Here is a 72,089-nt window from a genome sequence, read left to right on the forward strand (position 1 = left end):
CATGCTCGAGGCAGGATTCGAACCTGCGACCGTAGCGGTCGCGCGGTTCCAAATTGAAGCGCCTAGAACCGCACGGCCACATCGGCCGGCACGAAATCTGTGTAGATTAGATTAGATTAGTTTTCGTTCCATAGATCCGTGTTGAGGAAATCCTCGTGGCTGTGGAACATGTCACCTTTTTTAAATTTTTTATTTTTATTTTTTTAAGCTGAAATAACAATACTAATAGTATAAATATATACAACACATCATTTGTTTGTATTAAAAAATTCGTCAATGGAGTAGAAGGAGTTGGCCACTAGTAAGTCTTTCAGTCTCCTTTTAAACTGGTCTCTATTTTTAACTAAATTTTTTATGTTTGCTGGCAAATTATTGAAGATGAGTGTTCCTGAGTAGTGGACCCCTTTTTGAACTAAAGTAAGTGCTTTTAAGTCCTTGTGCAGATTATTTTTGTTCCTGGTATTGTATGTATGAACTGAGCTGTTTGTTGGAAAAAGAGATATATTATTTAGGACAAATTTCATTAAGGAGTAAATATACTGAGAAGCAGTAGTTAGTATACCCAGTTCTTTGAAGAGGTTTCTACAAGACGTCCGTGAATTTACTCCACAAATAATACGTACTACACGCGTTTGGACTCTGAAAACTTTTGTTTGACTTGAAGAGTTACACCAAGATATTATACCATATGACATTATGGAATGAAAGTAGGCAAAGTATGCAAGCTTTTTCACTTTTATGTCGCCTATGTCTGCTAACACTCTAATTGCAAATACAGATTTGTTAAGGCGTTTCTGAAGTTCTGTGGTGTGCTCCTCCCAACTGAATTTATTATCAAGTTGTAATCCCAGGAATTTAAGACTGTCAACCTCTTCTATCTGCTCTTCTTCGTACTTTATGCATATGCTGGGTGGAAAGCTCTTACAGGTTCTGAATTGCATATAGTGAGTCTTTTCGAAGTTTAATGTCAGTGAGTTGGCTTTAAACCATTTATTAATATCCATGAAAATATCATTAGCAGATCTTTCTAGAACTACATCCGTCTGACTGCGCCTAGAGTAAATCTCGTATTCAAGTGAGACAACGTTTTCTGTATGTTTGAGTGGCGTGTTTCTGAGGTGGGAGGTGGGTGCCACCCTGGTACTTACCTAGCTGGATGTGGAACACTGCCTAGAAAACCACATCCACTTCGCCAGCTCAGTAGTCCTCTTCGTTAATTCGATCTGAGCATGAAATATATTCGCAATTGAGAATATGCGCTACCATCGGCTGTATAATAGGCGATTAAACGTGGATTCATCACTTCGAAGTGGAAACAAAACGGAAACCATGGAATGGCGTCATAACATCTCTCCTCCGAAGAAACAATTTGAAACCAGACACTCAGTCTGTAAAGTCATAGTGACGGTCTCCTGGGACTCTGACTTGATTATTTTGTTTGATGTCCTCCGTCTTGGTTCAACGATCGACTCTGAAGTGTATTGTACTGCCCTTGGGGACTGAAGACACTACTTGCAAGGCCTCAAAAACTCTGCACACTCGGAAGGAGTTCACAAAACATCATTGGAGTGTTCTCTCTCATTCACCCTGCAGCTCGAATCTCGCATCTTCCGACTTCCATCTGTTTGGCCCAGCAGAGGCAGGAAGTAGCACAAGGATGATGCGGAGGTTACAGTTGCAGCGAGACGCTGGTTTCGACGTGGGCTTGGAGGACATAAAGCCTCTCCCAGTACTGTGGGCGTCGCATTGAACGGAGATTATGTTGAAAAAATACGGATTTGTAACCAAAAGAATGGGGAGTAATGTGGTATACTGGAATCTTGAATAAAATCAACGTGCTTTCAGAAAAAAGTGTTGCACGGCTTATTAATCGAAGGTGATGTTCATACACGTATGAAAGAACTATGCAGTATCAAAAGTTACTGTGATAGTCTGATACACATCTGGGGCGCATAAGATAATCCATACATATAAGTTTGCCCCACGAACCGATATAAAATTGGTTTATTTTCTCAAAACTAAATTCAGCGATGGCCGGCCGCTGTGGCAGAGCGGTTCTAGGTGCTACAGTCTGGAACCGCAGGTTCGCATCCTGCCTTGGGCATCGATGTGTGTGATGTCCTTAGGTTAGTTAGGTTTAAGTAGATCTAAGTTCTAGGGGACTGATGACCTCAGATGTTAAGTCCCATAGTGCTCAGAACCATTTGAAATTCAGCTATGACACAACATCGACATGTGTTTTAACTGTCTTGTCTTATTTTTCTTACATGTCACTTAGTCGGTTGTCTGTTTCTCATACAGCATGTGACGTGTCGGCCATGATTTACTATGTGGGTACTTTGAAAACATCTTAGAGTTTATACGCGCGGCTAAACGTCCCTCTGTAGTTGTATGTTATGGCATCCCTTTGCCTGTCTATCACGGCTACTGCTCGTCTTTGTGTTTACAAGAATGTTGAACATCGTCTTGTGTGACAAGTAGACGTTTTGTGAGCTTGCCTACCAAGAGGTTGGCATTGATATGCTTGTCTAGAGCAGGGATTTCCGAACTGTCTTCCACAGAAAACTGGTGCTCTGCGCAAAGCGAATGAATGCTCTAAGGGAAACTATTACCTTTTGATGATATCAGTTATTATTTAGAAATTTTATTCTATTTCTGTATGACTAGTTATGACTTAAAATAGAAGTAACCAGTAAATAAAACAAGGTTTTTTTCATTTTTTTAACATTTCACTAATCTTTAAAATGAAAAACATGTCCCATCAGAGTAGCAGGATTCTCAAAGTATTCCCTCAGTGGAGAAGTTTGGTCTAGAGCAGGAGTTCGCAACAAAATTTTCTCGAGGACCCCCCTCATCGAGCATGATTGAGACCTTGTCATATCACAGTATTAAGTACCTAAAAAGCCTAATTAACAGTCTTTTTATACGTTTTCTATTTTTGGTGCTTCGAAAAAACATTGTCGTATTCATTATTGAAAAAATATTGAGCTTAAAACTTTTTCAGTTTAGCCATCATTGTTATTGTTAAATTTTTGATTATTGCTCAAAATATTTGTCTTCAAATCTAGGTGTTCAGTATAACAAACTCCTTAAAAAATTAAAATTGAGTATAAACCGAAAACGACGGGAAAAATTAAAACTGAGTGTACTGGTCTTTCAAGTGTACTACACTCGAAATTGCATTGAGTAGACATGTGTGAAAAATAAGAAAACACTAATTTCTTGCAAGGTATTATTAGTTTGAAAAAATGCAGTTACAACAGAGTACTCCATCAATACACACTTAGTTTTAAATTTCAGTCTTTAATGAGATAAATTCAGTCTGACCTTTGAGTCCATATTACGAAATGTATTTAACATATTTTTTTATTCTAACAGCATCTTGCGGACCCCTCTGGCATAGCTCGCGAGGCCCTGGAGGCCCGCGGACCAACTGTTAGGAACCACTGGTGTAGTGAATTACAAAATACAACTGGAAGTGGAAAATGAATGCAGAAACGCCTGTCGTATGAACAGGAGTGTGTCCTCGAAACACTTACTGACGATCAGTTCAACTAAAATAAAATAGTGCTTTTGTTTTGATAACTGTCTTCGGCCCTAGCTGTGATAATTATTATTTTGCTTATCTTTCATCCTAAACGAAATACAAATTGAGAAAATTTTTCTTCCGAGATGTTTCGCTTCATTGTCAAAGCATCGGGAGTGTTTTTAGACGTAATGGATTATACGGTCTGCCGATTAATTAGGCAACCAAGCAGGATGTGTAGGCTTGGTGCTTACTACAGTAAGTGGCACGAAGAACGCTTCAGTTTCGTAATATTGTTTTTAATTTTTTTAAACATCATTCTGTCACTTTTATGACACTAAAGTACTATTTGATGATAAAATATTGTGGCTCCATCATTTGTTTAGGATGGTGGGCTACGGCAGCAGACGACCGACGCGAGTGTCTTCGCTAACAGCACGACATGGCCTGCAGCGCCTCGCTTGGGCTCGTTACCGTATCGGCTGGACCCTAGATGACTGGAAAACCGTGGCCTCGTCACATGAGTCCCGATTTCAAGCCGGTGGCAGCGATTGAATTGGCGCTGATCCCACGAAGCCACGGACCCAAATTATCAGCAAGGTGATGTGAAAGCTGGTGGTGGCTCCATAATGGTATGGGCTGAGTTTACAGGGAATGGACTGGGTCCTCTGGCTATTTGCCTACTTGAAGACCATCTGCAAACATTCGTGGACGCCATATTTCATAACGATGGAATTTGTATGGCTGACAATGCGGCATGTTATTGGGTCACAATTGTTCGTGATTGGTTTGAAGAACATTCTGGTCAAACAGAGCAAATGGTTTGGTCTCCCAGATCGCCCATCCTGCACCGGCAACTCCTTCACAATTATTGACAACTATAGTTGCAGCATTACACAATATTTCTGCAGGTGACTTCCAACGACTTGTTGAGTCCGTACAGCATGGAGTTGTTGCATTACACCTGGCAAGAGGAGGTCCGACACGATATTAGGAGGTATGCATGACTTATCACCTCAGCGTATACTTCAAATGCTCCTGAGCGTGCCGACCGGAGTGGCCGAGCGGTTCTAGGCGCTACAGTCTGGAACCGCGCAACTACTACGGTCGCAGGTTCGAATCTTGCCTCGGGCATGGATGTGTGTGATGTCTTCTGGTGGTTTTATCGCTGCATGACAAATGACGAGGGTTGGCCAGAAAGTAAGATCCGGCTGGACGCTAGACGATTGGAAAACCGTGGCCTCGTCACATGATTCCCGATTTCAGCTGGTAAAAGCCGGTGGCAGCGATTGAATTGGCGCAGATCCCACGAAGCCACGGACCCAAATTATCAGCAAGGTGATGTGAAAGCTGGTGGTGGCTCCATAATGGTATGGGCTGAGTTTACATGGAATGGACTGGGTCCTCTGGCTATTTGGCTATTTCAAGACCCATCTGCAAACATTCGTGGACGCCATATTTCATAACGATGGAGATTGTATGGCTGACAATGCGGCATGTTATTGGGCCACAATTGTTCGTGATTGGTTTGAAGAACATTCTGGTCAAACAGAGCAAATGGTTTGGTCTCCCAGATCGCCCATCCTGCACCGGCAACTCCTTCACAATTATTGACAACTATAGTTGCAGCATTACACAATATTTCTGCAGGGGACTTTCAACCTTGTTGAGTCCGTACAGCGTTGCATTACACCTGGCAAGAGTAGGTCCGACACGATATTAGGAGGTATCCATGACTTATCACCTCAGTGTATACTTCAAAAATGCCCCTGAGCGTGCCGACCGGAGTGGCCGAGCGGTTCTAGGCGCTACAGTCTGGAACCGCGCGACTGCTACGGTCGCAGGTTCGAATCTTGCCTCGGGCATGGATGTGTGTGATGTCTTCTAGTGGTTTTACCGCTGCATGACAAATTACGAGGGTTGGCCAGAAAGTAAGATCCGATCGGTTGCGAAATGGAAACCACTGGGGAAATCCGGTAAAGCTTTGCACATATGTGTTGGGCAGTGTCTCTAGTATGCCCGTCGATAGTGTCGCGTCCTTCTTTTCAGTTTAGAGTGAACAGTTAACACGTAAAGATACGTAGGGAATAGAGTCTCCCGCCAAGTATGAGGGCCTGGTTAGAGATTTCGCCTGTGTCATGCAGCCCACATAACACAGCTGTCGAGCAGGTCCTTCTTCACAGCAATTCTCGACAGCACTCTGCAGGGGCATTGAAGACGCTCCTGCAGCGTTTCCGATGAGAAGCGTTTGATTACCCGCAATACAGTCCGTAATTGGCTCCCCCTGAGTCTCATCTTTGCTCACAAAAACCGCTGGCCATGAAGACAAAATTTTTCCACAGACAACGAGCTGCAGACCAGTGCAGATAACTGGGCGAAAGCACAGGCGGCTGCTGTCTAAGACGAGCATATTGGACAGTTGATACAACACTACGACAGAACTCGAAGTCGGAGCGCCTACTATGTAGAGGATAGGTGGAAGGTGTATCTAACTGTTGCAAACAAAACGTTTCTTGTTTTCGCTGTGGTTTCCATTTCGCGACCGATCGGAACTTACTTTCTGGTCGGACGAAAATTATTCAGACTCCATGTTGCAGTTCTTTTCTTCGTATTACATGCGAAATTTTTTGGGCTTGTGCATCTTTTGAAATTTTATTCCTGGCGAATAGCGGTCAAAAAAATTAGAAAAAAAAGAATTTTAAATGAAAACAGTCTAGAATTACATGTAAGTTGTTAAAATCTAAATCGCACATGCGATCCTATACTGTTTCCATTTTATTTAAAAAAACGTATTTGGTGCTTGTGCTGTTGCCTTTTACCGACATTGCTGGAAAAAAATGAACCTACAGTCGGTATAAAAAAAAATACAAATTAATAACAACCAAACTAGCGTATATCAAGCAGTTTGCATTTATATTAGCAGAAGCTAATCCTAACTGAGCTTTACCAGCGCTATTATCAGTGAAACTACCGACAAAAAGATTTGCTACAGAAATTCTACTGCAGTCAAATAATAGATGTAACGTACAGAAAGTGGAATGAAGGAGCCTATTTTTTTAACTCTTTCATATGCTTGGAAAGATCGGAAAACCATGTCTTACCAACAAAATTTATTTTGGATAAGCTTTCTGTAGCCAAAAAACTGTGAAAAAGTCACACTGTTTTCAGCTGTTAAAAAAAAAACTCTCAGTTTCTTGTGCTACAATCGCTTTGAGGTCGTGTTCCAAAAATGAACAGCATACAGACAGAAGTGATGACACTTTCTGCAGGACCTGACCATCATTTTGCAGGACAATGTCCAGCACGTACAATGCAAGCTCTTATTGATTTGTTTGAGAGATTGGGCTCCTAAGCGCTATGCCATCTACTGCACTTCCCTGACTTAAGCTCTCGTGAGCTCAACTCGATTTCTAAACTGAAGGAAACACTTCACGGCATTCGCTTCAGAGCTGCTGTAAGCCGGCCGTGGTGACCGAGCGGTTCTAGGCGGTACAGACTGGAACCGCGCGACCGCTACGGTCGCAGATTCGAATCCTGCCTCGGGCATGGACGTGTGTGATGTCCTTAGGTTAGTTAGGTTTAAGTAGTTCTAAGTTCTAGGGGACTGTTGACCTCAGAAGTTAAGTCCCATAGTGCTCAGAGCCATTTGAACCATTTTGAGCTGATATAAATTCGTCGGGCAATAGACCGCGCCGCTCGAACTGTTAACACAACTGGAACTGGTAGGAGTGTCCTATGACTTCCACATCGCTGGCAACGGGTGATTCACAATGCAGGTGACTACTTTGAAGGTCAGTATAACTTTGAAACACGTATCTATTTTTTACGAGCTGTAGATAAATAGTTACCACTATTAAAGTTCCAAACCTCGTATATTAATGTACGAGTTCCACTTACAACAATCAAGAAAGCTAAATATGCCGGGTATGCCTACCAACACTTAAATTGCTGACCCCAGACAAAAACTTCGAAATCGCCGGACATCTGGGCCAAATCGTATTATTTCCCCGTGCACACACATTCTGTAGACACGTTTTTACATTGAACTCCAAAACAGTTACCAAAAGATACTTTAAGCAACACCAATTTTTTTTCCAGTTTGTCAGTGGAGGACCCCAACTCTCCTTTAGTTAAGCGATATTCCATTCCCCCGAACACCCTCTTGCCGACTTCTAGACTCTCCCCTCCCAAAGGTTTAACGCAGTAATACAAGTATTTCAGCTGAAACTGTGTATATGTATTGAGGCAGCGGAACTTACCAACCGCAGTTCGTTCAGCATTTCAGAATGAGAGCAGTCAGCGACTTCCTCCAAACCTTAAGCATAGTTTCAACCTCTTACAAAAAAATTTCTCACTGACATCTCCCACAGAATGATCACGGGAAAGATGCCTTACTACATTTCGTTATTCTTGCAGTGAAACTTCAGCATCAGGCGTTACTTTTTAATTCATAACATTTCTGGTACTATATTCGCAACAGACTTTTAGACGGTATCCACGTATACCACTGACCGTATCTACAAAATTATATCATTGTACGACACACAGTCCAGGAGGTATAACATCAGAAACAATGAAGGGATGGAAAACTAGCTTTTACTTAAAACGGAGCTCAAATTTGCGAGCGTATACTCTTCCAGTTTTTGGTAATGAGAGCACTTAGCGACTACCAGCAAACTGTATATTTCACTTCAAACGTGTGCTATAGTTTTTGTCGCCTACACATAACATCAAACACGATGTTTATTACATTAACTCATTTGCAAAGTATTCAGACGTTTGGCAGGTTTATACAAGGGAGTTGGATTCTTTAAAGAGCTAGGAGTATAATGCTGGAGGACAACTTGGTGTGATGTAGCAGTAAAGGTTTTCAAATTCTTCTAAATTGGTTTTGATGCTTCGTAGGAATACAGTTTTCTTTTTAAAATAAACGCCAGTGAGATGTCGCAGCGATATAAACAAACGAAAAGGTTAATAAATCAAAAAGACACTTAAAAGTCTTGACGTTACCACAGAAGAAGATAATATTTTTACAAGTAAACCTGACTCTCCTTTCCCAATTACCTGCACGAATGTGGAAATCAGCCACGGTCCATAGCAATAGGAATAGTTCCTACCGAGAGGTGGCAGGAGAGGCGCTACTGGCGGAGAGCAACTGAAGAGGTCGCCGAGGGATGGCAGCACAGTGTAGTCATGTTCTGGTTGTCGATATTCAGCCTTGGTCGAGCATCGGGGCCTGTTGATTGTAACGTAATGAATGATATGCGAGATCTCAGAACTGCAGTCGTTTGTAAACAGCCTTGATCGCTGATACTTGATCTTAAAACTTTGATCGCTGAGATCTCACGAATCGATATCATTAATCTTCGGAAATTCTCCATTGTATAAAGCTATATCTTCCGTGCAATCCACGTTTAATCAGTTGACATATGTACAGGAAACCATCAATACAGTTGTGAAGATAGAAGTCCGTTTATGAAACCAACGAATATTGATTGTAGTGTCCGTTTGTGGTTCTTATGACATAGACAGATTTTCAAAATAACTGTTACACTGTTAATATTATTGCCGTATCACACGGCATAAGACTACCAAGATTTAGTGATATGGCTATGATTTTAAATGCAAAAGTGAAGTGTCTGATTAGTCTTACTATTCATATGCAGCAGAAGAAAGTTGCGAGAGGATTATACGATACAGAAAAACGTTGGGGTTCTTGGAAGGCGAACGAATTTCATAGATTGGTAATGTCAAGGATGGTGGCTCATTAGGAATCTGCACTGTTGTCATCTCATACATTAGAACATTCAAAATCAAATGGTAAATATTGGCAATAAAAAAAAACTAGTTTATAAATCGTTTGTGCCAATCACATAATAGATCCGTTGAGAACTTAGAGGCTAATTTTAAGTTACACAACATTATCATCTTAGTGACTGTGTCCGTTTGTGTTTTGTCCACAGGATGTTAATGAACGCTGGCGCAGTGTATTGGAATTCCGGAGCAATAATCTGCAAATTCAATAACGCCGAATAAAATTCTTCATTATGATGTGATTTGAAATAAGCTATCCACTTTTAAGAGCCCAAAGCTTTTTAAAGGCATTGTCATCTTTTTCTCCCACGAATGTCGTGAAATTTTGTCACTAATCAAAGAACTTGCTGTCATCCCACTTTTCATTTTCTTACGGAATGGCATTAGTTGGATATATTTATGTAGTATCCTTATGGTATATCTCCTTATTCCTACTTATATTTATTCCTTCGCTCATACGTTATTAGTTTCGAACAGGCCTTAGTTGTGTGTTCTCTACTTCCTCACTTGTAGCTTAGCAAAAGCCGGACACACCGAACTTGGATATATTCGGCCAGACACGACCATAACATGTCGGACATGTCCGGACATCTGGCAACTCAAAGTGTTGTAAGAAAATTTATCTTCCAGCGATATGTTAATAACTTAGCAGATAGTATCAGTTGAAATCCCTGACTGTACGCGGACAGAGTAGGTGTCTGGGATGTAGTGTAGCCCGATAGAAGATGCCAGTATCATTCAGGACTGCTTAAAATATATAAAATTAGCCTGGCCTGGTTAAAAAATTTACAAGTAACTCATAATGTATATGCTTCACGAAATATCAAAATGAAAAATAACTGGGGCTACACGATTGAGGAGTTGTAGCTGGAGTCAACGTACATAGTGTGTATGTAAAAATAACCAAGCTTGCATGCTTGCTTGGTGACAGAATATGTCAGGCTGATGTGATAGACATTCGAAAAAAGTCGAATATCACACGAAAACTTATTTAGAAAATTCCAAGTATTGGTTTTCCTGGCGGAAGCTGCGACTATTTCTCTCCTACCACATACTGCTCCGGTAAGAATAGAAACAGACTGATAACTGGTTTCATACAAACACATAAGTAGTCATTCTCCTTACACTCCATTCACGGATACAACGCGCAGAAAGTTGTAATACAGTAGAAGCTCGATCTAACAGGGCCCAATATACCGCGGATTCGGACATAAGGCGATATAAAGCATGTCCCCGAAAGCAAAATGTTGTTATTGAATTATTTCTGCACTCTCATTATGTTTTATAAACTTGCAAACAAATCTTCTTACAGTCTGCATGTAGCATTTCTGCAGCATGATTTATTGCTGCAGCCTCCAAACTCTCTAAACACTAACCAGAATAGATGGACGTAATTAGACACAACTTTTGGCATGCCTTAATATATCAGACATACTGCTAGACAGAAGCTTTGAATACACATCTCACCTTTAACATCGAGACGTAGTCAACAAAGTGACTCTCTGTGAGTGATTAAATATAAAATATTGAGCTCATGAATAATTGTGAAACTAAAGCAAGTTCATCATGCGAGTGCCGTATTGCCGAACGAACAATCCGGGGATGAGTGAAAAAAGATAATAAACTTAGAAGTTTTTGAGACACAGTTGAAAGTGGCGTGGGAACGTACAGAAAATGGACTAAACTAGGAAAAGATAGCGGACTTCACGAAAGCCTTTGTATGTGGTTTTTAATAAAGAGAAGTGTAGGCGTGCCATTTTCCGGGCCTGTTATTAGAGCTCAGGCCTCACGAAGCCATGGACCCTAGCTGTCAACGAGGCACTGTGCAAGCTGGTGGTAACTGCGTAATTGTGTGGGCTGTGTTGAGATGGAATCCTCTACGTCCTCTGGTCCAACTGAACCGATAATTGACTGGAAATGGTTATGTATAGGTACCTGGATACCATTTTCAACCATTCATGGATGGAATTATTATAGATGACAGTACGATTTGTCCTTGGGCCACAGTTATCTGTGGCTGGTTTGAAGAACATTCTGGACAATTCGAGCGAATGACTTGGGCACCTACATCGCCCGACATGAATACTATCGAACATTTATGGGACGAGATCTCTTTGTGCACAAAATCCTGCAGCGGCAAAACTTTCGCAATTATGTACGTCTATAGAGGTAGAATGTCTCAATGGTTCTGCATGGGACTTCCAAAGACTTGGTGAGTCATTGACATTTCGACTTGCTGCACTACGTGAGACAAAAGGATGTCCAATACGATATTAATATGTTTCCCATTACTTTTGTCGTCTCAGTGTAATAATCCATACGTATCATAAACTTGGATGTACGTATATACACTACTGGCCCTTAAAATTGCGCACACCACGAAGATGACATTATACAGACGTGAAATTTAACCGGCAGGAAGACGATGCTGTGATACCCAAATGATTAGCTTTTCGGAGCATTCACACAAAGTTGGCGCCGGGGGGGGGGGGGGGGGGGGCACCTACAACGTACTGACATGAGGAAAGTACCCAACCGTTTTCTCATACACAAACAGCGGTTGACCGACGTTGCCTGGTGAAACGTTGTGATGCCTCGTGTGAGGAGGAGAAATGCGTTCCATCACGTTTCCGACTTTGATAAAGGTCAGATTGTAGCCTATCGCGATTCCGTTTTATCGTATCGCGACATTGCTGCTCGCGTTAGTCGAGATCCAATGAATATGGAATCGGTGGGTTCAGGAGGGTAATACGGAACGCTGTGCTGGATCCCAACGGCCTCGTATCACTAGCAGTCGAGATGACAGGCATCTTATACGCATAGCTGTAACGGATCGTGCTGCCACGTCTCGATCCCGAGTCAACAGATGGGTACGTTTGCAAGACAACAACCATCTGCACGAACAGTTCGACGACGTTTGCAGCAGCATGGACTATCAGGTCGGAGACCGTGGCTGCGGTTACCCTTGACTCTGCATCACAGACAGGAGCTCCTGCGATGGTGTACTCAACGACGAACCTGGGTGCACGAATGGCAAAACGTCATTTTTTCGGATGAATCCAGGTTCTGTTTACAGCATCATGATGGTCGCATCCGTGTTTGACGACATCGCGATGAACGCACGTTGGAAGCGTGTATTCGTCATCGCCATAATGGCGTTATCACCCGGCGTGATGGTGTGGGGTGCCATTGGTTACACGTCTCGGTCACCTCTTGTTCGTATTGACGGCACTTTGAACAGTGGACGTTACATTTCAGATGTGTTACGACCGGTGTACTACCCTTCATTCGATCCCTGCGAAACCATACATTGCAGCAGGATAACGCACGACCGCATGTTGCAGGTCCTGTGCGGGCCTTTCTGGATAGAGAAAATGTTCGACTGCTGACCTGGCCAGCACATTCTCCAGATCTCTCAGCAACTGAAAACGTCTGGTCAATGGTGGCTGAACAACTGGCTCGTCACAATACGCCGGTCACTGCTCTTGATGAACTGTGGTATCGTGTTGAAGCTGCATGGGCAGCTGTACCTGTATACGCCATCTAGACTCTGTTTGACTCAATGCCCAGGCGTATTAAGACCGTTATTACGGCCAGAGGTGGTTGTTCTGGTAATGATTTCTCAGGATGTATGCACGAAAATTGCGTGAAAATGTAATCACACGTCAGTTGTAGTATAATATATTTGTCCAATGAAAACCCGTTTATCATCTGCATTTCTCCTTGGTGAAGCAACTTTAATGGACAGTAGTGTACGTATGTTATGTTCCTCACCTCCTCCTAAGCCAGTGTACCGATTTCAACCAAACCTTGTACATATATTACTTACCATCTGGAAAGAATTGCTGTGGTATTGGGAAGACCCTATTTATCAAAGGGCAGGAGGGGCCTTAAAACTAGCGTGGCTCAGGACGCGCAGATAGCCTGACTACGTTCATCCAGTATTTGAGAATAGCAGCACTTTACACAGAATGAGATTTTCACTCTGCAGCGGAGTGTGCGCTGATATGGAACTTCCTGGCATATTAAAATTGTGTGCCGGACCAAGACTCGAAATCGGGACCTTTGCTTTTCGCGGGTAAGTGCTCCACCAAGGTCCCGAGTTCGAGTCGGGGTCCGGCACACAGTTTTAATCTGCCAGAACGTTTCAGCACTTTACACATAATTTCAAGCTTTTACTAAATTTTTCTCTCTGACAACCCCCAAAGGGAAGAAATTTATCGGTTACTACACTTTCGCTCTTCATGCAGTAAAACTGCCGCATTAGGCATTTAGTTTTAATTTAGTATTTCTCTACGATTAATTGCATTCGCGACATATTTTGCAGATAGCATTCACATCCACAACTAAATGTATCAGCAAAATTATGCCGTTGTACGACACATACTTCACTAGATATAATAAATATTGAGATGCGTGAGAAACTGCCACACCATGGAAGACGTTTAAATTTATTAATTCTTTACTACTTACCCTATTCACAATACATTTCGCAGACAGTGTCCAAACACGCCACTGCTTCAAAACCCCTGGATCGATTTCAACCAAATTTGATACGTATATTACTTACTATCTTAGAAAATAGATTAAGGAAAGCCAAAGCTACGTTTCTGACATTTGTAGACTTACAGAAAGCTTTTGACAATGTTGACTGGCATATTCTCTGAAGGTGGCAGGGGTAAGCCGGCCGGAGTGGCCGTGCGGTTCTAGTTGTTACGGTCTGGAACCAAGCGACCGCTACAGTCGCAGGTTCGAATCCTGCCTCGCGCATGGATGTGTGTGATGACCTTAGGTTAGTTAGGTTTAATTAGTTCTAAGTTCTAGGTGACTGATGAACTCAGAAGTTAAGTCGCATAGCGCTCAGAGCCATTTTTGGCAGGCATAGAATACAGGGAGCGAAAGGCTATTTACAATATGTACAGAAACCAGATGGCAGTTATAAGAGTCGAGGGACGTGAAAGGGAAGCAGTGGTTGGGAAGGCAGTGCGACAGGGTTGTAGCCTATCAAATGGTTGAAATGGCTTTGAGCACTATGAGACTTACCATCTGAGGTCATCAGTACCCCAGAACGTAGAACTACTTAAACTTAACTAACCTAAGGACAGGACAGACATCCATGTACGAGGCAGGATTCGAACCTGCGACCGTAGCTTTCGCGCGGTTTCAGAATGTAGCGCCTGGAACCACTCGGCCACCCCGGCCGGCTTGTAGCCTCTCACCGATGATATTCAATCTGTATATTGAGCAAGCAGTAAAGGAAACAAAAGAAAAATTCGGAATAGATATTAAAATCCACAGAGAAGAAATAAAAAACTTTGACGTTCGCTGATGAGAATGTAATTCTGTCAGAGAAAGCAAAGGACTTGGAAGAGCAGTTGAAAGTAATGGACAGTGTCTTGAAAAGAGGATATAAGATGAACATTAACAAAAGCAAAACGAGGATAATGGAATGTAGTCGAATTAAATCGGGTGATGCTGAGGGAATTAGATTAGGAAATGAGACAGATAAAGTAGTAAAGGAGTTTTGCTATTTGGGGAGCAAAATAAATGATGATGGTTGAAGTAGAGAGGATATAAAATGTAATCTGGTAATGGCAAGGAAAGCGTTTCTGAAGAAGGGAAATTTGTTATCATCGAGTATAGATTTAAGTGTCAGGAAGTCGTTTCTGAAAGTATTTGTATGGAGTGTAGTCATGTATGGAAGTGAAAAGTGGACGATAAATAGTTTGGACAAGAAGAAATTAGAAGGTTTCGAAATGTGGTGCTACAGAAGAATGCTGAAGATTAGATGGGTGGAACACATAACTAACGAGGACGTATTGAAAAGAATTGGGGTGAAGAGTAATTTGTGGCACAACTTGAGTCGAAGAAGGGATCGGTTGGTAGGACATGTCCTGAGGCATCAAGGGATAACCAATTTAATATTGGAGGACATCGTGGAGGGTAAAAATTGTAGAGAGAGACTAAGAGATTAATACACTAAACAGATGCAGAAGGATGTAGGCTGCAGTAGGTACTGGGAGATGAAGAAGCTTGCACAGGATAGAGTATCATGGAGAGCTGCATCAAACCAGTCTCAGGACTGAAGACCAGAGCGACAGCATCTGGAAAGAAACGGTGTGTGGCTAAGGACCAGCAATTTGCTATTGAGCTGGGAAGGCTAACTTGGAGAGATACGTGGGGGTGGAGGAGATAGACGCAGGTAAGTAAGAGAAGGAGGTGGGTAGAGAAAGGAAAGGAGATGGATAGAGAGGGTGAAGGAAATGAGCAGTGGAAAGGGGATGATAAGGTGGACTGCAAGAAGGGGAGGAGTGGACAGAGGGAGGTGCAGGAGGAGGTGGACAAAGAGAGAGTAGAGGAGCAAATGGATAAAGAGAGGGCATAAAGAGATGTACGAGGTGCATTCAAGTTCTAAGGCCTCCGATTTTTTTTCTAATTAACTACTCACCTGAAATCGAAGAAACTGGCGTTACTTCTCGACGTAACCGCCCTGCAGACGTACACATATTTCACAACGCTGACACCATGATTCCATGGCAGCGGCGAAGGCTTCTTTAGGAGTCTGTTTTGACCACTGGAAAATCGCTGAGGCAATAGCAGCACGGCTGGTGAATGTGCGGCCACAGAGAGTATCTTTCATTGTTGGAAAAAGCCAAAAGTCACTAGGAGCGAGGTCAGGTGAGTAGGGAGCATAAGGAATCGCTTCAAAGTTGTTATCACGAAGAAACTGTTGCGTAACGTTAGCTCGATGTGCGGGTGCGTTGTCTTGGTGAAACAGCACACACGCAGCCCTTCCCGGACGTTTTTGTTGAAGTGCAGGAAGGAATTTGTTTTTCAAAACATTTTCGTAGGCTGCACCTGTTACCGTAGTGCCCTTTGGAACGCAATGGGTAAGGAATACGCCCTCGCTGTCCCAGAACATGGACACTGTCATTTTTTCAGCACTGGCGGTTACCCTAAATTTTCTTGGTGGCGGTGAATCTGTATGCTTCCATTGAGCTGACTGGCGCTTTGTTCCTGGATTCAAAAATGGCATCCACGTCTCATCCATTGTCACAACCGACGAAAAGAAAGTCCCATTCATGCTGTCGTTGCGCGTCAACATTGCTTGGCAGCATGCCACACGGCAGCGATGTGGTCGTCTGTCAGCATTCGTGGCACCCACCTGGATGACACGTTTCGAATTTTCAGGTCGTCAAGCAGGATTGTGTGCACAGAACCCACAGAAATGCCAACTCTGGAGGCGATCTGTTCAACAGTCATTCGGCGATCCCCCAAAACAATTCTCTCCACTTTCTCGATCATGTCGTCAGACCGGCTTGTGCGACCCTGAGGTTGTTTCGGTTTGTTGTCACACGATGTTCTGCCTTCATTAAACTGTCGCACCCACGAACGCACTTTCGACACATCCATAACTCCATCACCACATGTCTCCTTCAACTGTCGATGAATTTCAATTGGTTTCACACCACGCAAATTGAGAAAACGAATGATTGCACGCTGTTCAAGTAAGGAAAACGTCGCCATTTTAAGTATTTAAAACAGTTCTCATTCTCGCCGCTGGCGGTAAAAATTCCATCTGCTTTACGGTGCTGCCATGTCTGGGACGAATTGACAATGAATTCGGCCTCATTTTAAAACAATGCGCATGTTTCTATCTCTTTCCAGTCCGGAGATAAAAAAATCGTGGCCTTATAACTTGAATGCATCTAGTACAGAGACAGGGTCAGGGATCAATGGACAGGGAGTTGGGTGTAGAGGAAGCAGACAGAGTGAGGAATAAGCGGAGATGGACTAAAGAAAGATTGTAATAAATACGTACCTGGGCAACGCAGGGTACTCGCAATAATGATGACAATAATAAATATAAAAATGTACATAACAATGAATATACGGAATTTAAGATATGCTAGACTTATTGTGTTAAGCAGTTTCCTCCTTCCGCACTAGCCCAGTGGTCACAAAACTTTTTTGTCAACGAACGAATAACTGACGAAGTGACGAGCGCGGGGCGCTTCATAATTCTGTGGAATACTTGCAAGCCAGAAGGAAGGATCTGGGAAAGGAGGCGAAAAACGAAGTTCAGAAATCTGTGTTAATCATGGATGAGTGGCACGCAATGCACAAGAAAACAAGGAGAACCAACACGTTTGTTTACTGAGAAGTTATCTTTCTTGATATTTATCTTTCTTGATATTTAAAGCGCCTCCTAAAAGTGTTGTGGTTTTCAGTACTCGTCTGACCGTTTCACTTTTGATGACTCTGTTGTTCCCAAAATCAATTGCATTTTCTCCAGTCGGTCTTGCCCCCAGTAGTGTCAATATTTGTATTTTTTGTTTATGGTTATCTCTAGTTCAGTAGATGCTCTGTGATAAGCACCAGAATTCTCAATCAGTTGGCTCGAGGAAAGCCCGGAAGTGACGGTGATCGAGTGCACGTCAGCGAATGAAGTCCACAGCAGGAACGACCGGTTTGAGCAAACAAGAAATATTTAAGACTTTCCCATAGAGTGCTTGCTTCGGTGGGTGAACAGCGCGCCTGGAATTAGCAAATCTTCTCCTTTGTCAGGCCCTTCCTCACTCCAATCGTGACGTCTAACATAAAGGTGGGCGGCAGTACAGAAAGAATCGACGTGGACAAAACGTTGGCTTGTCAGAGGAAGAACTAGAAGTAGTAGGGTAAGACTAACCCATGAGGTGGGAAGAACACAGAAACAGAAAGGGGTGAGAAAAGCGTAGGTAGCTTGGAATGTGTGCAGAGGGAAATGAAATTATCTGCACGGCATATCTAGATGGGAGACACCATCTGGGTAGTTCGATCGTCTGGTGCCGAGAAGGAAGCGATGGTAAAACATAAAGCTTTAACCTCCCCTTGATCTTGATATTTTTATCAGCATACAAACTCTATATATAACCTTCTCGACTAAAACCATTTTATTCTTCTATAAGAAAAGTCTCTGTTAAGCGTTTAATCTTTTGGAAAGTATCTTGGCATATATACTCACAGTTTAGTAGCCTTATACCTCTGTAGTTATTGTAGTCAGTATGGTCTTCGCCTTTAAGCACAGGTAAGACTAACGGAACATGGCAACACTACAGAATAAATTTATAAAATTTATAAGCCTAATCGTAAGATTTACATGCGCATATTTAACGAGCTCTAAATTAATTTTGTCTTCTCTTGGAAACTTTCTATTTCTCAGAAATCCTGCTGCATCTTTCAGTTAGTGTCTGATTGGCTTGTTATAGGATTTTTTTTCTTTTCTTGGAAGTAGTCCAGCATTCTTCCATCGCAGATATTACTCTACTGTGGGATGTGTTTCTCCTTGTAATTGAGAGATTTTGTTATTTCGTGATAAAAGTAACTGACGGAGAATCGAAGTCGTTCCTCTGCATTTTAACATTTTTTTCATTGTATCTCAGGAGAGGGCTGTCGCTTCTTTACCTTTGGTTACCTACGTGTGCCACTGATGCGATCATTTTCTGCAACACCCATTTAGAGTAACAGACATGTCGAAGCTGCAGTTCATGGAATCCGACGGAGAGGCGAAGTTTGCTTTCCAGTGTAAAAACATGAGCTCGTACTAGGCAGCAAATGTACGTGAGATGACTTCAGAGCAAATAAAATTAGGTGACCTGAAAAGAGAAACGAAGGACCCATCGGTTCAACATATCTTTGCACTATACTGTTGTCCACAACGATACACAGAAGGTTAGAAAGAAAACCTGAAGATGTGCTTCAGCTAACTGTTCTACATGTCCTCTTCGGGAATCACTGTTTTCAGGGGAATAGTGTATTGAATTAATAATTAAATGTTTCCCGTTCGATCCCAGGTATCGTTTCTGATTTTAATAGTCATGGCTGGCCACCGAAGTCCAGTGTTATGAGAAGTAATCCTCATTTTGCCATCGCGTTCATCAAACATAGATGGAAGGTCGAATTGAGGTTAACGAATCCCTCTTGTCCTTGAGATTAAAAATTACCCCTAAACACTAGAGAATGACTAGATCGAATCTCTGGAAAGGAACTTCTTAAGAGAGCGTTGACAAGAAGACTGCGAGAGGCTAGCACTCTTAGAGTCAGAGTGCGGAATGATACGAAGTTTGAATATCGTAGAGAAACAGAGCAGGTTTACATTTAAATCTTCCAGATGGACGATCGCTTCTCAGTTAAATGTGGAACAAGTAGGTAGATAGGGGGAATGCTAGTGTGGGAGAAGCAGCTCATTCAGTATTGCGTTCAGGTTCAGAGAGCTCACTGAATGGTTTATAGAATTAAGCAGGAAACAGTAATATACCTCCGGGGTTACTGAAACTTGTGGGAGGTATCGAAATCACGAGGATGTTTGAACTGGCGTCAGAATTTTATATAACGAATGACGTATCATCGTACTTCAGAATAAAGAAAATGTCTGTCCATTATCACTTTTGGCAGCGTTCTCGAAAAAAGCAGTATCAAGTGATTTCTCAGCCATCTGACAGCAAAAAATGTATATGAAGATGGAATCTGTTCTTTTGGACATGCCCGAGAGAACAGATACCATCGGTGACCATGCAACTCGTTAGAATGAAATACAATGAAATGAATACCCTTAGCTGCATACAGGCGTTGATATAAGTCAACGGGGGCAGTTGAAAATCTGTACCCCGACCATGACTCGAATCCGGGACCTCCTGCATACATGGTAGACGCTTACATGTCCGAAAGAACAGATACCATCTTCATATATATAGTTAAGGCTCACCGGCCATTTGACCATCTTCTGTGCGGATGCACAAACAGTGTCCGAACTCCTACGGGAATCGGCAGTAAAGCCGCGATTGATGAGTATAATGGGGGCAATACCTTGCGAACGTGCGTCTCACGGGAGGCGTGCCAGACATAAGTTCCTGCAGACGCGCTATCCCCTGTGTCCTCGGTGACTCAGATGGATCCGCTCCCGCCGGAGGGTCGAGTCCTCTCTCGGGCATGTCTGTGTGTGTGTGTGAATGTGTGTGTGTGTGTGTGTGTGTGAGAGAGAGAGAGAGAGAGAGAGAGAGAGTGTGTGTGTGTGTGTGTGTGTGTGTGTGTGTGTGTGTGTTGATCTGCTGGCACAGTAACTCATCGTGTTCGGTCAGAGAGCTGTGAGCTATCTGTAATTTAAAAAAAAACTGAGTCAAAGAATCAACGATGAACTTGAACGGATGTCTTGTGACGTCCGCCCAGACCAAACGCAACGAACTAGATCGAACAAAATGAAAAAAAGAAAAAAAAGATGGATAGAGCGTCTGCCAGGTAAGCAGGAGATCCTGGGTTCGAGTCCCGGTCGGGACACACATTTTCAACTGTCACCGTTGACATATCAACGTCTGTATGCAGCTAAGGGTGTTCATTTCATTGTTATAAAAAGCAAAAAATGTATTGTCAAAGCCACAGTTTTGATTTCTAAAGGTTTCTTATACTGATAAGGCTACTTACTAATACAATGAGAACGTACTTAATTCACTAAACAAAAAATTACGGGCTGCTGGCATATTCTGTAATCTCACGAAACCACTTTGTGAATGATAATATTGCTTTAACTAAACTGAAACTTCGCAGTGTAAAAGGAAATTACGAAAAACTCTTTATATCTAGCCTCTCTGACAGGAAGCAAACAGTTTCTGTAGGAAAGAATTCCGTATTATGCATTCGGGAGGACGACGGTTCAATCCCGCGTCCGGCCATGCTGATTCAGGTTTTCCGTGATTTCCCTAAATCACTCCAGGCAAATGCCGGGATGGTTCCTCTGAAAGGGCACGGCCGACTTCCTTCCCCATCCTTTCCAAATCCGACGAGACCGATGACCTCGCCGTCTGGTATCCTTCCCCACAAACAACCAACAACCAATTCCGTATTATATTGTCAGTCCTCATCCATCTGAGAACTAATTACAGTCCAATACAAAGCAATTATGATGTACATGTACAGATAAATGATCAAAATTTCAGAAAAACTGGATGATTTATTCAAAAGAAAGAGCTACAGAAATTGAAAAAGTCAGTAACACATTGGTTCACTTCTGGATGCAGGTAGTTATTCAACTTGACACGCCAGTTGATGGATGTCCTCCTGGGGGATGTCGTGGCTAATATTGTCCAACTGGAACGTCAGATCGTCAAAATCCTGAGCTGGCTGCCCATAATGCTCCAGTCGTTATCAACTGGGTAGAGATCTGGCTATGTTGCTGGCCAAGGTAAGGTTTGTCAAGCACGAAGAGAAGCAGTGGGAACTCTCGCCGTGCGCGGGTGAACATTATCTTGCTGAAATGTAATCTCAGGATGGCCTGCCATGGCACCCCAGCTCAACACTCGTGGTTGTTGGACAATATGGCGGGCAGCAGTCGCGTTGGTATCCCCCCTGTCCAGGGCATCTCCAGATACGTCTTCGGCCTGGAGCCTCGTTGACTGGAACAGAATCGTCTTCCGTAACGAGCTCCGCTTCAAACTGAGCCACGATGACCAGCGAAAACGTGTCTGGAGACGCCCCAGATAGCAGTAGGATACCAACCTGAGAGTCGCCCGCCATACAGCTGGGCGATGATCTGGTTTGCCATTTCGTTTCATACCAGGACTGCTTCGGTTGTCGTCCGGGGAACCTTCTGTGGTTACATTTCAGGAAGATAATGCCTGCCTCCGCCTGACTTGTCTTCGTGCTCGACAAACCCTACCTTGGCCAGCAAGGTCGCGGGATTTCTCCTCAATCGAAAACGTTTGGAGCAATATGGTCAGAGCCCTCCATCCCGCTCGGGATTTTGATGATCTAACGCCCCAGTTGGAGAGAATTTGGCACGATAGCCCTCAGGAGGACATCCGTCAACTCTATGCCAAGACGCATAACTGCATTCAGGAGCAGACCAACGCGTTATTGGCTTGGTCAGTTCGTGAAGCTCTTTCTCTTGAATAAATAATCCAATTTTTCTGAAATGTTAATCATTTGCTTATCTGTATATATACGTCATGTCTGTCAAATTACTTCATGGTGTGTCGCATTTTTTTTTTTTTGGTCTTTGAGTGTACATCTGTGTCCTGCAAGGTTCCATCTATGGGCCCTTACTTTCTCTTGTGTACAATAACAACATTTCATCAATAATATTAACAGATGCCAAGTTCGTTTCGTTTTCAGATGATAATACCATTGCAATAATTAGAAAATCAAGTACAGTTTTAGAACGATCGGTTAATGGAGTTTTCGTAGGCGTTAATACATAGTTTCGAATCAATTCTTTGTCATTAAACTCTGCAAAGACAATACATGTAGGTAAGTAATTGTAAGAGATTTTCCCTTAGTGTACGCCTAAAATATAACAAGCTGATGGAAGACCTTGATGTAAATAAATTCTTGGTATTACAGTTAGATAATGAATTAAACTGCGAGGAGATTACAACAGAACTGCTGAAGCCCTGAACAAATCTTTATTTGCAGTGCGGATGTTCACAGACGCAGATGACAGAAAAATAGCGAAGCTAGAATATTTCACTCATTTTCACTCATTAATGTCAGGCAGGACAATTTTTTAGGTAACTCACAACGCCAAGGTAATACTTCCCAAGTCCTAAACGATAGAATTCAAATCACTTGCGGTGTGAACTCAAGAATGTGCTGCAAGTGTCTTTTCAAGGAACTGTCGATATTACTTCCCTCTATATTTATGGCTTAATTTAATTTGTCATAAGCAAAATACATCTTTTTCAAACCAACAGCTTAATTCATGGAATCGATCCTCGAAATAAGAGTAATCTTCACTATGATTTGAAACTTGCTCAAATCAAGAAAAGTGTCAATTACTCAGGAAAACACATTTTTAATAATTTGCCAGCAACCATAAAAAGTTTAAGTGCTAATAAAATTCAGTTTAAGAGGATCTTAAAGCGTTTATTGCTGACAAACTTCTATTGCATTGACGAATGTAACAGAACCGGTTGCTGATTTTGATCGATTGCAGTGATTTTCATAATTTCGGGATAGAGTCTAGTACTACTGTTACAATACTGTGCTGTTTCAGTTGTCGTCCGTTACGTGTCTTCTGTGATTTAAAGCTTGTATTCAGTGAACATCTGTGTGTTGTTTACATTCTCGTGTTTTTGTATCTGCCTGCCGCCTAGAAATTAACTGCACATCTCACCGAAATATAAGTTTTTATTAATTATTACGTGATTATAGTAAGTGTTTCGTACTGCATTTTCAGTCTACTGTAGAAGCATCGTCATGTCTGATAAATGTGGATATTGGCGTTGGTTAGTATGGGCGAAACACGTCATCACTGTGGTTTGATGTTTCACTGGGCTGATGTAGCGAGAGGGCCAAAAGAGTGTCAGATTAGTCTCTTGATTATGTAATCGAGACAAGAAAACCGTGGAACAATAGAGAAAAATTTGTGCCGTAAGGGCAGAATTAGAAATTGCAAGTTTTGAATCAGATAGGCTGAAGGCGGAAACAGACAAATAGAACACAGGAAAAGGTGACATGTAATAGGCAAAAGGAGAAATCACTTTTCAGATTCCGATTAACAATCAGTTTCACTTGTTACCTGAAACAAAAGAGTTCTTGGACAAAGCACAGAGCAGAAGTTTCGTAGGAACAACTTTAATTAAAAGAAAGTAGTCCTGTTGCTATGTAGCAGTCATGGGAGGGATGTGGGCCACATGTTATAGGAAGAGTTAGGTGTAGAATACGAGGTCACAGGCATCTTGAAACCTGGTGCCAAGCTTAGCCAGGTGACAGTACGTAGGGGCCTTGTGTGGGGATCACCAAGTACTTATAATAAGAGAAGAAGGAAACAGCCTGGCTAGCAACTTAGAAAAAAGTATTAATCGTGACCTGGAAGAAATAGCAGCAGCAGCATCAATACCAACAACACTCATGTGGGAATTGTGGAGGTTTTACAGAACCATGTTAGGGTGTAAACAAAGAGTTGACTGGTTGGTTTTGAATGAAACAGACTCTCATATCTGTACCATGCCTATTGCTGCAATTGGGAAATGGGGATACACAAATCATGGCCTGCAGGTGGAGGCCGGCGGCTGGAGAGGGTATATGGCAAGGGGCGGGGGGAGACATCATTTGAGAAACTTGCAGAAAGTGTAATCATATAGTTACGGTAGTCGGAGAGGCATGTCTTTTAGGTTAGAGTCAGGTTACAGACGGACAGAACTAAAGGAAATTAAAGCATGATGGAAATATGATGTATGTAACCAGCTTCCAGAAATGTCATTAATTCAAGATTAGGGGGGTCGAAAAAGTGATAGGTGAGATTCTTGTGTGCTTAGAAAATGTCTAAATTTTGAAGTTGTTGATGTTCTATGCCTCACTGAACCCTTCGGACCGTAGGATTGGAGAAAAATATCAGGTATTGTAGACTATAATCATTTTCGTGTAGAGTTAACATGGAAAAAGGACGAGTTGCAATCTACATACGTCAAAAAAGTTTTGCATCAACCCGGTTCTCAGAACTCCTGAAGATAGACTGACTGTGGATATTGTATCACAGACACAGTCCCATTGACTGTTCGCAAATGTCACTAAACCCGTCCAAAGATGTAAACAACCATGCATGAGCAGCGCCTATTAGACGGAGGAGGTCCGGCAGCCTATCAGTTCCAGTCATTCTGCCACGTGGAAGGTACACTGCACGTGTTGTCCGTAGTTCAACCATGCCTAGACGGTCAATACCGCGTTTCGATCGCGTCCGCATTGTTATTTTGTGCCAGGAAGGGCTCTCAACAAGGGAAGTGTCAGGCGTCTCGGAGGGAACCAAAGCGATGTTTGTTCGGACATGGAGGAGATACACAGTAACTATCGATGACATGCCTCGCTCAGGCCGCCCAAGGGCTACTACTGCAGTGGATGACCGCTACATCATGGCTAGGAGAAACCCTGACAGCGACGCCACCATGTTGAATACCGCTTGTCGTGCAGCCAGAGGACGTCACGTTACGACTCAAACTGTGCGCAATATTCTGCATGGCGAGGTCCATCTGTAAGTAGGCTGTTTAGGTTTTCTTATTGGTAACGCCACATAGCGCTCTGTATGAAAAATCACTGGCTGTGCTGTGTGCAGTCTGTGCTTAGTTTGCATTGTTGTCTGCCATTGTAGTGTTGCGCAGCGGCAGCTGGATGCTAACAGCGCGTAGCGTTGCGCAGTTGGAGGTGAGCCGCCAGCAGTGGTGGACGTGGGTAGAGAGATGGCGGTGTTTTGAAATTTGTAAGAATTGGTGTCATGAAAATTTTTCAAATCTGTATTGGCCACTGCCCAAAACAATTTGTAAATTTTTTTGTGGGTTGCATGTAAGTAGGCTGTTTAGGTTTTCTTATTGGTAACGCCACATAGCGCTCTGTATGAAAAATCACTGGCTGTGCTGTGCGAAGTCTGTGCTTAGTTTGCATTGTTGTCTGCCATTGTAGTGTTGGGCAGCGGCAGCTGGATGCTAACAGCGCGTAGCGTTGCGCAGTTGGAGGTGAGCCGCCAGCTGTGGTGGACGTGGGGAGAGAGATGGCGGAGTTTTGAAATTTGTAAGAATTGGTGTCATGAACTGCTATATATATTATGACTAGTGAGGTAAATACATTGTTTGTTCTCTATTAAAATCTTTCATTTGCTAACTATGCCTATCAGTAGTTAGTGCCTTCAGTAGTTTGAATCTTTTATTTAGCTGGCAGTAGTGGCGCTCGCTGTATTCCAGTAGTTCGAGTAACGAAGATTTTTGTGAGGTAAGTGATTTGTGAAAGGTATAGGTTATTGTTAGTCAGGGCCATTCTTTTGTAGGGATTTTTGAAAGTCAGATTGCGTTGCACTAAAAATATTGTGTTTCAGTTTAAGCACAGTCTTGTATAATTCTTTTAAGGGGACGTTTCATACATCTTTGCAACCACAACACCATGCAGCGCGCTATAGATGGACCCAAAAACATGTAAGGTGTCAGGCAAATCCAACACCTTCCATGAAAACCCTGACATAATAAGCAAATCTAGTAGTATGTCACATAGCTCCGAATAAATCGTGACATTAAATTAACCAAAGTAATACGATTAACGAGTGAGCAAATGGAATACCACAGACTAAGAATGCCTAAATGCATGTCGTACCTTCCCACCGTGAGACCGACGCAGTTCCTACGGGAGAAACGAGAACAGAACCCGAGAGCAGAACCGTGTTAAGCTAGAAGGCCCTATGATAAGGGACGGACTGGACACCCACGTCTCCAGCTAACTACTAGAGCCACACAACCCGCACGTTTTAGAATGAGACTTTTTCGCGTCTCTGTTACGTCAAGGACCACCCCCCAGCCCATGTTAAAATCTAGAGCCCCCCAGAAAAACAGTATAGATTTTACGGTAACACAAAAAGGGCCACTACCACCCGCAAGTTTTAGCGTGAGCCTTTTCGCGTGTCTGTTACATTAGGACCACTCCCCAGCCCATGTTAAAAGATGTAACCCTCCAGAAGAACGGTATAGATCTTTCGATAACGCTAAAAGGACCACACCAGCTGCAGGTTTTAGCGTGAGAGTTTTTCGCGTCTCTGTTACGTTGCAAACTTTGAAAACATTGCCCCACCACGAAAAGTATAACGTTTCTCATTGGATAGACAGAATTTTTGTAGGCGGAGCTTAAGGTTAACATTGAGACCCTGATTGGTCAGATGAAAACATAGCCAAATAGTTTTTTTAAACCAACTTCGGTAAATTGTAGTAAGGAGAAGTTAGAGGAGAGTTGCTTCCGAGAAGGCGAGGTGAGCGGAGCTGTGCTGCCCGCCGCTGCCCTGACGCTGCCTAAACACCGACAAGGTAATGAACGCACGCGATACCGCGTTTTTGAGCGCATAAGGTTTCACTCAGAACTGCAGAAGTCTCATCTGTTACACCCCCTTTTTGCGTAATACTAGTGTCGATCGTTAATTAAAACTCATGGTGTTCACATTTGCCACTTGAAGTAAAAATCTGAAACGCGATGATTTTTCTTTTATATAGTTATTGAGAAGCCACATCAGCCACTGTAATTTACGACAAGTTAGACAAGTAATTAAAGATAGTTGAGGGTCACTGTAGACCATTTTGATAGTTTTCTCTTTTGTGAAACTTAAATTAAACCTAGATTATAGATGTGATATGGCATAGGTCATCCTTCGATCGTTTGTAGAACTTGGAAACCCATTCAGGGAATATTCGTTCGCATTTTTGTTGAACGCAGTTGGTTTTTACCATCCTGTATTAAAACATTTCCTTTTATCAATAGTGCAATTTATAAACGATGTTTTGTGAGTAGAATAAAATTTCCAATGGTAAACTTAACTGCTTTTTCGACGTTATTTTACAAGCTAACTAAAAATAAGAAAGCCTTGAACCCCTTCCACTAAATTTAGTTAGTATTAAGATTCTTTTACAGGGAGCGCAGTGGAGCTGACGCTGAGGTCATTAAGTATTTGGTTATACCATCGCTAGTCTCACTGAACTCTTCTGAATTCTACATGTCATGTGTGGTCTGGAGTCTCCTTACCAGCAACAGGTCCCAGGTTCAAACTAGTTAATTCCCTAAAAAACACGCTCAGAGCGTCGTTGCGCGAAAGTGGTAGAGAGACGATATAGCACAAACAGACACCACCATGCATGTTTAGAAACAAGCCGAATAGGCTGTTCAGGATTGGCATCACGTTCTCTTCACCAATGAATGTCGCATATGCCTTCAACCAGATAATCTTCGCAGACGTGTTTGGAGGCAATGCGGTCAGGCTGAACGCCTTAGACACAATGTCCAGCGAGTGCAGCAAGGTGGAGGTTCCCTGGTGTTTTGGGGTGGCAGTATGTGGTGCCAACGTACGCCGCTGGTGGTCACGGAAGGCGCCGTACGGCTGTACGATACGTAAATGCTATCCTCCGACCGATAGTGCAATCATATCGGCAGCATATTGGCGAGGCATTCGTCTTCATGGACGGCAATTCGCGCCCCCATCGTGCACGACTTGTGAATTACTTCCTTCAGGATAACGACATCGCTCGACAAGAGGGGCCAGACATGAACCCTATCGAACATGCCTGGGTTAGATTCAAAACGGCTGTTTATGGACGACGTGACCCACCAACCACTCTGAGGGATCTACGCCGAATCGCCGTTAAGGAGTGGGACAATCTGGACCAATAGAGCCTTGATGAACTTTTGGATAGTATGACACGACGAATACAGGCATGCATCAATGCAAAAGGACGTGCTGCGGGGTATTAGAGGTACCGTAGTGTACAGCAATCTGGACCAGCACCTCTGAAGGTCTCGCTGTATGGTGGTACAACATGCAATGTTTGGTTTTCATGGACAACAAAAAGGGCGGAAATGATGTTTATGTTGATCTCTATTACAATTTTCTGTACATGTTCCGGAACTCCCGGCATGGAGGTGATGCAAACCTTTTTTTTATATGTGTAAATAAAAAATTGGCCATAAAGTCAAAAATATTGAAACTGCTTTTGTGTAGATAAAAAAACAGAAGCATGTACTTGTGAGCTGTTACTGTAGAATATATTCTGGCAATTGTAACAGTGTACATATGTCCTCTAGGAAATGTTCAGATATTTATAAGAGATCTAGATGCATTAGTGAGATACCTGTCAGACAAGAAGAAACAGTAATTTGTGGAGATTTCAATGCAGGCTTTCCAAAAGAGCTTCAAAAAGGAAAAATAAACTGCAATCATTATTTGGATGTTTCATTCTAGTAGCCAGTTTTCTAATTCATTTGCAGCAAGATAGCAGGACAGTAACTGATGAAACATTAATAGACACTGCTCAGTTTGAAACAATTGATGTGTATCCCATTGCTATTGGACTATCTGATTATAATTCGCAATTAATGGAAATATAAAATATAGCACCTTACAGTCCTAAGGCAGATTCATACAAAGCAGCAGGGCTTATTAATGAGAATAAGTTACAATGTTTCGAGCGTAAGTTAAAATTAATGTTGGACCATGCCTCTTTAGGCAATTTGTAGTTTTAGTGTGTTCCGAAGATGGCTTGGTTATCCGCACCGAAACCTAGGTCAACAGCCGGTTTCTATTTGCAATCGAGGCGGATTCTTTGTAATCATTAAATTATTCACGATTGCTGATGCACTGCAATGTTAAACGTTCTCTAAGTTAAAAGAAGTGGTCGATGTGAGGTACATATAGAAAGAGATTTTACTGTTAAATTCGATTTATTTAATATCTAATTCATGTCAATATTAGAAAATTTCTTTCCTAAAAACTTGTCTAGAAAATCCACTAAAAAAGAAATAAGCCATAGACAACTGATGGATTTAATATGTCATGTAAGAGAGAAATCTATATACGGGCCAGAATAAATAAAGACCCGACATTACTTAAATACTACAAAAAATAGTGTAATATTTAAAGGAAAGTAATTAAAACGTCAATAAATATGTATTTCCTGATAGAAACTAGTAATACACATAATAAAATTAAAACTAATGAGGTATTGGCAAATGGGAGAGAGGACAGCCAGCCAGTATAGAAGATACCATGGCAAGTATACTGAATGACAATCTTGTGACTGACCGCCCAGATGTTTCTTCAGGTGCAGGAACACACTGGGCGCAAGATCGGGGCTATACGGAGGATGATCTAGAGTTTCTCATCGAAAAAATGTGATGAGATCCTTGGTCTGATTCGTCACATTGTCTTGCAGCAAAACGATGCCCTTGCTCATCTTCCATGGACTGTTGCTTTGATTCTAGTGTGACGTAGGCCACCCGTGTTTCATCGCCCGTAACAATTTGGCTTAAGAAATCATCACCGTCATTGTGGTACCGCTCAAGGAAAGTCAATGCACTGTCTAAACGTTCGGTTTTGTGCACATCCGTCAACATTTTCGGTACGCAACGTGCGCACAATTTTCGGTAATTCAAGTGCTCGGTCACAATGCCATACAAAACACTAAGAGAAACATTGGGAAAGTCATCCCGCAAGGAGGAAATCGTAAAGCGTCTGCTTTCTCTCACCTTATTGTCCACTTCCTGCACCAAACTTTCATTAACGTCCGAAGGACGCCCACTCCGTTGTCCATCATGCACATTTGTGCGGTCATCTTTAAATGCTCTCACCCAGTTTCTTACCATTCCATCACTCATAATGTTTTCTCCGTAAACTGAACGTATCTCACGATGAATATCGATCGCTTTTTGGCCTTTAGCACTAAGAAATCTTATAACAGCCCTTACTTCACAGTCGGCAGGAGTTACGATTATCGGAGACATCTTAAACAGTCAGTACACAACGTAAACAAGGAAGAATCATACTGTAATGGCGTCAGTGCGTAGATAAAGGTACAGGCTTTCATGTAAAAATAAAATTATTGAGATATATTGTCTAAGGCGCTGCAGTCATGGACTGTGCGGCTGGTACCGGCGGAGGTTCGAGTCCTCCCTCAAAAATGGTTCAAATGGCTCTGAGCACTATGGGGCTTAACGTCTGTGGTCATCAGTCCCCTAGAACTTAGAACTACTTAAACCTAACTAACCTAAGGACATCACACACATCCATGCCCGAGGCAGGATTCGAACCTGCGACCGTAGCAGTCGCGCGGTTCCGGACAGAGCGCCTAGAACCGCGAGACCACCACGGCCGGCAGTCCTCCCCCGGGAATGGGTGTGTGTATTTGTCCTAAGGATAATTTAGGTTAAGAGGTTAAGTAGTGTGTAAGCTTAGGGATTGATGACCTTAGCAGTTAAGTCCCATAAGATTTCACACACATTTGAACATTCTTGAGATATATTAGCACGTATTTTTTAAATTTCAAAACGGTACTTACTTAAAAAACACGCCTCGTATTTGTTTGGTAGCTCTGCCTCTGTGGACCGGCAGTGCTCGCGTCATACGATGTTGACGAGTTGCCGTTACTATGATCGGCTGCCGCGAAAAGTGTATGCCTGTTGCCAGACGCCATGATGTTTTAGCTACTATGCTGGCGCCGCATATGGACCGCATGTAGGCAGCACGCCGATGCGGTGCTCTGCATTTGTTGTCCACAGCTCACTCACAGTTATGGAATCCTGGCACAGTGGCTGGCCTGCCTTTAATCTGCGCTATTTCTCAGTGGAACATAATTTTGCAGTGGATTGTTTTTCTTGCCGCTGTTGATGTACCACGGACACCCGTAATATTTCATTGCGGTTCGAGATACCAAAACAGGATTTCCCACAAATGATACGAGGACTTCGTCAACAAAATAAGTTTTCGTATCGCGCTGAAGGGAAGGGAGACCTGTAAAACCTTCTTAGTCTTTGAATGGTCGGAAGGCGGTTTGAATCCCTATCATCCTCAATGCTAATCACTACCCTACATCCGTCGAGCTTCACAACTGGAAGGAGATTTTACGTTTCCCCTCGTACTCTCCATGTGTAAACACTGTAAGTAGGCTGTTTAGATTTTTATGTTGGTAACGCCACGTAGCGCTCTGTATGAAAATCACTGACTGTGCCATGTGCAATCTGTGGCTAGTTGGCTTTGTTGGAATATTCTCTGTTGTTGTGTTGGGCGGTTGGATGTGAACAGCGCGTAGCGTTGCGCAGTTGGAGGTGAGTCGCCAGCAGTGGTGGATGTGGGGAGAGAGATGGCAGAATTTTGAGAGCGGACGATCTGGTCGTGAGTACGTAAGAAAGAGGAAATTTTGTACGACTGGATGTCATGAACTGATATATACATATTATGACTTTCGAACACTATTAAGGTAAATACATTGTTTGTTCTCCATCAAAATCTTTCATTTGCTAACTATGCCTATCAGTAGTTAGTGCCTTCAGTAGTTAGAATCTTTTATTTAGCTGGCAGTATTGGCGTTCACTGTATTGCAGTAGTTCGAGTAACGAAGATTTTTGTGAGGTAAGTGATTCATGAAAGGTGTAGGTTATTGTTAGTCAGGGCCATTCTTTTGTAGGGATTATTGAAAGTCTGATTGCGGTGCGCTGAAAAAAAAATATTGTGTGTGTCAGTTTAGTGTTGATCAGAATAAGTAAAGAGAGAAATGTCTCAGTACGTTCAGTTTTGCTCAGCCCCCCCCCCCCCCCGCCCACCCCCCTCAGACACATTGACATATTGCGTACCTGGACTCGCATTTGGGAGGACGACGGTTCAAACCCACGTCTCCTCATCCTGATTTAGGTATTACGTGATTTCCCTAAATCGCTCCTGGTAAATAGCTGGATGGTTCCTTTGGAAGGGCACGGTCGACGTAAGCCGATGGGACCGATGACCTCGCTGTTTGGTCCCCTGCCCCAAATCAACCGATCAATCAACGAACCTACTGAGACTGCACTGAAAGTGCCTTATCTCAGTGATCAATCTAAAATTGACAGTACTTGCATCCCACAGTGACAGTTCCCTAAATGCCACAGTACACGTATGCTCACTATAAAAATCGGGATCATACTGAAGCGTGATTCTGGAAAGTTCAGAGAGCGTATGTGTATTGTGGTATTTAACTGCTAGGTTGATTCTGAGATGTACAGTGACTGTATGTACTCGTATATTGTGACGAATGGCAGATTCAGGGAGGAGGGAGAGGGAGGTTGCACGTGCCTTCTCTCCCCACCACATCGTCTGAGAGATAATCTCGGCATAATCACAATTCTTAGTCACTGGCAGCATGTAATTTGGAGTTTAAGAAATGCAAAAAGCTTGAAATTACGGAACGTAAGCGTGACTTGTTGTGTTATGCCTTCATTTCACTGTTTCTTGTTCCTTTTTTATCAGAATTTACGATAAGAGTACAGTTTCATTTAATCGTATGGCTAGCCGCCCCCCACCCCCCACCCGGTCGGGCAGGCCATTCGCCGGGTGCCGGTCTTTCAATTTGACGCCACTTCGACGATCTGCAGTCGATGTGGATGATACGACAATAACGAGGACAGCACAACACCCAGTCCCTACCGGGAATCGAACCCGGGCTCAGAGGATTGACAGTCCGTCGCGCTGACCATTCAGCTACCGGGGGCGAACAAGAGTACGGTAATAAGTTAATCGTTTCGTGATTGCGTAGCAGATGAATGAGCTCTTGTCTAGATTTTAGTCACTATGCAAGTAACGTTAAATCTTTTACTTTGTAAAAAAACTTGTAAATTTCTAGCGCTGCGCTCCGGCTTACACATTCAGATATTTTCGGTAAATATCTGTTCTCTGTAGATTCTTCCCCTAGTTAGTAAGAAACAGTACTCGCACCAGTTACTGTGAACAGCAGTTACTGTGAAAGCTGTGAACAGCTTTATTTGAAGCTCCAATTTTCGATTATCCATCATCGGCAGGATTCTTACAGTGACTTCACTTGTTCTATGCTCCTAGACATTTCTCCAAAATTCTCTTGTAGACAAATAGTACCTTGTGCCTGGATGACGTTTTTGTCAGAAATTATTTGCATCATTATATAGTAGTTCTTGTTGAAAAGCACCCTGAGTAAAGCGGTAGTTACCAATATTGTAAATGTGAAAGTAACTGTCCGTCCGTCATCTTTTCAACGGTGAACCATTGAATCAAATTTGATGACCCCTGAGGAGGAATGTAGGCTACTTAAAAAATTATGTTAAGCGGCAGACGTGTTAATAGCCGATGATAGTTAAACAAGGGAGCAAAACGTTAGTTGGCAATACACTCGCTCTACTATATCTTGCGCAGGTGATGAGAGCTACGTCAAACTGAAAACTACGAAACTGTGGAAGGCAAAAATGATCTACATAAAAGTCCACGAAAGCATATCCTTATCTTTCGTGGTTCACACGTAAACATATGCTCTCGCTAAATTTTTGTAGGTATTTTGTGATCTATATTTTAGTGACATCAAATTGTGTACCACATACTGATCAGGTAGTCTGTTGCTGCCAGCAAACTCTTTAGTTTAAATAGCATATTATCTTTAAACGGCTCAACAAAGTTTCATCAGATATGTCACGAAAGTTCTGCTTGAAGTATCCTCCAGATAAATAAAAGTCTTCATTGAAATCAACGCGTTTATGTCGCAGCTGTGATGTCAAAGTCATCCAAAGTGTTAAACTTTGGAAGCCTGACTTCGTGCGATGGGACAGTGGGACCGGGAGTGATGTGGCTGATGAGGGGGGAGGGGGGAGGAGACGGCGAACATTGCGATCTGTGCTTCACAGGTACGCACTCATCATAGCAATACTACTGATACGCGAACAAAGCTGCGGCTAAAAGTTAACTGACTGCATAAATAAACGGATACTATTACTAACAGATGGAGAACTTTCGGAAATACTTACAGGTTGTACTCTGTTTACGTAGGAATGAACACGTATGCTTTGAACAGACGAATAGACCGAATTTTCAGACATAGTGTACAGAGGAGCATTACATCTATAAGTTTTCCTACCTTTTCTGGATCACTTGTTTAATGAAATGTCATTAAGACTCCCTACAACTTAACTACAAAGAGTCGAACATTTACAAAAATTGCTGTCGTAGAACTTTAGTGACAAAGATATGGATTATACAGGTTGAATCTTACAGAAGATTACAATAACCAGCCTCTTTTTTATAATCCTATTTTCTTATTTAAATAGCGCCGTTACCGGTTTCGACCCGACAGGTTCATCTGAAGACCACTAGTTCACATTTTACGTTAGATTTCGCCTTTTGTTTCCCCACCCGTCGAAACTTCTTTGGGGTGGTGGTGCCTTACAACCAAAACATGATGTGAGACATCGTCTTTTTAACTATAACTGTGCCTCCCAACTCTTTTAAGTTATTATTTCAGAGAAGATGTTTCGGTTACTTCCGATGAAGAATCCACGTTATTAGGGTGCAGTGCAGGTTACTCTCCATCTTGGAGCAGCGAAAACTGTATAGTGCACTTGTTTGTGTATATATTTCGACATAATGTAAAGCTCCACTCACACACTAAGAAATTTCATCACATGGAGTTATGTATACAAAGATGGGGACATCAAAACTAAACTTCCGTCTCAGATATATTTCATTACGTACATGTATGTCACAGTAGAAATTTACAAATCGCTAATGTTACGTTATTTACTATTTACATTGAGAGAGAACTGATTAAAATTAAGATAAACAAATAAAGCAGTCAGTTATAAAGTGTTACTGCAGTGATACTACGTAATTGTTATGGTATACAGTGGAACAAAAGTAAATGTACATAAATAAATATTAGAACTATGGACATATTATGGCATACATTGAAAGCAAAGTAAATAGGTTGGGATGGATGTGCATAGATAAATATAACAACGGTGGATTTTTTTTACTTTAAATTGGAAAACAGGTGAATGAAATTTTGAAGGAAGGCTGCATTGGCTAACTCGGTTTGTTCATTGAAGAGATTTTGTGGTGATTTGCTTTCATGTACTTATATTTCCATCTCCACAAGCAAATTCATAAGGTACCTTTCTAAGCATGGTGCAACACTTGTACATAGTCATAAATGTTGTTTATTCCATGGCAGTTAGTAGTTATGTGCATGGCAAATGTGGATTTTGAAATGTTGTACAAATGTATGGCATCTTTATATGCTCTTTGAACCGTGTCTCAATGCTTCTTCCTGTTTGTTCTAAATAGTAAGAGGGACAGCTTTGACAGCTGAGTTTGTATATGCCAGATTTTTTGTATGAGGAGTTGGTATTCTTTAAGTTGTGACCTGCTAACTGCTGGAGTTTGCGTGGAATCTTATTTTAATGTTTGTGATTATAAATAGGTTGCTTATTTTATAGGATATGCTCCCTAAGAAAGGCAGTGATATATTTTTTCTGCTTTTTTCTACTATGTCTTGTGTACCATGTATACCACAATAATTACGTAATATCACTAAAGTAACACTTTATAACTGACTGCTTCATTTGTTTATCTTAATTTTAATCAGTTCTCTGTCAATGTAAATAGTAAATAACGTAACATTAGCAATTTGTTCATTTCTACTGCCACATACATGTACGTAATGAAATATCTCTGAGAGTGGAAGTCTTTGGCATTGTTATGGTTGTAATGTCACCATCTTTCCATACGAACCTTTATGTGATGAAATTTCTTAGTGTGAGAGTGGTGCTTTGCATTATGTCCATATATATAAATTGCATTACAAAGTTTTCGCTGCTCCAAGATGATGAGAAACTTGCACTGGAATATAACAAACCGACGCTTTCTGTTAATGTTGTCCGGTGCATGAAAGACGTGACGAGCAGGAATTGTTTGGGATGACTCCAGCTACACAGTGCAAAAACGAAATTGTATATCTGCCAAAACAGCAGAAAAACTGTTAGGAGAGACACCCGCTATACAAGAAACAGCAGCGGTCCCAGCAGTGAACTCTGAGGCACTCCTCCTTTCCCCCCCCCCTTTCCTCCCGCACCCCCTCCTCTCCCCCCACTGAACCGTGTCCCAATCAGGCACCAGCTTATAGCCGTTCTCGTTACTGTGGAGAATGATCTTTTGCTGTCTGTCAAAGTAGGAGAGGAACCAGTTGTGTGCTCTGCTACTCCTTTTATTCCATAGTGGTCCAACTTCTGCAGCAATATTTTGTTATCCCGACTATCAACCGACTCAGTTAATTCAAATGCTTAGTGTTCGCAAATTCTAATCCTCACTGAGAAAAGTGAATAAAGCATTTCCAGTTTTTAAGCCTCTTCTGAAATCAACTTTTACGTTTGATAGCAAATTAGGTGAAACGAAAGATCAATTACTCTTCATTAACAGCCTTTTCAGAAACATTTGCAAACATCAATGACATAGAAATGAGCCTAAAATTGTCTACATTATCCCTTTCTCCTTTCATATAGCGCTTTTGCTACTGACTACTTTAATCGTTCAGGGAACTGACCATCCATAAAGGAAAAATTACAAATGTGGTCAGGTAGTGTGGTAACATATGCAGAACAATGCTTTAGTATCCTGCTCGACACCCCATCATGTCCATGAGGCTCTTTAGTCTTCAATGATTTAGTTATTGTCTCAGTTTCCCCCTTGTCAATATGACAGATGTGTATTTCAGATAGAAATCTTAGAAAGCCATTTTCCAAGAGAGTTGTTTGATTCCCTGCAGGAACTAAGTTTTATTTAATTCACCTACTACATTCAGAATGTGACTGTCAGATACCGTACATATACCTATCCGACTGAGCGGTAGTAAAAACATTTTTACTACGTAATGACTGTGTACCCTCGATCTTGTAATGTTGGCCAGAGATTTCGTTCACGACAGGTCATATAGTTTTAATTTTGTCCGGAGAATTCCATATGCTTTCTGCCTTCCTAATCCCACTTCAAACGCCTGACAGTACTCTTTGTAAAGAACTACTACAGCTTGATTATTACTGCCACACAAGTTTTCATCTCTTGGTTTTTGTTCATAGCCGGCCGGGGTGGCCGAGCGGTTCTAGGCGCTACAGTCTGGAACCGCGCGACCACTACGGTCGCAGGTTCGAATCCTTCTTCGGGCATAGATGTGTGTGATGTCCTTAGGTTAGTTAGGTTTAAGTAGTTCTACGTTCTAGGGGACTGATGACCTCAGAAGTGAAGTCCCATAGTGCTCAGAGCCATATGAACCATTTTTTTGGTGCACATATTACAGTGTGCTCATAATTAAAGTTCCAGTTTCAAAAAGCTCTAAAGAGAAACACTGCGCGGAATGACATCAAATTTAAGCAGCATTTTAATGACGCAGGGGGAAAACACAGAAAAACAGTTTAACAAAAATATTACCAATAGATCGGTCTGTAAGCATCTTAATGTAGATGGGGTCGGCTACATGTGACAGATGAAATGCAATACAGCGGCCATGGTTTTACCCCCTTCTGACCCAAAGTTAGATTTAACCGTGAGTAGTGAAGATCATCCTTTCTCCTACTGTTGTAGCCATGTACACTGCTATTATTTTTTAATTCGTTCGGATTGTGAATAACAAATTTCATAAGTGAATACGTATATTGTAAGGCTACAGTGAAGATCCCTACCTCTTTAAATAAGTGTCTGCAGGACGATCTTGGATGAGCTCCAGCAATTATTCTGATTACAAGCTTTTGTGCAATGAACAATCTTTTACTCAGCGATGAGTTACCCCAGAATATGATTCCATACGAAAGCAGAGAATGAAAATGGGCGTGGTAAGCTAATTTACTGAGATGTATATCGCCAAAATTTGCAATGACCCTAATAGCATAAGTAGCTGAACTCAAACGTTTTAGCAGATCTCCAGTATGTTTTTTCCAGTTCAACCCCTCATCAGTGCATACACATATAAATTTTGAATATTCTACCTTAACTACCTATTTCTGACCGAAGTCTATATTTATTAATGCTGGCATTCCATTTACTGTGTGGAACTGTATAGAATGTTTTTTGTCAAAGTTTAATGAGAGCCCATTTGCAGAAAACCAATTAATGGTTATCTGAAAAACATCATTTACAATTTCATCATTTAATTCTTGCATGGTGGGTGTGGTACCTATACTTGTACCATCAGCAAAAAATACTAGCTTTCCATCTTCGTGAATATAGAATGGCAAGTCATTAATATATATTAAGAATAGCAGAGGACCCAAGACTGAACCTTGCAGCACCCCGTTCTTAATTGTTCCACAGTTTGAGAAATCAGCAGTTTTTTTGCTATTAAGTGAACTGCTTATTTCAACTTCCTGCACTCTTCCAGTTAGGTATGATTTAAACCATTTGAGCGCTGTCCCATTCATACCATAGTACTTGAGCTTATGTAGAAGTTTCCATGATTTACAGAATCAAAACCCTTTGAGAGATTACAAAAAATTCGAACAGGTGACTTCCGGTTACACACAGCATTTAATATTTCATTAGTGAAAGTATGTATAGCATTTTCCGTTGACAGACCTTTCTGGAAATCAAACTGACATTTTGCTAAAACTTTATTTTTATAAAGGTGTGAAGCTACAATACATTACCTTTTCAAGAATTTTGGATAAGGCAGCCAGAAGAGAGAGTGGGCGGTAGTTGTTGATATGGGACATATCCCCTTTTTTATGCAGTGGTTTAACAATGGCATACTTCAGTCTATCTGGGAAAATATCCTGCTTCAGAGAGATATTACATATGTGGCTAAGAATCCCACTTACCTCTTGGGAACAAGCTTTTATTATCCTGCTGGAAATTCCATCAATTCCATGTGAGCTTTTATTCTTGAGAAAGTTTATTATCTTCCTAATTTCAGAAGGAGAAGCGCGTGGAATTTCAATTGTATCAAATTGTGTGGGTAAGGCCTCTTCCATTAATTGCCTCGCTTCTTCAAATGAACATTTAGATCCTATTTTCCCTACAACATTTAAGAAATGATTATTCAAAATTTTTTCAACTTCCGGCTTGTTGTTTGTCAAGTTTCCATTTGCTTTGATGGTAATGCCGTCATCCTGTACTCTTGGCTGCCCTGTCTCCCTTGTAATAATATTCCAAATTGTTTTGATTTTGTTATCAGAGGTTTTAATCTCAGACATGATACACATGCTTCTGGACTTTTTAATAATCTTTCTTAATGTAGCACAGTAATTTTGATACTATTCGACTGTTTCTGGGTCATTATTCTTTCTTGTTGTCAGATACAGTTCCCTTTTGTGGTTACAAGATACACTCCTGGAAATTGAAATAAGAACACCGTGAATTCATTGTCCCAGGAAGGGGAAACTTTATTGACACATTCCTGGGGTCAGATACATCACATGATCACACTGACAGAACCACAAGCACATAGACACAGGCAACAGAGCATGCACAATGTCGGCACTAGTACAGTGTATATCCACCTTTCGCAGCAATGCAGGCTGCTATTCTCCCATGGAGACAATCGTAGAGATGCTGGATGTAGTCCTGTGGAACGGCTTGCCATGCCATTTCCACCTGGCGCCTCAGTTGGACCAGCGTTCGTGCTGGACGTGCAGACCGCGTGAGACGACGCTTCATCCAGTACCAAACATGCTCAATGGGGGACAGATCCGGAGATCTTGCTGGCCAGGGTAGTTGACTTACACCTTCTAGAGCACGTTGGGTGGCACGGGATACATACAGACGTGCATTGTCCTGTTGGAACAGCAAGTTCCCTTGCCGGTCTAGGAATGGTAGAACGATGGGTTCGATGACGGTTTGGATGTACCGTGCACTATTCAGTGTCCCCTCGACGATCACCAGAGGTGTACGGCCAGTGTAGGAGATCGCTCCCCACACCATGATGCCGGGTGTTGGCCCTGTGTGCCTCGGTCGTATGCAGTCCTGATTGTGGCGCTCACCTGCACGGCGCCAAACACGCATACGACCATCATTGGCACCAAGGCAGAAGCGACTCTCATCGCTGAAGACGTCCACGCCTGTCGCGACACCACTGGAGGCGGGCTGCACGATGTTGGGGCGTGAGCGGAAGACGGCCTAACGGTGTGCGGGACCGTAGCCCAGCTTCATGGAGACGGTTGCGAATGGTCCTCGCCGATACCCCAGGAGCAACAGTGTCCCTAATTTGCTGGGAAGTGGCGGTGCGGTCCCCTACGGCACTGCGTAGGATCCGTGCGTCGCTGCGGTCCGGTCCCAGGTCGACGGGCACGTGCACCTTCCACCGACCACTGGCGACAACATCGATGTACTGTGAAGACCTCACGCCCCACGTGTTGAGCAATTCGGCGGTACGTCCACCGGGCCTCCCGCATGCCCACTATACGCCCTCGCTCAAAGTCCGTCAACTGCACATACGGTTCACGTCCACGCTGTCGCGGCATGCTACCAGCGTTAAAGACTGCGATGGAGCTCCGTATGCCACGGCAAACTGGCTGACACTGACGGCGGCGGTGTACAAATGCTGCGCAGCTAGCGCCATTCGACGGCCAACACGCGGTTCCTGGTGTGTCCGCTGTGCCGTGCGTGTGATCATTGCTTGTACAGCACTCTCGCAGTGTCCGGAGCAAGTATGGTGGGTCTGACACACGGGTGTCAATGTGTTCTTTTTTCCATTTCCAGGAGTGTATTTTTATTCCTTTAGTAAGCCAAGGTTTTGTGCATGGTTTCTTATAATTAAATTTAACTACTTCCTTGGACAAACAGTTTTCAAATTCTCTTACAAGTGTATCATGAAATAAGTTATATTTTAACTAGCGTCGGGTTTCTTGTACACCTCATCTCAGTCTAACTGCTGAAGATTTTCCCTTAAATTTCTAATTGTTGAGTCATTAATTGAATACACAGCTTAGGAGGGTAGTTTTGAATTACTGAATTTTGATTTACTGAATTACATATACTGTAAGTAGCTGAGCACCAGGATCAGAAAGGTCATTCTCAACAGGACGAGAATTTATGTTTTTAAACTTATCTTGGTCTATAAAAGAGTTATTTATCAATGTGCTGCTGTCCTTTACTACTCGAGTAGGAAAATCAATGACAGATGTCAAGTTGAAAGAACCGAGCAAGAGTTCCAGGTCACATTCTTCCTATTACACTCTTTCAATGAATCAACAGTGAAGTCCCCACAATTACTAATTTGCTTTCCCCTATCTGACAGATAGCACAACAAGGCACCCAAGTTTTCCAGGAATAAATGAAAGTTTCCTGAAGGGGACCTACTGTTACAATTATAAAAGAGTCCTCGTTCTGTTTGACAGGCACGTGCTTCTATATGTTGCTCTAGACGAAACTTTTTTGTATCTAAGCTTTTTACAGTGATAACTTTGGACATGTATGTTACACACGGTGCTTGCTGGAATTCCCAAGGTTCGGGCAATTCCCGGTGCACTGCGTGTTTGCACACCACCACTCGAACCCTTCTGCAGTGCTGCTGCCACATCTTCGACAGACGTCGGATCAACTGCCTTTCTTTCTCTGCCATATATCACTTTGAAAGAACCGCTCTTTTAAAATTTTATAATCATTTCTTGCAAGCATGTGGCAGACATCGGATCGTTGCCTTTTTTCACACCCTTGAATCTCTGGAACTTCTGCAGGGCTACTGGCGCACAGCCAACGTTCTTACGTTCTTGTAAAAGAACTTTACCAGCAGCGTGCAACCCTTCATGGAGACACTCATGCCGTGGCCGAGAGGTTCTAGGCGCTTCAGTCTGGAACCGCGCGACCGCTACGGTCGCAGGTTCGAATCCTGCCTCGGGCATGGATGTGTGTGATGTCCTTAGTTAGGTTTAAGTAGTTCTAGGTTCTAGAGACTGATAACCTCAGATGTTAAGTCCCATAGTGCTCAGAGCCATTTGAACAGCCGTGTTCCGCACGTCTGTTGGTCTGCATATTCTGACTCTTACAGCGCCATCTGTTGACCAAATTTCCATCAATTTTTTTTCCGTGACGTTTCTCCCTGGGCCAATAATATGCTGTCTAAACTTGTTCTAAAAAATTATGAATAGTGGTTCTCTTTCTACAGTGTTTTGAAACTGGAACTTTAATTAGAGACAGCCCATTACGCACCTTTCTGAACAGTCCATGCTTATTTATCTGCGGATTTCAAACATCCTACATCACTTAACATTGTAAAATGCTTTTTCTTGCTCCGGTACTTTGTTTTATGTTAGTGAATTCCTTGTACAGACATCGTGAACACTGTTCGATTAGCTGAAACTTTTATGAGTGGCTAGCGTGTTTTCTTACGGGATCCTATCTTAGGACATGATTAAGCATTAGAATTATATTAGTACCTTCAGCTGCTGACGGGCGTTGATATATATCAACGGGGACAGGTGAAAATGTGTGCCTCGATCGGGACTCGAACCCAGGGTCTCCTCCTTACATGACAGAGTCTTTATCCATCTCAGCCACCGAGGACAGGGGAATAGTGCGACTGCAGGGTTATCTCGCACTCGCCTCCCTCGAGACCCATACCTTGTACGTCCACACACTACATTCGTACTGTCCCACCCAAACACTCTCATTACTCGTGGAAGACATTCTTACCAAGTGCCGTAAGAGTTCGAGGAATATGTGTGCATCCGCACAGAAGAAGAGGGTCATGGCCGATATTGCCGGAACTATGTATTTATGTGGATATATTTACATATATATATTTCAATATATTCGGACATGTCCGAAAGAGCAGACACCATATCCATATAAATATATAGTTGTAGCAGTACTGGCTATGAACTTCTTCTGTGCGGATGCACACATATTTCCCGAACTCTTACGAGACTTGGTGAGAATATCTTCCACGAGGAATGAGTGTGTTGGGATGGGACAGTACGAATGTAGTGTGTGGACATACAAGGTGAGAATGTGTGTATAACGGGAGGCGAGCGTTAGACAGTCCCTGCAGTCTCATATATCAACGCCCGTCGGCAGCTGAAGGTATTAATATACACTCCTGGAAATGGAAAAAAGAACACATTGATACCGGTGTGACAGATTCACGATACTTGCTCCGGACACTGCGAGAGGGCTGTACAAGCAATGATCACACGCACGGCACAGCGGACACACCAGGAACCGCGGTGTTGGCCGTCGAATGGCGCTAGCTGCGCAGCATTTGTGCACCGTCGCCGTCAGTGTCAGCCAGTTTGCCGTGGCATACGGAGCTCCATCGCAGTCTTAAACACTGGTAGCATGCCGCGACAGCGTGGACGTGAACCGTATGTGCAGTTGACGGACTTTGAGCGAGGGCGTATAGTGGGCATGCGGGAGGCCGGGTGGACGTACCGCCGAATTGCTCAACACGTGGGGCGTGAGGTCTCCACAGTACATCGATGTTGCCGCCAGTGGTCGGCGGAAGGTGCACGTGCCCGTCGACCTGGGACCGGACCGCAGCGACGCACGGATGCACGCCAAGACCGTAGGATCCTACGCAGTGCCGTAGGAGACCGCACCGCCACTTCCCAGCAAATTAGGGACACTGTTGCTCCTGGGGTATCGGCGAGGACCATTCGCAACCGTCTCCATGAAGCTGGGCTACGGTCCCGCACACCGTTAGGCCGTCTTCCGCTCACGCCCCAACATCGTGCAGCCCGCCTCCAGTGGTGTCGCGACAGGCGTGAATAGAGGGACGAATGGAGACGTGTCGTCTTCAGCGATGAGAGTCGCTTCTGCCATGGTGCCAATGATGGTCGTATGCGTGTTTGGCGCCGTGCAGGTGAGCGCCACAATCAGGACTGCATACGACCGAGGCACACAGGGCCAACACCCGGCATCATGGTGTGGGGAGCGATCTCCTACACTGGCCGTACACCTCTGGTGATCGTCGAGGGGACACTGAGTAGTGCACGGTACATCTAAACCGTCATCGAACCCATTGTTCTACCATTCCTAGACCGGCAAGGGAACTTGCTGTTCCAACAGGACAATGCACGTCTGCATGTATCCCGTGTCACCCAACGTGCTCTAGAAGGTGTAAGTCAACTACCCTGGCCAGTAAGATCTCCGGATCTGTCCCCCACTGAGCATGTTTGGGACTGGATGAAGCGTCGTCTCACGCGGTCTGCACGTCCAGCACGAACGCTGGTCCAACTGAGGCGCCAGATGGAAATGGCATGGCAAGCCGTTCCAGAGGACTACATCCAGCATCTCTACGATCGTCTCCATGGGAGAATAGCAGCCTGCATTGCTGCGAAAGGTGGATATACACTGTATTAGTGCCGACATTGTGCATGCTCTGTTGCCTGTGTCTATGTGCCTGTGGTTCTGTCAGTGTGATCATGTAATGTATCTGACCCCAGGAATGTGTCAATAAAGTTTCCCCTTCCTGGGACAATGAATTCACGGTGTTCTTATTTCAATTTCCAGGAGTGTAATTCTAATTTCGTTCTAGACGGCTGCAGGTCATCAATGGTGTTTGTTCTTTTCGACGTGTCTGAAAGAATAGACACCATCTCCATATAAATATATGATTAAGCATTAATCGCCACGTCCCATTCGGCAGAAGATCTGCTTACTGCAACAACGTAGGTGATTACCTGTTCAGCTTGGAGACGGATAGAAAAGAGACGGAGCATTGACTTTTTATACTGACCCGTAAGTATTGCTCGCGTTGTGAGGAAGTTCAGTCACTGGTGGCGTAACTGCAGTTCCAAGTTACCCTCGTCATACCGTGGACATAGTCACGCAAACCTAACGAGTATCTGGATGTGCAGTACCTGATCCGTCTCCCTGCCCCCTACGAACCACGTGACGCTGCGGTAGTGCACTGTTACACTTTTCAGTGGCTTTAATCACTGATAAACGCCTGTCAAAGTGGACGGCGATCAATCACTGCGTCGCTGTGTTTGCTGATCGCTGTTCCTACAGAGGCTGGCCAAGTCAACAGATAAGCCGCAGCGGGCTCGTAAATAACGCCGTTACACTTGTTGACGGCTTCGTGATCCAGGTTATTAAGTGAAAATCTACTGGGAGCAGTAGGCTGCCATTAGCTACATGCACAAAGTAACGGCGACGCTTTCAGATAAAAATAGTGAACGTGATTATCTGTTCAGACGTAGCCCGACAGAGCCACGATGGAAAGCAGAGCGGCATTTTGTGCCTCAGAAGGAAAGTCATGGAATTGCTCGTGTGCACAAGGGCAGAATAAGAAAGTTGGAGAGCTAATTCCAACACTTTCTAGTTCGATTACAATTACCTGACAGCTGACACTTCACGCATTATAGCTGGTTGCCGCCAATCAGAGCGCTCGACATACTCCCGAACCGTTCTCCGTTGCCAAATGGCCACAACAAAGTCAGTTCACTTCCAATTCCTTGTCCGGCTTTCTTTCTTGATGTGTCTGGATCCCAAATCCTGAGTTTAAAAATGGCTCTAAGCACTATTTGACTTAACATCTGAGGTCATCAGTCCCCTAGACTTAGCACTAATTAAGCCTAACTAACGTATGGACATCACACACAACCATGCGCGAGGCAGCATTCGAACCTGTGACTGTAGCAGGAGCGCGGATCCGGACTGAAACGCCAAGAACCGCTCGACCATAGCAGCCGGCAAATCCTGAGTTTGGCTCTTTTATTTTGTATTTCGTCACACATGATAACCACACCAAAACACAAAGGCACACACACACACACACACACAAACACACAACGATGCTAACTAAATACGCGTTTCTTATGCAGAGCATCAGTCCCCTAGAACTTAGAACTACTTAAACCTAACTAACCTAAGGACGTCACACACATCCATGCCCGAGACAGTATACGAACTTGCGACTGTAGCGGTCACGCGGTTCCAGACTGTAGCGCCTAGAACCGCTCGGCCACCCCGGCCTGCTCAGGAAAATTGTGTAAAGCCGATTTTTTGAGGGCTGAAATTAATCATTGCTACTTGGTCACCAGAGTTATAAATACAACTACGCTCTGCAGTATATGGGCGTAATACAATAGTTAGCATATATTTCTGACACCTTGATGGTCGTAGGTTCGAATCTCGTCAAATACAGAGAAATTTTTTATTTTTGTAAATCTAATCAAAAGACGCTGAATGATTTTTATTCAGTTAACCGATTTGAATGTAATTCTTTTATTTCCATATTTTGTCGCATCATTTTCATCAATGTATTGACTTTTCTATTTTCTCTTATTTTTCTTTCTATCTTGTTTTTCCTTCGGGAACCTGCTTGTGTTTGCCTACAATCTCCTGCCAAGTTCCAACCAGGATTGCTCATCTGTTGGTAACGTGGCAGCCCGTGTAGCCAGTGTGAGATAGTTTCAGGTAATCAACGAAAGCTAGAGATTAGTTTGCTTTTACCGGTGAAACTGAAATTTCTCTGTCTTGAGTTCGCTTGTAAAGGCTCTACTCAAACGCCGTAAACAAAACCATCGTGATTTTAATTCAGCCGCAGACTGTTGACCATCGTTTTCTCGGATGCATTGCACATTACGAGACTGTGGTTAGTTTAGGATACGAGTTTAAAGTGTGGATTGCAAAGCGTGTCTCGCATTTCCAACAAACCTCGCGGCGACCGCTTCCAACATTGGTCCGCATTACACAATAACAACATTTGTGAAGTGACCCGCCGTGTTTGTGTCGACTATAGCCGAGAGGCTCGTGGAGCGGCAGGATAGTTCGAGGTGCAATGTCTCATATTGCGCGGCCCCTCCCGCCGGAGGTTCGAGTCCTCCCTCGGGCATGGGTGTCTGTGTTGTTCTTAGCGTTAGTTTAAGTAGTGCATAAGCCTAGCGACCGATGGCCTCAACAGTTTGGTCCCTTAGGAATTCACACACACACACACACACACCTATAACCGAGCGGTAGCCGGCAGCGGATGTGGCAACATTGTAGCAACAAGTGACGGACGTTAACTGTCAAGTAATTTCAATCGGACTATATTCGTCATACGTTTACTCCAGGGAATGTCAGTGTAAGAGTACAAGAAAGGACGACTTCGTGAGTATAGTGAACCCTTAAATATAAGTCCAAAATGGAGAGTAGTCTGTAAAAAGACCGCTCTGTAAGGTTTGTCTTCAAATGTTTAACAACAAGGTTTCGGAAGACGGACCGCAAGATCGAACAAGAATCATCATCATTGTCGTTTTCACGGGATCGGCTATGTGAACCGCGCCCCTTTTATCAGTCGAACTATTTCTGTGACGTTTCACACTGTGTCGCATACCGATCGAGGTGGCGCAGTGGTTAGACACTGGACTCGCATTGAGGAGGACGACGGTTCAATCCCGCGTCCTGTCATCCTGATTTAAGTTTTCCGTGATTTACCTAAATCACTCCAGGCAAATGGCGGGATGGTTCCTCTGAAAGGGCACGGCCGACTTCCTTCCCCACCCTTCCCTAATCCCATGAGACCGATGACCTCGCTGTCTGGTTTCCTTCCCCAACAACAACAACAACACACTGTGTCGCCCTGAGGCCGTACAGAGTAAGCTTAATTTTAGTTCCGTCCTCAGAACATGTATGAATAGGCTTTGACGTTAAATGGAAATGAGCGTTTGGCGTCATTGGTCGGGAGGCCCCTTACAGGGCAGGTCCGTCCGCCTTGGTGCTGGTCTTATTACATTCGACCCCACATTGGGCGACCAGCGCGCCGGATGGGGATGAAATGATGATGAAAAGAACATAACACCCAGTCCCTGAGTGTAAAAATACCCTCGACTTAGTCTGGAATCGAACCCAGGCCCGTAGGACGGCAATCCGTCACGCTGACCACGTTTTTTTTTTTAATTCTTTGTTGATCTCATTTTGTTCGTTGTATATGTTCGGGGGAGGGGGGGGGGGGGGGACGTCTCATGACACCAGTTCAGGTTGTTCGTTGACCCGTTCACTCACTTTTTTTATTACAGAATGTAGCTAACCCTCTGACCGAATATGCTGTACAATTCAGCTATCGGGACGGACGGCTTTGAGGTGGACGGCTACGAATTATTCTTCTGTAGCGATCTCTTCATCTCAGGTAGCACTTGAAACCCACCGTCCTCAGTACATGTCTACATCAACTAAGTTCTGTTCCCGAAACTAATTTGATGTGGTAATTTGTAATCACTTCAGGTCGCTCTGGCGGGTTCTCCTATTACAGATGCTGAATTTTTTCCGAGGTATTCATTTGTCCATCATATCTTTTTGGAGCAGCTAGGAAGCTCATTTCTGCTGCTGCCCTCTGCATCGAAATTTGCTTCTCTTCTCCGCGAGCCACCTTACGGTGTGTGGCAGAGTGTGGTCGCTTTCACCAGCACTCATCAATATCAGATCTCTGTCGCGTATGATGCTGTTTGTAACGCTCTGTATAACCTCTAATTTTTCTCTGATTTTGTTGTCGTGGTCATTTCACGAGAATTATACAGGAGCAAGGCATGTATCAGTCGACCCGTTTTGTATCGTACACTCTAGATACACTCCTGGAAATGGAAAAAAGAACACATTGACACCGGTGTGTCAGACCCACCATACTTGCTCCCGACACTGTGAGAGGGCAATGATCACACGCACGGCGCAGCGGACACACCAGGAACCGCGGTGTTTGCCGTCGAATGGCGCTAGCTCCATCGCAGTCTTTAACACTGGTAGCATGCCGCGACAGCGTGGACGTCAACCGTATGTGCAGTTGACGGACTTTGAGCGAGGGCGTATAGTGGGCATGCGGGAGGCCGGGTGGACGTACCGCCGAATTGCTCAACACGTGGGGCGTGAGGTCTCCACAGTACATCGATGTTGTCGCCAGTGGTCGGCGGAAGGTGCACGTGCCCGTCGACCTGGGACCGGACCGCAGCGACGCACGGATGCACGCCAAGACCGTAGGATCCTACGCAGTGCCGTAGGGGACCGCACCGCCACTTCCCAGCAAATTAGGGACACTGTTGCTCCTGGGGTATCGGCGAGGACCATTCGCAACCGTATCCATGAAGCTGGGCTACGGTCCCGCACACCGTTAGGCCGTCTTCCGCTCACGCCCCAACATCGTGCAGCCCGCCCCAGTGGTGTCGCGACAGGCGTGAATGGAGGGACGAATGGAGACGTGTCGTCTTCAGCGATGAGAGTCGCTTCTGCCTTGGTGCCAATGATGGTCGTATGCGTGTTTGACGCCGTGCAGGTGAGCGCCACAGTCAGGACTGCATACGACCGAGGCACACAGGGCCAACACCCGGCATCATGGTGTGGGGAGCGATCTCCTACACTGGCCGTACACCTCTGGTGATCGTCGAGGGGACACTGAGTAGTGCACGGTACATCCAAACCGTCATCGAACCCATCGTTCTACCATTCCTAGACCGGCAAGGGAACTTGCTGTTCCAACAGGACAATGCACGTCCGCATGTATCCTGTGCCACCCAACGTGCTCTAGAAGGTGTAAGTCAACTACCCTGGCCAGCAAGATCTCCGGATCTGTCCTCCATTGAGCATGTTTGGGACTGGATGAAGCGTCGTCTCACGCGGTCTGCACGTCCAGCACGAACGCTGGTCCAACTGAGGCGCCAGATGGAAATGGCATGGCAAGCCGTTCCACAGGAGTACATCCAGCATCTCTACGATCGTCTCCATGGGAGAATAGCAACCTGCATTGCTGCGAAAGGTGGATATACACTGTACTAGTGCCGACATTGTGCATGCTCTGTTGCCTGTGTCTATGTGCTTGTGGTTCTGTCAGTGTGATCATGTGATGTATCTGACCCCAGAAATGTGTCAATAAAGTTTCCCCTTCCTGGGACAATGAATTCACGGTGTTCTTATTTCAATTTCCAGGAGTGTATTTAAATGGTACACATTGTGAGCTTCCTGTCAGGTTTAGAAGGGAGATTACTTGCTGAAGAAAATCCGAGTCTGCTGTTATTCCTTCTCACATACAACATTTTGACCATTAGTAAAGCAATCTGTCAGGACAGAAGTTGTAGAAATTTACTCCGACAAAAAAAATTTAGATTAGGAGCACAACGGTTTATAGTGCACGAAATGGAGATTGATTTTAAGTGACTATAAGCACAGTCTTGTGAGGTACTTCTACAAGTATAAAGTGGCTTATACTCAGTTGAACGGCAGTCAGGTTGCGAGCCCCAAGCTCCTACAGCAACACTGAGATACACTGCATCAAACATAAACACCTTTCTGAAGAAGGAAGTACAGCCAATCTGTAACCTGGACGAGTCAGGAGCTAAGTTATCAGATGAAAAGAGCGGTATGTATAAGATTTAAGAGAAGTAATCTTAGCTTTGATGCGGGCTGCTGTAAGAAACTGGTACAAATTTTACCAACTGCTAAACGCAAGGTGCTATCGTATACGAAGTGCGGAGCGCAGAACACACTCGTTCTTTAAAATAGAAAAAAATTGTTTAGGAAGGACAACTTGAAAGCAAGAATGCGAACTGAACTGAGATCAGAACGCAAGTAAAACAAAGTAAAACATGTACTGGTAGTGGACAAGAACCATGTGGCACGCTCAGGTCCTGTATGTCAATAGTTCAACAAAACAAGGAGCAGTACAATTTGGGAGGCATTTACAGTGATTCACGGTTACGGAGAGCCACTAGACTGACTGCACTACGGTCAAGATTGTTAACAAGCACATTCCATACCGAGCCAGGATATGACAGTAGGAACCGATGGAATCTGTGTCCACATGTAGCATGCGTGTTCAGCATATGAAAGTTAACAACAACTTCGCGGTGTGAATGAAGAAATTATTTTACCAATAAGCACAAATTCGTCGTGAAACTTTAAAAAAATCGTACTGTAGAAACATGCGCTCTCTTCACGCACCTCAGCAACATCTTACCCCATCACTGACAAGCGAACAGAAACCTGCGGAATTATTTCCCCTCCACGCCCTTTATCTGTTTTGCATAATGGGCGGACCTCACATCCAACAGCTTTCAACCTCTCTGTTTCGCCAAATGCCTCCCTTCTATCGCCTATCACTGAATTTTGTTGACCATCTCGGTAAGGTTGTCGCACTTGATTTGATTAATGTAGGGAGACAAAAACAACACTATTGCGCTCAGCGAAACTGAATTTATTGTGCGGTTTCGCTGCCTGTGATTCTAGTAAAGGCAACCATTGCCGTTATGAAATAGTAAAAGACCCTTCCTTATTAGACTAAAATTCTTAGGGCTCCACAGACCTGAATATTTTGTCTTTTTTTCCCTCCAGAACTTCACTTTGGGAGATTAGATGAGGCGTAATTTCATCTTCCACAACACATAGTCTACACTCTGGGCCTTCTTCCTCTATATCCATCGTGTGTAAGTGTTGGTTGAAATTCTGATGTTCAGTCATGAGTCCTACTATTTGTTTAATCTGTTTTCGGCTCAAATTCAGGATTACAGAATTTCTCTTGAAACATGGCTCCGGCATCATTCGCTTCTCATATTTTTGTTTTTGGACTGTAGTCCAACACTATATGTGCCGCTTTCTGACCGACCTATGTAGTTTCGATTTTACCTTCCGGTTCCATAAAGGGAGTCGTCGAACTTATTAGGATTAGCCTATCGGCTTGTTCATCACTACTGATTCCTGAGTTATCACAGCAGCTTTACCTTCTTGCTTTTCGCTAGTCCCACAAGGGCTTCGGGGCGTTCTCCAACGATCTTTGATCTCGTTTTTTGCTACAGCTGATAGATATTTCAGAGCTGTTTGACTGTCTGCATAAATGTAAATGCTACGATCCTCGTGGCACCGCAATTTCTCTTCCATAAATATTCTAATAGCGGATATTTCCGCCTGTGGCCAATTTCCTTAGAGAACTCTCTCTAGTGTAGGCTGTACCCTGCATATTCCAGCCCCAGCGCTTTCATCTTAGACTTGTCAGTAAACCAGACTATGTCTTCTAAACGGTGTTGTGGGTCATTCTTCCACTGCTTCCCTGTTCTGACAGTTACAATGAAAGTAGCAAAGTAGCAATCAACTTTCAGCGGCATTGTTATGCACAGCGCCTCTCTTGTAGCGTCTTCCACTGGACTCTGTTGAGCATCGCCGTAACGCTCTCACACTTACTAAACGATCCTACAGCGAAAGTCGCCCATCTCGTCGCATCACCTGTATCTCTTCTATTAATCAATTGTGACCAGGTACGCCCGCACACCCACCGTCGTCGCGGCTGCATAGATATCGCTTCGATGTTTCCTCCCCCCCCCCCCCCCCCCCTCCATCACTCCATCGGAGTTGAATTCAAAAGTTTCTGCATATGTTGTCCCGCTTAGTTAAGAACCATTCCCTGCCGTGTGGGTCGGTCATAAAGCATCTCTGAATCACATTGTGAATCTAATTGTGTGAACTAGCAGTTGAAAATTGATCTCATTTTCTATTTCCAGAGATATTTCATACACTTTCAACCACAACGGATCCAGAGATACTTATTTTATTTATTACTTGGGAATAACATAACAATCGGGTTCCAGTCTATGTTTCCTAATTTTTGGTTCCCCAAATAGTTTGATTTAGTTACCTTCGTAGCCAATATGCCTTTCTTTAAATCCTATTATCTGTTTGTAACAGGTTGATCAGCTTTTCTCAATAACCCTTGAATATTCACAGATATAACTATGTACTAGCTGATTTTTGGGATTTAAGAAACACGGACAAAGTTTCGTATATATTCTGCTTTATTGCCACAATTCACTTCTTAAATTAATGAGAGATGGCACTGGGGAATCAATGAAGAAGGAGTTGATCCTAATGTGTACCGGTTAGTATAATAACAGTCTGTCCGTACCACATTCCTTGGCGTTCCTATCACCAAAGATATGATTCCCCATGAAACTGTCCTTTACCATTAACGTCTGATAAATCATAAAAATGTCTCTGGCTTTACAATGTCTAAGCGTCTTAATTCTAACGACACGATATTAATTATAAGTTCGAGTTCTTTCAATGTCTGTTCAGCACAAATTTAATCTTTTCACAGGCACTATATCTCACGTCTCGTCTATTAGCAGAAGAACCTTGACAACCATCAGCAAAGATATTAGTATGATAAGGTGCAACTATTTTCTGTTTCAATATCTCAAAATAATCTATTATCCACCAGTCCAATATCTAATCCAGTTATCAGAATGATATTTATTTAGGATTATAATCCGTTACTTTCTACTACCACGGAAGACTGCGAACATGCACCATTGAAAACAAGAGAGCATTGGTTTATATATTGTATTCAAAACAAAACGCAGCTCTGCTATGTCTTCCTTGGAGTCCCTCTGTGCTACTTTGCGTTACTCTATTTCAAATATCTACTCTTTGTAAAATTTTAACTAACTATTACTTCGAAATACAACTATCGTTTTCTGGCTCTTCGGTCATTTCGTATTACAGAACTTAACCTAATTTTCGTTTCTGAATGCCCACTCTCTAAAGAGCGGTTACACAGTGTACGAGACTGACAGGCAGCACTCGAGAATTGCTCGAATGAATGTTTTGAAGTCTCTCGTTTCGTGTGAGAAGTTCAATTTTCTTAAACGTCTAGCAATGAATCTGAGTGTGACATCTGCTTTCTCTACAAGTAGCTGTGTGTAGTTACTCTACTTTAGTTGTCTTTAGAGGATTCCCTCTTGCTATTTTGCGATTGTTAGAGTGCAGTGTAATCGAACTGTAATGTCTGTCTTCGCTTATTCATTCTCAGTACTTTGCGTCCATTTGCGTTCAGATGCTCAGCGCTCAACAACCGTTGACACTCTGCAGATCTGCTGCCGTTGGAACATGTCTACAGACAACAAAGTTGGCTGCAAACTGCCTCATCGAGCTTCTGACGATATCCACTCGATCGGGGGTGGGCAATTGTTTTTGCTTGGGGGCCACATTGTGGAAGCGAAAGCTAGTGGACGGCCGCGCCTTTCAAATAATTGTACTTATTAGTTAAGTTTGCGTTTCAGTAAAGGTATAAATTTTGCCATAAAAATCAATAAATGTAAATAGCTAGTGGTAATTTTAGTCAATTTATCTATATTGCTATCTATCATCTGCATCTCAAAGCACATTTAATTTTAGAATCAGCTTCATGAGACAAATGTTGAAAGGTCTCTGTTGGATTCCTTTCATGTTAATTTCTTAAATCTGTTGTCATTTACGACATAAATTCCTGTTCTAAATTTACTGTGGCCTTTCTGACTATCTGCGAGGAGACTGAGTAGTGGAACGTGTTACTTTTACACATAAACAAGAACGATCTGTCACACTACTACACTTTAAAACACAGTTTATATGCAATTCATGTCACACAGTCTCATACGGAACCTACATCCGCTTTCTTTTATGTACTGTATATGATAAGATACTGTCATCCCCCTTCCCTTCTGTGTGAGAGGATGAATGAGCAAATGTATTTCTAGTTGCATGCTTGAGGGTAGCAGACAAGCCTGTCTGCTAGAGAACAGTAGGACCAACGTCGGAACAGGTAGCTATGCTTTCTAAAAGCAAAGAGGTTTCTATCCTTAGTATAGTTCTGTCCGTCCCTTGTCATGTTGGTATAGGAAGCTGCCCCTCTGGTCACTTCGTTTTGTATCGGGAAGCACGCTCGGTAGGAGCGCAGGTCAGTCTGTCCGCGGCGAGCGTCTGAAATGGTAAGATCTCCGGCTAAGCGCGTGTCTGCTAAGTCCGCAGGACAATGGATTTCTTCAGCCTAACTGAAAATTTAATCAACTTTATTTCAGGTTTAGCTCTAAAATATCTAATGTTATCTTAAGTTGCAACGCAGTGTATTTCGAGTGCGAACTTCAGATTATTTTACAGTAGTTGCTTTGTCACTAGTTTGTGAGTAAAGTGGAACCACGTGTTGATCAGTAACTCTAACTAAGATCATCAATCTTAAATGCGAATGTGCGTGAGATTATAACGTCTCGCCTTAACAATATTTTTTCAATATAGCAACTTTTCTTCATGTTCAAGCCACGTGGGGTGTACTTCGTGAGACAAGTACCCGTGCTTATACAATTGTTTGACCCATCAGGTTAATAGTAAGACGATAGTAACCAGTTCGAGGTTTTTCTTTTGTAAATTGCTTTTAGATCTAATTTATTTTAATTATCAAAATTATTGTGGCATTACACTCTTTGTGTAAAGCAAGTTAACCACGTGAAGCATGTGGTGTAATCATCAAAGTAGCTCTCAGCTATTCTTTTCGGGAAGATTTCACAGAGAGTTAGTATGAATTTAGTATACCAGGGTGTGGTAATTACATGACGGACAGGATTGCGCTACGAACGTTACTTCTTTGGGTGAAAATTGAATCGGTTGGTTGAGGTTAATTTCCTCTTACATATGTTTCAATGTTCTTCGTGTGTTATTTTATGATTGTAGTGTTGTTTGCAGTCTCCCAATCTTGGCTCCCTATTTGATGTGTTCCGTAAGATTACAAACTCACATTTTCACAATCCAAAATAAGGCACCAGCTTAGTTATGACTCAAGTTTAATATGCTGAAATTTCAATGATCAATGTTAAAATAAATTTCCAAATATAAACTGATTTATTTATTTTTATTTAAATTCTCTTTTTTATATATGTATCACCGGTTTTCGTATGACTATTAAAAGATTATAATTAATGTTAGTCTGGTTGGAAATTTGGTATGCTAGATTGGATACCTGGTGAAACAGTTGCTCAGTAATGCAACGTTAACTTCCTCAGATAACTCACAGCTTTTAACCCTCTTTTATTGTCTATCAGCACCGCTTTCACATAACAAATTAAAGCTACAACATTACAATGTATCCTATAAGGCTTTTGTAAAGCTTTTTGAAATGAGGAGTGAGATTGCTTGAGGAGATTATCATCACAGCCTGCATGTTAATATCTGTCGTAGAGTATTGACATTTACTCTTTTTGATTTTCAAACAATAATTACTTTACTCACAAATCTATGTAGAGCCAAATGTAGAGAATATTTTCCCGGCAAATTTCTGCACCCCTGGACAGTTTTCAGCTGACAAATATTCGTAAAAGTCAGCTCAAGTCCAGCATTAAACATTTCTTTCACAGTGTGATCTGACTGCATGTCAGTAAGTTCGCGCTGCAGCTGCCCATTATCAACAGTCATGGAACAAGATAGCAAATTGAACTGAGGCTCAACTTTCTTAATGTCGTGAAATCTACTGGTGAACTCGTCCTTCAAACTCTGCAGATGATCCAAATCTTAGCAGATACACTTTCAGAAGTTTCTGGCTTCCTAATAAATGGAAGTGACAAAAAACTGTCTTCATTTGCTCACCTTGCAAATAGAGCTAGTTCTGCTTTGAATCATTTTACATGAATACACATTTCATGTGCAAAGAACTCCTTTCCCAGCAATGTCACATTCAGGTGATTCAGTTTCTCAAATATATCAGCTGCAAACATCATCTCATATGTCCACTCCTCACATTCTATTTTTGTACAAAATCATGAGATAGATCTTTCGTGTCCAGTAATAAGACGATTTCATCCCGCAATGCCGAGATTTTTTTTACATTTTGCCCCGGGTTTAACTACCTTACACTGTGTCGCAAATTACGTCTTCATACTCTGCCTCCACATCATCAGGAAGGGATCTGAACCGTCGATAGTGGAGTACCTTTTCTCTGGCTGCGCACACACCACACATGCTTTAAGAACATTGCAACTATGCAAAATGCAGTGAAAAGACGAGATATCATTGTGTGTGTCCTGTGCTTGTAATTTGTGTTTGAGAAGCATAGTGATACTTACACTTTTCCCACTGAAAGCTCTTTGCACATCTACTGTAATGCTTACCACACAACTCCCTCCACACAAGTCGAAGCACGTTCAAGCAACTCCTGACTAGTGGTTCTATCTTTACTTGATTTTAGGCCAAGTAATTCCTCTGTAATGACGAAGTTTTCCTTAATTCTATGGATAAAGATGAGTAATTGCGCAGTGTCTTCGTTATCTGTGTTCTCTTCCACTGCCAAGGAAAACAAAACAAATCTTTACTCGCAGTCTTCAGTTGTTCTCTGAGATCGTCACTAATTAAGCCACTGTAGTCCTTCTTGATAATAAAATGCTTCTGATTCTAACATCAGGACACAACATGCTTGCATTACTCCTTAAAAACCCGCCATCTGAAAAAAAAGCCTGTTGCGTTTAGCACGGTTATAGGCTACCCTCAAACACTCTTCTGTAGCGCTAGTTTGAAGTCATGATTGCTTTGTGAATAATGTTGGTTGGAAATCTTGCAACCAAATTCGCTATGTTTTGCTTAGTAATGTTTCAGATTGTGTCATGTACGGCTATCGTTTCATGACACAATGAACACAGTACTTTATTCCCTGTATCAACAAAGAAATTTGTGTTCGTCCGTTTTCATTAAACACACGACATTCATCTCTGAAGTTACGTCACTTCGGTGAATTCGTGGCTCCACTAAAGATGAAAATTTGACTGCCTGTATTTACTGTTGCATAGACAAAATGGACATATAGCATCCCGGAAATCACTGTGTGTCTTACTAGTCACGGAAACCACATTAGCATTCGTCAGGGCTGCTGATAGGAGCGCTCCCATCAACCATTGTACAGATTCTCAACTTGGTTTCAGATGGTTCAAATGGTTCTAAGCACTATGGGACTTAGCATCTGAGGCCATCCGTCCCCTAGAACGTAGAACTACTTAAACCTAACCAAGCTAAGGACATCACACACATCCATGCCCAAGGCAGGATTTGAACGTGCTACCGTAGCAGCAGCGCGGTTCCGGACTGAAGCGCCTAGAACGGCTCGTCTACAGCGGCCGGCCAACTTGGTTTCCGCGAATAGTATCTACACTGTGCACGTGTATTGTCGCGGGCGTCCTAGTGAAAATCTTCGGTCGCACATGGAAAGGAAATCTCGGCACAACGCAAATTTTTCTGACGGTCTTGTCGGGCACCCAAAAACAATAAGCGGGCTACATTTGGCCCGCAGGCTGCTGTTCGTCCACACGTGCACTAGATCGTTTATACACGTGCAAACTCGCCAGGACAAAGAAAAGGGACGCACCACGGTGGAATTACACTAATGGGACGGAAATCTGTAGATGTGATGTACATGTCCAGAGAAACATGTGATTGCACTTTCACAAAAACTGTATGGTTTAAACAAGAGAAAGAGCTTCACAAATTGAGCGAGTCAGTAACACTTTGATCCACTTCTGGCCCAAATGCAAACAGCTATTCCGCTTGGCACTGATAGACAGAGTTGTTTGATGAAAATTCCTGACAGATTAAAACTGTGTCCGGCCCGAGACTCGAACTCGGGACCTTTGCCTCTCGCTGGCAAATGCTCTGCCATCTTTTTTTTCCAATTTGTTCGTTGTTGATCGTTGTGTTTAGTCGTTGCGAACGTCACATGATATCCGTTAAAGTTCGTATGTTGATCCTTCCACTCAGTTTTTTCTTACAAAGGCCAATTAGCTCCCTGACGGAACACGCACCTTGCCGCTTAACCATTTGAGCTACCCAAGCACGACTCACGCCCCGTCCTCACAGCTTTACTTCTGTCAGTACCTCGTCTCCTACCTTCCAAACTTTTTAATCTGCCAGGAAGTTTCATATCAGCACACTCCGCTGCAGAGTGCAAATCTCATTCTAGAGTTGTTTGAAGTCCTCCTGAGAATATAGCGCCAAATTCTGTCCAACTAGTGCACAAGGGCGTCAAAAAACAGAGACGCTAGGAGGGCCATGCCCAAATGCTTAAAAAGTTTTTGGGAGGCGACCTTTCTGGCCAATATAGGGTTTGGCAAGCACAAAGACAAGCAGTAGAAACTGTAGCCATGTGTGGGTGGGAATTACCTTGCTGACACGTAAGCCCAGAATGGCTTCTCAGGAAGGACAACAAAACATGGCGTAGAATATAGTTGACGTACCACTGTGCTATAAGGGGATCGCGGATGACAACCAAAGGGGTCATGCTATGAAATGAAATGACACCCTAGGTCATCGCCCTTCCACGCTGGGCCGTCACATTGGTATCCCACTACTCTCCGGGGTATCTCCAGACACGTCTTCGCTGATCATCGGGACTCAGTTCGAAGCTGGACAAATCATTGAAGACAGTTCTACTCCAGTCAATGAGATTTCAGGCCGAAGACGTGTCTGGAGACACCCCGGACAGCGACCGGATACAGACCTGACTGTGGCCCACCATTCTGCCCGACAATCAGAAATGATGACCTGGGGTACCATTTCTTTTCATAGTAGGACCTCTTTCATTTGCATTTGCTGCACCTTTGGAGCACAGAGGTACGACGACGATATTGTACGTACCGTTTTGCATGGCAAGCCATTCTGGGGCTACACTTCGGCAAGATAATCCCTGGCCACACTTTTCGAGAGTTTTCAGCTGCTGGTCTTGCAAGGTTGTCAAACTCTACCTTGACCAGAAAAGTCGCTGAATCTCTCCCCAATTGAGAACTTTCGGGGCATTATGGACGGTGTAGTCCAGCCAATTCGGGGATTTGACAATGAAACACACAAATTGGACACAATTTTCCACGATATGCCCCAGGAGGACATCCAATGTCGAGCCGAGTAATGTTTGCATCAGGGTCAGAAATGGATCGACGCATTATGAGTTGCTGAGTTTGTGAAGCTCTAGCATATCCTGCTGCATACAGAGGTACGTCGACGATATTTTACACACCGCTTTGCATGGCAAAACCTGTACATGCATATTACGTTTACCGTTTCCCGTCACATTCGCACAATTCATTCGTGGTGAGTCTTTCTTTGTGCTAGAGTGTGTGTTTGTTATGTGTTACAGCTCTGTAACACTGTGTTCTTCTACTTCCGATATTTACTTTGCATATAACAGTTTTATCCAGAGAAGAACAAGGTGTTGTACATCTACATATACACTCCGCATGCCACTATGTGGTGCATGACGGAGGGTATTTTGTACGACATTTCCTTTCCATGTGGTTTTATAACCGAAAGCATTTAAAACTGTGTTCATGCAAGATGTAGGCACCGTTCCAACGTTTGAATGTCGTATAGGCTAAAAAATGCGCCATATCAATATTAACACCCACAGTATTAAGAAAAAAGTAAGATCACGTACATCGAACAAGGCACCTGGCTGTGATAGAACGCCAATTAATTTTTTTTTACATTGATTGCCCTGCAGAATTAAGTTTCGTATCCCTTGCCTGCGAATAGTCTTATATAGACGGTAAAGAGTGCAGATCACTCGTGTTTACAAAAGAGGTTAATAGATCGTATGGACAGAGCTTCAGACCAATATCGTCGAAAACCAGCTTCTTTCAAAGAGTGAGCATGGATTCAGGAAAAACTACTCCTGCGAAATACAGCTATCTCTATCGATACAAGACGTTTTGGCATCAATAGATACAGGTGAAGATGTACGTTTAGTCTCTACTGATTTTCGAAAGGTGTTCGTCACTGCAGCACGTACTAATTGTAAGTTGGCAACCGAAATACGACCGAACAGAGTATGCAGCAGGATATGCTGTCAAGCAAATCGATGAAAGGTGGTAAACGAAGGGAATAATAAAATCTGCTAGGGTCATTTGTGGAGTCGTGGCGTCCCGTTGTCACAGCGTTTCGACGAGTACCTACTTGTCGCTTTGAGACGGAGGGTCATTTTTTCATTTTTATTTTTTATAGCCACTGGGATGCAGACTCCACTGACGAGGGCTCAACGAAGCCATGGGATTAGCCCACTTGACGTGTTCTCCGCAGAGGAATCTGAAGTCTAGCGGCTATAAAAAAATGAACTGGAAGCTTCGACCCAAACCTTTGTGACAACGGGATGCCACCGCTCCACTGATAACTCGAGCAGATTTTGTTACTGATCAAGGAAGTTTTTTATAGAATTTCAAGAACCAGAGGATGCCTTTACCTAGGAGTGAATGTCAAAAAGCAGACAAATACGTTACTAGATGACGACGAAGATATCTTTTAGTCTTCACTATATGTATGGTTATCTCCATTAGAGTGGGGACTAAACTGCAGAAACTTTCGGGTCTTATGAAGTAGCATGCGCCTCTGCTGCCAATGACCTATCAGATCTGTAAAATAAAAGTAGATTGGGTTCTGCATTAGCTACTCCTGCTGAAGTAAGGCAAGAGCTCGCCTACACAGCGTGCATTGTGAAAAAAATCTAATAAATATTATAAATAAATGCACCCACAGCACTGGTGTAGTATTCTACATATTATTTATCTCACAAGCTGGTTTCTTGCTGTGACGCCATCAGGTACAAAGGTAAGTATGTGGTACAGCGAAATTTTGTTGTGCAAAGATTTTAAACTAGTGCATCTACAGATTATCTCCTGTTCGAAAGATGAAAACAGTTAACATTAGGTTTGAGAATAAAAGAAGAGAGTTTACTTCACCGTAAACGCGATGTAAGATTATTTAGCTAAGATAAAATATGCGACACATCAGCTAGTGAACTATATACAAATTACAACAGGTGTTCATAGAAGAAAATAAATTGAACAATAAACTTTGCTGACATGTGACTGAACAAATTAATTTTGTCTTTAATAGGTCCTAAATTACGAACACATAAGATGTTCTAGTGAGATTAAGCAGGTAAATGAAGCCGCTGTGATTGTACAAAGTAATTTTTTTAACTCCACAAGAGGAACTACAGTAACTGAAAACAAGGAGCATGTGAGTAAGAGGGGCGATTTACAGCATGGAGTGGATGGCATTATGAATAGTACCTGGAGTTAGAAGTAGGGAGGAAGGAAACTGCGTCTGGTCATTCAGTACTAAACTTGGGCAGACGGACATATGTTCATTAATCTTCATTATTTCAAGATAGTTAATCTTTCTTACTTTATGGATGTGATGTAACACTTCATGTGGTCTGCAGAAGCAGAATATTATTTCCTAAGTTGCCAACAATTGTAGAGTTCCTTCAAGCGGTTGCGTATTGCCCTGCCAGACTGACTTATATAGAATCTTCCACAATTACAAATGATTTTCTATATTCCATTCTTTTCCAAAGCCGGAGTGCTGTCTTTACAATTGGCCAAAAAGCGTCCAACAGTGATATGTACATAAAATGATGTTTTTACGCTCCTGGATTTAAGCTTTCTGTCTAAATCCAGCGAGACTTTTCCTAAATAAGGAACGGCGCACCATTTACTGTGTTCTTGGTGGGTCGAGAACGGGGTAAAGAACAGGATGCGCCTGTTGTTTCCGACTTCTGTGCGTTATGGAGTCCACCAAGGCAGGAGGGGAGCTATTGTTTGATGATCTATGTTTGGGTGCATTTAATTCTATTTGGAAGTTGTCTTGACATTAGGCGATGAGTCACTGAATGAAAGGCAGCATGTATACGGATCGCTTGGTGTTGAGAATTGGCAGGTATTACAATATCTGCGGTGGTAGATTTCCTATAAATTTCTAAAGTAGGGATGCTGTCACTGATATGTGTGGTTACATACAAATAAATTATGCAGTTACCTCCAAACTCTAAGGTGAATTTTATACTGTTGAGTTTAGAATTTCATTGTTTGAAACGTTTTTGAAGTTGTCCTGAAAAACCTGTTCCTATGCGGAACACATCATCAACATGTCTAAACCAGTACCAGCCTTGGAAGAGAAGGGGTTATTTTCCTAAAACTGTTTCTCAAAATTGGCCGTGAAGAATTCAGCAAGGACTACACTGAGAGGGAATCCGATAAAATATTCTAAGAAGGACGATGGAACAGTCAGTTCATGTAACACATACACTTGAGTGACAGAAGTCATGGGATGGCGTTATGCATATATACATATGGTGGTAGAATCGCGTACACAAGGTATAAAAGGGCAGTTAATTGGCGACTCTGTCAGTTAAACTCAGGCGATTCATATGAGAAGGTTCCCGACATGATTATAGCTGCACGTGGTGACTTAACAGCCTTTAACGCGGAATTATAGTTGGAGCTAGACACATAGACATTCAATTTCGGAAATCGTTAGGGAGTTCAATATTCCGTAATCCGCAGTGTCGAGAGTGTGGCGAGAATTTCAAATTTCAGTCATTACCTCTTACCACGAACAACGCAGTGGTCGATGGCTTTCACTTAACGACCGAGAGCAGCGGCGTTTGTATAGAGGCGTCAGTGCTAACAGACAAGCAACAATGAACTAACCGCATAAATAAATGTGGAACGTACGACGAACGTATCTGTTAGGACAGTGTGGCGAACTTTGGCGTCAGTGGGCTATGGCAACAGACGACCGACGCGAGTGCCTTTGCTAACAGCACGACAAAACTTGCAGCGCCTCTTCCGGGCTCGTGACTGTAGTGGGTGGACCGCAGACGGCGGGAAAACCGTAGCCTGGTCAGATGGGTCCCGACATGAGTTGGCAAGAGCTGATGGTAGGGTTCGAGTATGGCGGAGACCCACGAAGAATTGGACCCAAGTCGTTAACAAGGCACTGTGGAATCTGGTGGTGGCCCCATAATGGTGTGGGCTGTGATTACCTGGAACGGACTGGTTCAAAAATGGCTCTGAGCACTGTGAGACTCAACGTCTGAGATCATCAGTCCCCTAGAACTTAGAACTACTTAAACCTAACCTAAGGACATCAGACACATCCATGCCCGAGGCAGGATTCGAACCTGCGACCGTAGCGGTCGCGCGGTTCCAGACTGTAGCGCCTAGAACCGCTCGGCCACTTCGGCCGGCGAACGGATTGGAAATGCTTATTATGTTCGACTACTTTTGACACCATCTGGGGCCGTTCATGCACTTCATGTTCCCTAACAATCATGTCATGTCACTGGGCCACAATTGTCCACGACTTGTAGCGAATGATTTGGCCACCATTATCTCCCGACATGAATCCCATGTAACGTTTATGCACACGCAACACTTTGTGGAAACCTATAGGAACAGCATGGCTCAGTATTTGTGCAGGGGACTTCGCAAGACTTGTTAAGTCCATGCCACGTCGCGTTGTAGCATTATACCAGGCAAAAGGAGCTGCTACACGATATTAAGATGCATCGCATCAGTTCTGTCGCCTCAGTATTTACGAAGCTTTAAAACGCCGAGCTTTTAAGAAAGCCTTTGGCAAATAGCAGTAGCTGAAGCCCCAGTGCTGTGTAGATGTGCAGCGGACGGCTGCTGGCGCCAGCTGAGCGCCTGGCGCCAGTCCAGGAAGATGCTGCAGCCGGCTGACGTAACACGACCTTGCGGCGCAGCCTTTGGCCGCCGGCGCGCTAGGAATAGGCTGTGTACGGGGGCATCGTCCACCGACGTCTGGCGTCTTGCGACCGCGTCACCGCAGCTGGCGAAGTCCCACGGCAGCCTCTCTCTGACCGCCGCCTCCTGCTGCTGCTGAATGGGCGCCGCATACCTCGCATCCACAGCATCTACAAATGGTTCAGATGGCTCTGAGCACTATGGGACTTAACATCTGAAGTCATCAGTCCCCTATAACTTAGAACTACGTAAACCTAACTAACCTAAGGACATCACACTCATTCATGCTCGAGGCAGGATTCGAACCTGCGACCGTAGCTGCCGCGTGCTTGCCTACTGAAGCGCCTAGAACCGCTCGGTCACCGAGGACGACTGCATTTACATACATACTCTGCCAACCACTGACCAGTGAATGGAAATGGGTACTTTTCATTATCCTGCATATCAGGGAATGTTCCCAATCCAAGCGTGTGTAGAACGTGGGAAGAGTGACTGCTTAAAATCATCAGTGTGCGCTGTGATTATTCTGAGCTTGTCTTCGAGATCTCTAATCTGTGGATTTCAGTGTTGTTACTGAGTGTATATCTTTGTTTACGAAAAAGAATTTTTCAGTTTTTGTCTTTTCCGTGCGGTATATTCAGCAAATGTATGAAAAACAATTTTTAGTCTGACAGTGACGTTATTCCTAGGTACCGTGTTTTATAGACTATAAGACGCAACTTTTTCTTCGAATAATTGGCTCCAAAATTCAGGTTCGTCTTATACTCGAAATTAATATAAAAATGTCCAGTGTTTGATTTAGAATTCCTGCCACTCTTAAAAATTTTCATGTATTCGATGTCGCGGCAAACCTACCTCCATCTGGCAACACTGGATTCAACTGGCAGCACCAGTGCACCCATGTGGCGAGCATGAATTACGGGGACTCACTAGCTTGCTAACACTGTCTCCCTCCCGACCCGACATGACAAACCCAGAACACTATGTAGACTGATCCCTCGTTGCAGTCTACGGTGCCAGTGACCTTGAATTGAAAGGATTTGTGTTGTCTATAACAGTACATTATTTTTGTTAGTAGCTAGTTTAGTAATGGGAAAGAATAAAAGGTATTCGTATGATGCGAGCTGTAAACTGAAAGTAGTAGCATATGCAGAAGAATATGAAAAGAGAGCAGTTTAGCGGCATTTCGGCCTTCCACCAACAGAAAAAGGCATTCACGATTGGCGGGATAGAAAAGAAAAATTGAAAAAAAGTGGGGCAGACTTACTGTGCAAATAGAGAACTGAATGCAAAATGGCAAAAACTTGAAGATGACTATTCTCAGGGATTTTAAAGGTCAGTTCAATTTTATAAACTAAGAAATTTTTTTAGTCTGCCTTTGAAATCTGATAATAAAAAAGGTAAAAATGTTATTTAAAAATTGCTTAAAAATTAAGATGCGTCTTAGAGTCCGTCTTTCGTCGTACAAGATAAGCGAATTTCACTGAATTTTTAATATAACTCATCGTTGCACACAACGATAACGCCGCCACAGTCAGAACAACGAGCTTAGGTGTGGACCAGGTTATATTTATTATTAGTCGATCGCCTGCACATGAGGAAGTTGTAGGACATGTAGACAACCTTGGAATCTAAGTCAATACTGAGACTAACTGTAAAAAAAAATCGTAATAAAACTTAACAGAGAAGAATATTAAATTACAAAATTACGCTAATACTGTGTGTAAAGGGGGAGGGGGTTACCAAAAAGTGTGGAGAAAGAGCAGCAAGACCTGCTTATATGGGCAGCTCACAAAATCAAGTTAGCAATGCAAGAAGATGTCACTAATTATAACCAAACTAAGTAACACAACTTGCGTGGCAAAATAAGCAACTAACAAGCTGCTCAGAATATGGATCACACTACATTTCCCCAAAGTTAGCAAACCGTACACCCAGCGGCATCAAACTGCAGCAGATACATAGGTTACCCTTATGGTGAGTGGCTAGTGAATGACCACAAAACATAGATGTCTCTCCACAACTCTCCATTTAAAAATAAAGACTAGATATGGAGGGGACAACTCAATGCTATTCTCAATGTAGCAGACGAGAATATTTCTATTTCATGAAAAAACGGGGATACACTGAAGTACCTTCCCAATCTTGGCGTACTAAACACACCTTAATAGGCTGGCATTAGGATAAAGCAGTGTCCCATCGGTTGGTTGGCTTTTTCGCGCCAGGCATGGTCGCGGTGCGAACCAGTTTGATTGGGTAGACCAAATTTTGGAACGGATGTGTGCTGGTTGGGCAACGTCTCGGTGTCTCGTCCATTGATGTCTGAAAAGAATAATCAAAAACGTAGTGCTTATTTACTGTCTGGGTATGGCACTGTGGCGCGGCACTCGCGCTCATGGCTAGGAGAAGCGCTGGTTCGGCTGACGAAAGCGCGAAGTGTCCCACTGGACCTTCAGCCTTCCTAATGAGATTCACCGACCGCCTCCTGCCGCCAAAGACGGTCCGGTGACACCATCAGGAGAACACCTTCCCAGTGAGGAAAACAGAAACAATCCTCCTAGCAAATGTGCCCAGTATACTCTAAACAAAATTATCACGAAATGGTGGCAAAAATGAATTAATATCTCATAGTTCTATGTGACAGTAATGTAGTAATGTCGTTAAAATACAAATGTCCATTGTCTCGATGCTACAGGATAACGGAATTGCAATTATGGGGGCACAATAAATTAGCACTGGCTCCTCTATAATTCAAATCATTTATTACTGACGCTGAACACACAAATGTCCCCTCCCTATAGTGTATCTATCGCTGCCATCATTCCTAAAATTCACTTGACGTCCATTTTTGACTATGGACGTAGCAGACAAAAAAGAGCGTCACGTTTTGGTACACATTGTACATTACCTGGCTTCTTTGTTTCCATTACGATGCAGTATCAAATTGGCAAGCGCATAATACACTGAATTATATTGATCTGAGTCGACGTACCGCATGTGCGGATCAAGAGTACCCGTACAATAGTTTTTAGGGGAGGGGGGGGGGAGGCTGGATCTCCGGGTATGGAGGAGTAGTTGTAGTAGTAGTAGTAGTAGTAGTAGTAGCTTTATTCATCCGTAGATCTCTTTTTACAACGATGTAGGACATGTCAAAGAATTTACACGCTTAGGTCAATTTAAAATAAGCTAATTCGTATACACATATATTTACAGACTTCTAGTTAGAGATAATCATTAGATTTACTCCTGGTATACAATATTATTTTTACAAGTACCTTATTAAATATTGTAATGCCACACTGTACACTCATATCTCACTATCAGTCACTGCACACACTACTCACACATTGTTTCATAACACTTCACTCACTACATACACACACACACACACACACACACACACACACACACACACACACTACACACACTGGTGACCTCTCAGTGACTTTTATCTTTAATATTTTATATTTTGGGAGAAGAATGGCGTGTAGTAAGTAGCCACGAAAATGTTCCAGTTCCGACACTGTTCAAAACCTGAGTAATACCGACTTTTAAATCATTTCTTGAAAGGAAAACACCTAACTACAATATATGTTTTTCCTTTTCTGACAGAACTACAGAACTAGGGGTGGGGGAGGTCCTATGGCCCCTGGACAAGGGTGCTCTTGACTTCTAGTCACTGAAAACCTGGGACGAAAGTTTTATTTTCTACAGATTTGTTTGTCTTTTTCTTTGTTATGGGGTATCATGTGGCAATGTGGCCGAACTGGGAACACTGTCACCCCATAGCGCGTTTCGCAGTGTTTTGTTTTATCGCCTGTCTTCCTTGAATATGCGTTTTTCCTGTGACGAATGCTGAACACTCCAGCTCTTTGACGTCTTGTAAAAGCTTTGTTTTTATAAGCAATGATATTTCTTCCTGACCTTTCGGTGCCCGTTATGATCGGTTTGTATTTTTCAGGTAAACCGGTGAACACTACTGATCGGAGACGTTTATTGGTATCAAATTTAATATTTCTTAATTTACGGACAGTTGAATTTTTTTTTGTTCACATAGTGTTCAACGCCTTTATACGATTCCATGGTACTGGTAATAAGGTCTCTCAGTAATGCCACGCATCTGTTTAAATCACTGTCATCGCAAGCTTGCTCCCGTGACCTTCGAAAATTTGAAACAGACCTATGGAGAACATTCCTTATTAAGAGAACATGTTTTTCTGTGGCACGAATCATATTAGGAGTACCGAAAACGTGTTGAAGGTGAACGTCGCACACGAAAGCCTTCAGCTTCAAAAACCGATGCAAATTTAGAACATGTGTGAGCCCTTATAGATGAGATCGACGTCTAACGATAAAGATGATGGGTTGACCAGTTAAATGGTACCGGAAAACCTCGCAACTGAGCACAAGGACAATCGAAGAAACATGTTTGATTTTCTTGAGAGGTGAGATGGTTCAGTGCAGTGATTTTTTTTTCTTTTTTTTTGGGTCAACAGTCTACTGACCGGTTTGATGCGGCCCGCCACGAATTCCTCCCCTGTGCTAACCTCTTCATCTCAGAGTAGCAGTTGCAACCTACGTCCTCAATTATTTGCTTCACGTATTCCAATCTCTGTCTTCCTCTACAGTTTTTGGCCTCTACAGCTCCCTCTAGTACCATGGAAGTCATTCCCTCATGTCTTAGCAGATGTCCTATCATCCTGTCCCTTCTCCTTATCAGTGTTTTCCACATATTCCTTTCCTCTCCGATTCTGCGTAGAACCTCCTCATTCCTTACCTTATCAGTACACCTAATTTTCAACATTCGTCTATAGCACCACATCTCAAATGCTTCGATTCTCTTCTGTTCCGGTTTTCCCACAGTCCATGTTTCACTACCATACAATGCTGTACTCCAGACGTACATCCTCAGAAATTTCTTCCTCAAATTAAGACCGGTATTTGATATTAGTAGACTTCTCTTGGCCAGAAATGCCTTTTTTGCCATAGCGAGTCTGCTTTTGATGTCTTCCTTGCTCCGTCCGTCATTGGTTATTTTACTGCGTAGGTAGCAGAATTCCTTAACTTCATTGACTTCGTGATCATCAATCCTGATGTTAAGTTTCTCGCTGTTCTCATTTCTACTACTTCTCATTACCTTCATCTTTCTCCGATTTACTCTCAAATCATACTGTGTACTCATTAGACTGTTCATTCCGTTCAGCAGATCATTTAATTCTTCTTTACTTTCACTCCGGATAGCATTGTCGTCAGCGAATCGTATCATTGATAACCTTTCACCTTGTATTTTAATTCCACTCCTGAACCTTTCTTTTATTTCAATCATTGCTTCCTCGATGTACAGATTGAAGAGTAGGGGCGAAAGGCTACAGCCTTGTCTTACACCCTTCTTAATACGAGCACTTCATTCTTGATCGTCCACTCTTATTATTCCCTCTTGGTTGTTGTACATATTGTATATGACCCGTCTCTCCCTATAGCTTACCCCTACTTTTTTCAGAATCTCGAAAACTTGCACCATTTTATATAGTCGAACGCTTTTTCCAGGTCGACAAATCCTATGAACGTGTCTTGATTTTTCTTGAGACTTGCTTCCATTATTAGCCGTAACGTCAGAATTGCCTCTCTCGTGCCTTTACTTTTCCTAAAGCCAAACTGATCGTCACCTAGCGCATTCTCAATTTTCTTTTCCATTCTTCTGTATATTATTCTTGTAAGCAGCTTCGATGCATGAGCTGTTAAGCTGATTGTGCGATAATTCTCGCACTTGTCAGCTCTTGCCGTCTTCGGAATTGTGTGGATGATGCTTTTCCGAAAGTCAGATGGTATGTTGCCAGAGTCATATATTCTACACACCAACGTGAATAGTCGTTTTGTTGCCACTTCCCCTAATGATTTTAGAAATTCTGATGGAATGTTATCTATCCCTTCTGCCTTACTTGACCGTAAGTCCTCCAAAGCTCTTTTAAATTCCGATTCTAATACTGGATCCCCTATCTCTTCTAAATCGACTCCTGTTTCTTCTTCTATCACATCAGGCAAATCTTCACCCTCATAGAGGCTTTCAATGTATTTTTTCCACCTATCTGCACTCTCTTCTGCATTTAACAGTGGAATTCCCGTTGCACTCATAATGTTACCAGTGATAACAGGTGATGAATCCTGGATTTTTTAGTACTATTCAGAGAAAAAGTGGCAATGTGACGAGTGGCACTGAGACATCTCCTTGCCCGAAGAAAAGCTGCAATGAGCAAATCCAAGATCAAAACAATGCTGATTTTTTTTTTTTGACAGCGGGTGTATCGTGCGTAAGGAATATGTCCCCGAAAGGCCCAGAAAGGGGGTAAAACGAGATCGGACATTGGAGGCAAGTGAAGGCTGCATCATGACAACGTTCCATGTCAGTCAGCTACTTCTATCTCGGATTTTTTGACCTAAAAAGGCATTCGTGTTGTTCCACAGCCTTCCTATTTACCCGCTCTGATCATTGCGAGTGTTTTCTTGTCTCGAAATTCAAAATTTCTTAAAAGGACGTTATTTTGAGATACTAGAGAGCGTTCAAAAGAATGTGACCGACATGTTAGTCCCTGCCAGTCGACGCCATTCAGCGCAGCTACCGAGACTGGGAACAACAACTCGTCCGCCAAAGGGCACTACAATGAAAGGGACGACATTATGTTTGAAAAAAAAAGTAAAAACATTGGTACAAAAAAAAACCCTCATTACTTTTTTATACACGTGGTAGACTGCTGGAAAAAGATGCAAGATCCGCACGGATAAAGTCGTTATATTAATGAGTGTCATTGTAGGAGTGTATGATAACAAAGTCAGACCAACTGAAACACACAGGTGATAGTAAAAGGTGCCAAACGTGTCGCATCAGTGCACAATGCGCCCCACTTCTGGCGGCAACGCAGGGGTTTATTCTTGCGTGCAAACGATCATAAATTCGTCGAATGACATCCTGACATAGACTGTCCCAAGCCTGTCGTCACTCTTCGTTGCAATTCGGCAACGGTTCTTGCAGGCCCTGAGCAACGAGAAAGTTTCTGCTACATCATATACCGTACGTGTTCAGACGCCGACAAATTGAGTGTCCTTGCTGACCAGGAGCGTTGCATAGCACGTAGAGCACGTTATGTCGCAACAGCTCTATGGATGACGTGAATTTTCCTTCTGAAAAAGCACACCGCCTTTCTGTCGAAGAAATGACAGTAGCACGGAGATCACAAATAATGCA

Source organism: Schistocerca gregaria, chromosome 8 (assembly GCF_023897955.1).
Source record: "Schistocerca gregaria isolate iqSchGreg1 chromosome 8, iqSchGreg1.2, whole genome shotgun sequence".
Lineage (NCBI taxonomy): Eukaryota > Metazoa > Arthropoda > Insecta > Orthoptera > Acrididae > Schistocerca > Schistocerca gregaria.